We start from the raw sequence: 72,089 nt of genomic DNA, 5'->3' as shown, positions 1-72,089 counted from the left end.
GTATAATGTTTTATTTATAAAGTTTCTAACATAATTATTTATTTTTCCTACTTTTTTCTTATTTTGGCTGCATTTTCTTTAACTGTTCCTTTATTTGAAAATGATTTTGTAATTATAACTTCTAATATGAGAATACAAAATCAATTCAATCCTCCCTCTAGTGAAATAAATTAATTTCCTTTAATAATTGATAGTTTAGGAAAGATTAGTTCAGTTTCATGATGTATTATTGGATGTGTTTATTTACATTTTAAGACAAGTCAAATTTGGGGAAAGTAAATTTTCTTTATAGTTGAGATGTAAGATTCAGAAAATTATTTAATATATATAAAATAACAAATTAAAAATAAAATAGTGAAACATAATTAGTTTAATAAAATTTTAACAAAAACAATATATATATATTTTCTAAATGTATGTATGTGCATCTATAAAATGTATATGTATTTCAAGTATAGAATGTTGTTTTTCAATAGGATTTCTTATTATTTTACATGTCTGATGATTTGAAGAATTCAAACAGAGTAATTTCTGGTACTATTCCATCAATATTATCTTTCCTTCATTACCCTGCTATTTCTAGTTCCAAAACCCACAGAATATATTCACAATTTAATGCAACCTCTGGCCATGGACTTCAATTCACAGTGTCAAGAGTCATCTCAGTAGTTATTTCCTGGATGATCATTTCTATATCAGACTCACTAATAATAATTTGATTACATATGAAGTGAATCACACAATCATGTCCAAATCAACAAATTGTCCTTTTAATGAATAAGATGAAATCGAAAATACTTTGTATTAGCCATTTTATGGTTTGTTTAACATTTGCCAGTGTGAATTCAACGTATTTTAGTGTATTTTCTAAATCATTATTGTTGATCACTATATTTTGGGATATTTGTTGGCATAATGAGGCAACAAATATGGAATCTTGATAAAGAAATTGAAGCTATAAATAAGTCCAAACTGAAAATTTACAAGTGAAAAAACATAAATCTTTCAGTGAAAACAAAAAAGATTGAATAGATTTAACAGCAGGTTGAGCACTAAGGAAAAAAAAAAATTCAGTTTATTTGAAGAAGAAAATAGACCCCATAAAAGTTAAATCACAAGGAAAAAAAGCTAATAAAAATAAATAGTGCCTCAGTGACCTATGATACGATACAAAGATGTTTAGCATACATGCAAAAAAGTAAAAATATAAATGGAAAAATGTTTGAACAGAAGACAGTTGATGAAATAATAGTGGAACATGTTCCAAATTAGATGAGAAATAAACACAAAGAACTAGGTAACTCAAAGAGCTTCAAGAGGATAAACATGAAAAATAAAACAGCACGCACACATACATACACCAGTGAAAGTGAAAGTCATTCAGTCTTGTCCAGAACTCTTTGCAACCCCCTGGACTATACAGTCCATGGAATTATCCAGGCCAGAATAGTGAAGTGGGTCGACCTTCCCTTCTCCAGGATATCTTTCCAATCCAGGAATCGAACTCAGGTCTCCTGCATTGCAGGCAGATTCTTTACCATTGAGCCACCACGAAAGCACATACGTACACCAAGATACATCTAAATCAAATTGTTAAAAATCAGTGATAAGGAAATAGTCTTAAAAGTAACCAGAGAAATGACTCCTTTCTTATCAGAAACAATTCAAACTAGAAGAAAAAAAAGAATAGAGTTTATACTAACGTAAATATGTTGAGTAAAATGTCTTCAGAAGGCTTGGAGCAAAGAAGTAATGTAAACTACAGCTGACCCTTGAGTAACATGGGTTTGAAATGCATGAGTCCACTAATATGTTGATCTTTTTTCCTTCCAGTTTTTTTGAGATATAACTGACATTCTATGCTGTGTAAGTTTCAGGTGTACAGCATAGTTATTTGATTTATGTACATTATAAGATGATTGCAATAATAAGTTTAAGGACATCTATCATCTCATATAGATGCAAAATTTTAAAAATTAAGATCTTGTCTCCTCGTGATGAGAACTTTTAGGATTTGCTCTCTCACAAACTTTCATATATAACATATAGCACTATTAGTTATATCAATCATATTGTATATTACATCTATAGTACTTATTTTTTATATACCAAGATCTTTGTACATTTTGACCACCTTCATCTGCTTCCCCTACCCCCAGTCCCTCCTCTCATAACTGCAAATCTGATCTCTTTTTCTGTGAGTTTGTTTGGTTACTTGAGTTTTTTGAAGTATAACAGATTTACAATACTATGTTATTTCCTGTTGTACTATGCAGTGATTTGATATTTCTATACTTTAAAAAATGAACATCATGATATTCTAGTTCATTTTTTTGTAGCTGGAAATTTGTGCCTCTTAATTTTACTTAGTTATTTCCCTCATCCCGTCACTCCTCCCCTTTTGGAAACACCTGTTTGTTTTCTGTATTTGTGAGTCCGTTTCTGTTTGTTCATTTGCTTATTTTTGCATTCCTGACTTATTTTATTTAGCATAATACATCTAGGTCCATCCATGTTGTCACAATGGCAAGAATTTCATTCTTTTTTTGTGACTGAGTAAAACATTTTGTATATATGTACCACATCTTCTTTATCCATCTATTTATTTATTGATAGAAACTTCAGTTGCTCCCATGGTGAATAATGCTGCAATGAACAAAAGGGTACATATGCCTTTTTTGAATTAGTGTTTTGTTTTCTTTGGAAAAATACTCAGAAGTCAAATTGCTGGATTGTACAATAGTTTCATTTTTATTCTTTTGAGGAATCTCCATATTGTTTTCCATAGTGGCTATACCGATTAACATTCTCTCCAATAGGGCACAAGCTGTCCCTTTTCTCCATATCCTCACCGATATTTGTTATTTGTTGTCTTTAGGATAATAGCCATTCTGACAGATGTGATGTGACATCTCATTGTGAAATTGATTTTCATTTCTCTGATGATAAGTGGTATTGAACAACTTTTCATATGTCTATTGGCCATCTTTGGAAAAATGTCCTCTTTGGAAAAATATCTATTCAGATCCTCTGCTCATTTTTTAATCAGATTGTAATTTTTTAAGTTGAGTTGTATGAGTGCTTTGTATATTTAGGATATTAACCCCTCATAGATACATTGTTTATAAATATCTTCTCCCATTCAGTAGATAGCCTTTTCATTTCAATGCTAGTTTCCTTCACTGTGCAAAGATTTTTAGTGTGATGCAGTTCCATTTGTTTGTTTTTACTTTTGTTTCCTTTGCCTGAGGAGACGTATCCAAAAAATATTTCAAAGACCAATGACAAAGAGAGTACTACCTATATTTTCTTCAAGGGTTTTTTTTATTTCAGGTCTTATCTCTAACTCTTGAATCCATTTTGAGTTTATTTTTCTATTATGTATTAGAAAGTATTCCAAGTTGATTGTTTCCCATGTATATGTCCAGGTTTTCCAACACCATTTATTGAAAAGGCTGTTTTCTCCCCATTGTATATTCTTGCCTCCTTTATCACAAATTAATTGACCATATAAGTGTGGGTTCAGTTCTGTTCCATGGAGCTATATGTTTGTTTTTGTGCCAGTACCATACTATTTTAATCAATGTAGCTTTGTATTATAGGTTGAAATTAGGGAACATGGTTATTCCAGCTTTGTTCTTTTATCCTCAAGATTGTTTTGTTCTTTGCTTCTTTTGACTTCTTTTCTCTTCCCATGTGATTTGTTAGTTATCTTTATTGCTCTATCTAGATCTCTTTCTCTTTTTTGAGTGTGTATCTATTGTAGATTTTTTTAATTGGTGCATACCACGAAGTACTATATATATTTCTTTTTTCTGTATTCTAGAATTTATCAGATACATGACTTGCAAATACCTTCTTTCATTCTGTGGGTTTAGCTTCTATTTTCTTGATAGTATTCTTTGGAATACAAAGTATTTTAGTTTTCTTGAAGTCTAATCTATCAGTCTTCTTAGACTGCATTACTTTAGACATCATAACTAACAAATCCAAGATCACAAACTTTTTCACATATCTTCTTCTAAAAATTGTATGGTTTTAGTCCTTACATTTTTTTCTTCAAGCTATTTTGAATTAACTTTTGAATATTTTGTGAAAAGGGATTCCAATTCATCCTTTTGCAAATAAGTGTCTGGCTATCCCAGTACCAGCTGTTGAAATGACTAATTTTTTTCCTAACTGAATTTCCTTGTTGTTTTCATCAAAATTCAGTTAATCACAAACGTATTTTTTATGAGCTCTCAAGTCTCTTAACTTTATCTCTACATCTATTTTTAAGCCAGTACCACAGTGTCTTGATTACTATAGATTTGTAGTAAGTTTTAAAAATATGAAGTGTCTATCTTCCAATTTTATTCCCCTTTTACAAGATGAATTATTCTACGTCCCTTGAATTTCCGTAAAATTTCAGTCTGCCTGTCAATTTCTGAGTAAAACAAAGGCCACCTGGGATTTTGATAGGAATTTCATTGGCTCTGTGGATTAACACAGGGAGTTTTGCCATCCTAACAATCTTGTCATCTAATCCATGAACACAAGACATCTTTTTGTTTACTTGGGTCTTTTATTTATGTCAACCTGTTTTGTAATTTTCAGTATGTCAGTCTTAAAATTTTTTTATTCACGTCATTTACTTCTAGCTATGCAAGGTTTTCTTTCATATGCCACTCTACGTGGACTTGTTTTCTTAATTTTATTTTGAATTGCTTATTGCTACTGTATAAAAATGCAGTTGACTTTTACTTGAGTGTCTTTTATACCAATGGTTAATTACTAGAAACTAAGGAGAATATTCCTCTTTCCTATCAATTTTTAAATAAAAGTTGCATTTAATTAAAGATATATATCTCTTTATTTAATTTCCTTCTAATATGAAGGAGATAGCCTTACCTAACGTTATAGAATACCTGGCTCATTTCCTCTCTAAAATGATTTTATTTTCACCACTATCTCCTAATTCTGGCAAGATTAATCCTGTGTTATGGAAGAAACCTTATATTTCAAGTAATTATTTTCTATGTTTTGCTGGCCTGCTTGTCTCTCATCTCGGACAGATCCAAAACCTAATTCCTATCAAAGGCATTCGAAATGGAAGATGGTGGTGGTTGGAATGGTGTGTGCATGTTTGTGTTTGTGATGTATGGATGTGTGTGCATGCATGTGCACACCCATGTGTAGGAAAATCTTTAGTGATTTTCTATCTGGATATCAGTAACAATTGTCAAGTCGAAATCCTAACAGAATTTTTTCAGTGGCTTCTAGGGACATAGCTGATGGAGAAAAAAAGATAGCTTTTATATCAGTTTTTTTTTAGAATGTTTACTTAAGCCATGTCAAAGTGAATAAATGAAGAAAGCATTGTTTTAACTTCAACATGCAGCAATGAACTCATTAAATTTGATGGATTACAGAAGGAGATTAAAAAGGAAATAAACCTTGTTTTCTTATTCCAAGATATTACTGGAATTATTCTGTCTCAGCTTGCTTTTCTTATTTGTGTGTGTGGTGCATGATGGACTATTGAATCCTGACAACCTGTTGGATGAGATCCAATGATAACCAGTCAGATCAATGCAGCCCAAACTGCCCTCATGGGACATGACAGGAAATTCTGCTATCCTTTAGGATGCAATTACCCTGCTGGTTGCTGTACAGAGTGACCTCTTTTCCTCTATTATTTATTGAATCCAGACCTAATGTCTGGTCTCATTTCAAAGTCCCCGTCTGCAATGCCTATCCCACAGCCAAGTACAGTAGACAGTGAACCACCATAGCTGCCAAGAATCAGTGCTTTGAAAAGCATCTTTGCCAGGAGATTATCATGCCTGTTCCCGTTAGAATCAACATTGCTTTTTTTCTGGCTCATTTAATGGAAAATGCAATTCAGTTTTACAGATAAGTACTTTAATTCACAAATGGTTGACAGCAGTAGGATTACAGTGTAGGCTCTGAACTTAAAAATAGTTTGGGTCTGCTTACAAGCATTTCTGCCCTGAGAAATATTTAACAGGATAGGAACTGAATGGAGGATATTAGTAGTTAACTTTATCAGCTCAGGAATAAAGACATACTGAAGGTATGACAATTGAGTAATGGGATTTGGAACTGAAGTCATGATCTTCTATTTCATATTAAGAAACATTTTGAAGATGTAATGTATAAGTTTCATTAAAATTTATGCTGTGATTTATTTTATCTACAGTGATTTATTAGACATAATCGCAAAGAAGAGGTAGTACAGTTTTTCCCCATTTGGCTAGAAGTTAAGTACATTTGAATCTAAACTTGGGGGACATGTCCTTATTAAAATGGAACTCATAATTAACATTTCTGTGCATTTCCTATAATCCAAACATGCAAGTGGGAACATTTAAATGACTAGCAATTAAAATGAAAACATTTTACTTTTACTGGCAGCCTTTTAACTTTTCATTTCATCATATTTATAGTTATCATTATTAGACATCTGGAAAAATATAGTTATGCTTGCTATTTATATTACCAACTAAAGACTTTGAATCACTTTGTAGACATGATCTCATTAACACGCTCTACATCTCTGTGAGGTAAGTGCAATTATCTTCACTTTATTGAGTTTAAATTACTTTCCAAGGTGTCAAAGAAAATTGTGGCAGGATATGTTAAAAAAAAATCAAGGTCTCGCAGTGTCCACTTTAATGGTAAATCCTGTTCAATGAAATCAGAAAGAAATGAATCCAGTTTTAAGTGCATGGGGCTTAATTTTCTACAAATAGTCATTTGATGTAACTCTATAAGACATAACATTTTGTAGTTATGCTATTTCCAGTATAATTTATCAGCCTGACCCATATTCTAATGTATTTGTCAAACCAATATTTTATATAATGACATTTCCCTAAGTTTTCCTGGAGAAAGTTTTACAAAGAGTGGAACTAAAACTTACTTTCTACATTAATGTTTTTACTTATTAAAGAAGTTGTCACTGCCTTCCTAACTGTACTTTTTCAGTCTCTACCATCCACAGCCACATTTATAATCTAGGCTTGGTTTTCTTTCAGTTGGTTCTTTATATTTTGGGAAAAGGGTCGGGGGCTTCCCAGGTGCCTTAGCAGTGAAGAATTTGCCTGAAATGCAGGAGACGGGGTTCAATCCCTGGGTTTGGAAGATCCCCTGGAGGAGGGCACAGCAACCCACTCCATTATTCTTGCCTGGAGAATCCATGGACAGAGGAGCCTGGCAGGCTACAGTCCACAGGGTCACAAAGAGTCAGACACTAAAGAAGCTTACTAGGCAGGCAGGGGGCTTCCTGGTGCTCAGTTAGTGGGTTTACTGAATTATTATGCAATTGATTATCCTTACTCTAAATGCTCCCTCCTCCTAGATTTTTTTTTTTTTAAGTTGGGATATAGTTGCATTACAATGTTGTGTTAGTTTCTTTTATATAATGAAGTGAATCAGCTATATGCATCTCCCTCTCCCCACTCCACATTCCATCCGTCTAGGTCAGCCCAGAGTAACAAGCTGAACTACCTGCGCTATATAGCAGGTTCCTACCAGCTGTGTATTTTACACATAGTAGTGCATATACAAGAAATCTACTCTTCCAATTCATTCTACATCCCTTCCACCCCTCTGTGTCCACACATCCATTCTCTATGCCTGTTTCTCTATTCCTGCCCTGCAAATATGTTCATCTGTACCATTTTAAAAATTGTTCTATTTATTTATATTATTTTTGGCTGTGCGGGGTCTTCATTGCTATGTGGGCTTTCCTCTAGTTGTGGCAAGCAGAGACTACTCTCCAGTTGCAATGCTTGGGCTTCTCGTTGCGGAGCCCAGGCTCTAGGGCATGTGTAGGTTTCAGCAGTTGTCGCACGTGGGCTCAGTAGTTGCCTGTTCTCAGACTCCAGTATAGTTGTGATGCATGGGCTTAGTTACTCTGCAACAAGTGGGATCTTCCCCAACCAGGCATCAAACCCATGTCTCTTGCATTGGCAGGCAGATTCTTTACCACTGAGCCACCAGAGAAGCTGCAACTGTACCATTTTTTAGATTCAACGTATATGCATTAATATATGATATTTGTTTCTCTTTTTCTGACTTCATTCTATGTGACAGACTCTTCTTAATTCTGAATACTTAGGCTAGCATGATTCCTTCTAGGTTCTCAGACATGACAGATGTTATAACTGATTTTGTTATTTGTTACTATTAATATAAATATTCACCCCCATATATATGGTCACAGTTTTCACTGAGGGTGCTGAGACCAGTCAATAGGACAAGAATAGTCTCTTCAACAAATGATACTGGAAAAACTGGATATTCACATACAAAAATATTATATTGGATCCTTCCCTTACAACACATAAAAAAAGTAACTCAAAATGGATTCAAAACCTAATCTTAAGAACTTCATTATAAAGCTTATAGAAGAAAACATAGAGGAGGAATCTTCACAGTGTTAGATTTGGTTATGGTGTCTTAAATATGACATCTAAATCATAAGCAACAAAAGAAGCAAGATCTTCATCAAAAATTTTTAAATGTTTCCACATCAGAGAACATTTATCAATAAGAGATATAGACAACAGATAAAATGAAGACAACAAAATGAAAAAGGATGAGAGGAAATAAATACTACATTTGGGTTTCATATCCAGTTTATATAAAGAACTCCTAAAACTAAAAAGTAAAAAGATCAATTAAAAGCAATTAAAAACTGGACTGAAGACTTGAGCAGATATTTCTCTAAAGAACATAGGCAAATACCCAGTAAACACATGCAGATTTGATTAGCATTAGGGAAATGCAAAGCAAAACCATTTAGAAGTATGACTTTATACCCACTAGATGGCAATAATAATAATAATAGCAATAGTAATCATAATAAAATGAAAAGAACAAGTGTCAAAGAGGATGTGGAGGAATTAGAATTCTCATACATGATTGGTAAGAAAGCAAACTGGTATATCCACTGTGGAAAAAGATCAGTTCCTCAAAAAAGTAAACATAGGGTTACCATTTGACCCAGTAATCCCACTTCTAGAGATATTTACCAAATAATTGAATACAAGGACACAAATGAAAACTTATATGCCAATGACTATAAAAACATTATTCATAATAGCCAAAAGGTAGAACCAATCCAAGTGTCCTTCTAAAGATAAAATATAAATTTAACAAATATGATATGTAATAGAATATTATTCAACCATAAAAAAAGAAATTCTGATACATGCTGCAACACGGATACCTTAAAAAGTTGTGCTAAGTGAAATAAACAAGACATAAAAAGGCAAATACCTTATTATTCCACTTATATAAAATACTGTCAAAAATAAGAAAATTCATGGAGACAGACAGAAGATTACAGGGCATCACAGGCCATGGGGAAGGAAGAATGGAGTTTACTGATGAATGACTATAGAGTGTTGATTTTGAGTGGTTTTAGAAATAATGATATTTTGATTGGACAGCACCATGAATGTAATTAATGCTCTTAATTGTAATTTAAGTGATTAAAATGGGAAATTGTATGTTATATATATTCTACCATACAGACAACCACAAACTTACCCTTTGCATTTTCACTTAAACAACAAAACGTCTAAATGGAACACACCTATTTAGTTTTCTATTTTCAAAATTGAGCAGCTCTTTATTGCTTTTTATAGTTAGAATAATGCAGAAAGTCTTGAAAATGTCTCTCCTATTTCAACCCCCTCTAATAAGCATTTAGTAGTTGAAAGAAAAGCATTCTAATAGTACATTTGCAATCTGGTTAGCCAAATACATGTTGTATATAGTAGGAATAACTACAATTATGTGTGTGAACTTAAACTCTTTGAAAAACCATATACATAGATTTTAGTGCATGCATTTCTGACAACTATTTTGGCTGCTCTGAGAACCTATTAAATTCTTTGTTTAGTCTATTCAAAATAAGAAAAGTTGCATTGTGGCTATTTTATAGTATTTATTACATGATATTTATTCACAGCAGTAATGATTTCCAGTTTAGGAGGCAAAAGCAACTACACAAATACAAATTTAAGGAAATCTTCTAATATTAAAATATGAGGTCCATAGCAAAACATTTTCACAATGCAAATCAAAAGAATTATATAAATTCTCAGTTTGAGTGAGTGGAAAATCACACATTTACCCATTTGTAGGAAATAGTCTACATTCTTTTCAAATAACTAATTACCAAACACCTGAAATAGTTTATTTTGAATGTTTTATTGCTAACTGGATTAAAAATAAATATTATAATTGACTTCCATATGTAAATGTATATGTACACATATGTGATCAAAGCAAATTTTTCAGAAAACAGTTCTTAATATCTCTATATATGAAGGACTCACTAAAATTATCATTTCTAATATATTCCTCTCTGTTTCATCTTTAAAAAAAGATGTCACAGCATTAAACCATTAATGAGTCATGATTATCAGTTAGAAAACACTGAAAAAAATGACTATCTGTAAAGAATTCAAGGCACGAAATTTACAAGGAAGTATATTTAATAGGTAGATGTAGTTATTTTGTTTTTCATCAAGATCCTGAATGATACTTAACCCAAACTTTATAATGATCAACTGATCTTCTTCTTCTGTCTATACAACCTTGTGGAAAGGAGAGATTAACCTAGATTCCTAGATATATTTCCTTTCTCTGTAAAAAGTATTATTCTAACTGGCATTTCAATTAATCAAGTAAAGGGAAATGTCTTTGTTTGAAGAAAAATACCTTGCAAGATATTCTAGTTGGCCAGTTGGGCTTTTATAATTAGCTCACACTGAAGCTTCAGAGAAAAGGTAAAACCAGCCTCTTTCCCCACTGTACCCACCTCCAAATTTCTCTGTCTTTCTCTGACCATCACTCTTTATTTCTCCCCTGGAGATGAAGGAGGAGAGGAAAACAGAAGAGATAAAATATTAGAGCAGTTATTCTTTTCCTTGCCTGGCTTTAGTTGTATAGGACTTGTAGTCAATATCAGACAGCAAGGATGAAAGCAAGGAGATCTTTGCTTTGTTTCCAATCTTAAGAGAAAAAAATAAAAAAATTTCATCTGCAAGTTTCCACAAATAGATCCTTTATCAGCTTGAGGAAGTCTACTTCTACTCCTAGTTACTGAGATCTTTTGCTATAAATGGGTGTTGAGATCTAGCAAACATTTTACATATATATATATATATATATATATATATATATATATGCACACACACATATACACACACACATACACATATCTTTATATAATATTTTTATTTACCTTAATATAGTGGAATCAATATATACTGATTTTTTAAACCCACACACATACATATCCTTATATGATACTTTTATTAACCTTAATATAGTGGAATCAGTATATACTGATTTTTTAAACCAACGTTGCATGCATGATACAAATTAATCTTGTTGTGATGTCCACTTTACATATATTCTGCTGCATTGCTTGCTAAAATATTGAGACGAGTATCTGTGTTCATGAAAGATGTTGATCTGTACTTTTTTATTCTTTTAATGAAAAGTGAAAGTGCTAGTCATTCAGGCATGTCCTACTCTTTGCAACTCCATGGACTGTAACCAGTCAGGCTCCTCTGTCCATGAAATTCTCCAGGCACGAATAGTGGAATGGGTTGCCATTCCCTCTCCAGGGAAACTTCCTGCCTCAGGAATTGAACCTGGATCATCTCCTGCATTGCAGGCAGATTCTTTATCATCTTGGATGTTAGAGTAATGCTGATCTCATAAAATGAATTGAGAAGTGTTTTATCCTTTTTTACTTATTGGAATTTTCTTGGCTATTTTTCGAAATAGGTTATATTTTTCCTTACATGTTTGGTAGATATACATCAGTGGAGCCAAATGAACCTAAATTTTTGTTTTGCTTGAAGTTAAACTATGAATTCAGTTTCTTTGACAGATATAACTCTAGTTTATGTGTTATTTCTTAAATGAGCCTTTGTAGTTTGTGTCTTTCAAGGAATTAGTCCATTTTATCTAATTGATACCTTTATTAGAAAATTGTCATATTCTCTTTATTTTTTAAATTTAAATAATCTTTAAAGAAAACTGAGCACTGAAGAACTGATGCTTTTGAACTGTGGTGCTGGAGAAGACTCTTGAGAGACCCTTGGACTGCAAGGAAATCCAACCAGCCCATCCTAAAGGAGATCAGTCCTGGGTGTTCATTGGAAGGACTGACGTTGAAGCTGAAACTCCAATACTTTGGCCACCTGATGTGAAGAGCAGGCTCATTTGAAAAGACCCTGATGCTGGGAAAGATTGAAGGCAGGAGGAGAAGGGGACGACAGAGGATGAGATGGTTGGATGGCGTCACTGACTCAATGAGCATGAGTTTGAGTAAACTCCAGGAGCTGGTGATGGACAGGGAGGCCTGGTGTGCTGCAGTCCATGGGATCACAAAGATTGGACACGACTGAGAGACTGAACTGAACTGAACTGAAGCTTTTCAATAGCTTTCTCTTTATAGAAAAGTTACAAAGCTAGCACAAATTATTTCAATATGGTATATACCATTTCTTTCATACGTATTTTACATTTACTATTGTATGTTGTCACAACTGTGAACTAATGAACCAATCAATTATAATACATTATTATTAACGAAACCCATATTTTATTCAAATTTCACTAGTTTTCCCCTAATGCTCTCTTTTAATTTCAGGATCCAGTGTTGAATTCTTCATTATATTTCCTTATCATGTGTCCTTGGGTTTCCTTGGGCTGTAACAGTTATCAGACTTTCTTTGTTTTGGATAACTTTGATAGTTATAAGGAATAATAGGTATTTCATAGAATATTCCTCAGTTTGAACTTTTTTGATGTTTTTCTCATGGTAATATGTTCAGTTCAGTTCAGTCCCTCAGTCATTTCTGACTCTTTGCAACCCCATAGACTGTAGCACACCAGGCTTCCCTGTCCATCACCAACTCCCGGAACTTAGATGGTTTACAAATTTAGCACTGATTAAATCAGTCATGGCTTCCAGGTGGCTCCAGAGTAAAGAATCTGCCAGCCATGCAGAGATGCGTGTTGGATCTCTGGGTCAGGAAGATCCCCTGGAGAAGGAAATGGCAATCCACTGCAGTATTCTTGCCTGGGAAATCCCATGGACAGAGGAGCTTTGGAGGGCTGCAGTCCATTGGGTTGTGAAAGAGTTGGACATGACTTAGAGACCAAACAACAATAGAATATAGTCACAGGACTAATTATCAGTGCGATCATGCTGTGATTTTCATAAATTTTGGTATTTCAATGGGTGAAAAATGAACTCATTCTGAAGTTAGTTTTTTGTTTTATAATATTAAGATTCTTTGATTTTCTTTGTTTGCTTGTTTTCTAGTTATATAGGTAATTTGGCATTAGGTTAACATTGATTTATATAAGAAATCAAACTTTACATTTAAGGACTTAGCATAGTTTTGTTTTGTTTTGGTTTTTGCTCACTTACTAATACATTTCAGGCTTGCTTGTCACCAAACAGATTTCTCCTAGTGATGACTAAAGGAAACAAGTTCTTTATTTCTCATAACTCTTCTGTTTCCTAGGGCCCCCCATGAAGTCCTTTGCATAGTGTATATAAAATAGATTGCCTCAAGTACCTACTTTATAGCTCAGGGAACTCTATTCAATATTTTGTAATAACCTATAATATAAAACAATCTGAAAAAGAACAGATACACGTATAACTGAATCACTTTGCCGTATACCTGAAACTAACACAGCACTGTAAATCAACTATACTCCAGTAACAAAATAAAATTTAAAACAGAGAAAAAGACTGGACGGGGAATGTCCACTTTTAAAATTATTGTAATTTTTGTTATATTAATTATTGTTTTTCAGATTCTTTTCTATTTTACATTATTCCAAGATATTGACATATACATTCTTGTCTATCAATTCCAATTTATCTATCTTCTCTTTTCCTGTTTCTAATGATAGTCTTCCTCAATATTATGGTTCATATTTTCCTGCTTTATGTGCTTGCTAATTTTCCATTGTATGTCAGACATCATTAACTTTACAGTGTTGGCAGTAACTTTTTACATATTTCTTTAAGTAGTGTTGAACTTGACTCTGGCATGTAGTAGTTAAATTACTTAGAATAATATAGATTTTTTTGAGGTTTTCTTTCAGGCTTGATTGGGACAAATCCAGAGACATTTTTAGCTTAGGAATAATTTATTCTTGCTAATGATGCAATGACATTTTCAGAACTCTAAGCTGTGTGTATTATAGGGTCTTTCCATTTTAACTAGTTTGAAAACTATTCCTAAGCCTGTGTGACCTCTAGAAATTGTGCTGTTGACTGCTTTCTGGTGGTTCTTTCCTTCTCATGCAGTTTTCTCTTAAGAACCCACAGATTGCTATTCAGTCAAAGACTCAAGGGAATAACTGCAGCTCACCCAATCTTTCTTTCTTTTTAGTTCCTGCCTCTCCAGGATTTTTCACTGCAGTCTAATCAACCTGGCTTACCTGACTCTTATTTCTGTATTCTTAAATCAACAAGACTTCTATATTCTTTTGTGTTTTGTCCAATTACACTGTGGCCTGACAGCTTTTTCCAGGAACTAAGCTGGGGCAATCACAGAGGTCATTTTTTTGTTTGTTTGTTTCCCTTCTCCCAGGAAACATAATCTTGCATAGTTAGCTTTCCAGATTTTAAAAGTCTTTTTTTTTAATGATTTTTTCTACTCTCTTAGGTGATTTAGGTAAGAGATTAAATTTGATACCTGTTACTCCATTACAGATGGGATTGGAAGTTTTTGGATATATCTTCAGTTTATCCTTTTTATCTTTCAAATTATTATAATCTGTTCTATTGTATAGTTACACAACACTTTATTTGTCCAAGATTTGTTTGTTTTTGGATTTGGAATATTATTATGATTAGAGCTGTCAGGGACATACTTGTGTTTGTGTTTTTTGTGAACATATAAACATTTATCAAATATCAAGTAGAATTGCTGAGTCATAGGCTAGACTATTTAGCAGATATGACCAGTTTTCCAAAATAGTCAAAAACATTTACATGCAATAATAATGTGGCAAAGTTCCAGGAGGTCTACATTTTCAACAACATTTAGCAATGCCTGTATTTTTAAAATTTTCTATTGCAGTATAGTTGATTTACAATGTGTTATTTCCAAGTATATTCAAGATTTTTCAAGTGAATCAATTATACATATGTGTGTGTGTGTGTGTGTGTGTGTGTGTGTGTACATAGGACTTCCCCGTGGCTCAGATGGTAAAGTGTCTGCCTACAATGCAGGAGACCTGGGTTCAATCCCTGGGTTAGGAAGATCTCCTGGAGAAGGAAATGGCAACCCACTCCAGTACTCTTGCCTGGAAAATCCCATGGATGGGGGACCCTCGTAGGCTACAGTCCATGGGGTCGCAAAGAGTTGGACATGACTGAGCGACTTCCCTTTCACTTTCATATAATGTATATAAACTCTTTTTTAGATTTTTTTACCATGTTGGCCATTACAGAGAAATGAGTACAGTTCCCTGTGATATACGGTAGGTCCTTATTAGTTATCTGTTTCGTACGTGTTTATGCTAGTCACTCAGCTATGTCTGACTCTTTGCCACCCTATGGACTATCAACAGCCAGGCTCCCCAGTCCCTGGAATCCTCCAGGCAAGAATACTGAAGTGGGTACCCTCCAGGATTTTATGTGTTTATATATGTCAGTTCAAATCTCCCAATTTATCTCTCCCCCTTTTCCCATCTAATAACCATAAATTTGTTTTGTACATCTGTGATTCTATTTCTGTTCTATAAATAAGTTCATTTGAACCACTTTGTTAGATTCCATGTATAAACGATATTTGTCTTTTTCTGTTTGACTTACTTCACTCATTAAGATAATCTCTAGGCCTATCCATGTTGCTGAAAATGGCATTTATAGTATTTTTAATTATAAGTACTGTAATGGGGGTGCCTCATTGTGGACTTAATTTCCATTTGCCTCATTACTAATAAGTTTGGTTACTTTACACTGTTTGAGAATCGTCCTTTAGTTCAGTTCAGTCACTCAGTCGTGTCTGACTCTTTGCGACCCCATGAACCGCAGCACACCAGGCCTCCCTGTGCATCACCAACTCTCAGAGTCTACCCAAACCCATGTCCATTGTGTCGGTGATGCCATCCAGCCATCTCATCCTCTGTCATCCCCTTCCCCTCCTGCCTTCAATCTTTCCCAGCATCAGGGTCTTTTCAAATGAGTCAGCTCTTCACATCAGGTGGCCAAAGTATTGGAGTTTCAGCTTCAGCATCAGTCCTTCCAATGAACACCCAGGACTGATCTCCTTTAGGATGGCCTGGTTGAATCTTCTTACAGTCCAAGGGACTCTCAAGAGTTTTATCCAACACCACAGTTCAAAAGCATCGATTCTTCGGCGCTCAGCTTTCTTTATAATCCAACTCTCACATCCATACATGACTACTGGAAAAACCATAGCCTTGACTAGGTGGAGCTTTGCTGGCAAATAGTGTCTCTGCTTTTTAATATGCTATCTAGGTCAGTCCTTCCAAGGAGTAAGCGTCTTTTAATTTCATGGCTGGAATCACCATCTGCAGTGACTTTGGAGCCCCAAAAAATAAAGTCTGACACTGTTTCCACTGTTTCCCCATCTATTTGCCATGAAGTGATAGGACCAGATGCCATGATCTTAGTTTTCTGAATGTTGAGCTTTAAGCCAACTTTTTCACTCTCTTCTTTCACTTTCATCAAGAGGCTTTTTAGTTCCTCTTCACTTTCTGCAATAAGGGTGGTGTCATCTGCATATCTGAGGTTATTGATATTTCTCCCAGCAATCTTGATTCCAGCTTGTGCTTCATCCAGCCCAGTGTTTCTCATGATGTACTCTGCATAGAAGCTAAATAAGCAGGGTGGCAATATAAAGCTTTGATATACTCCTTTTCCTATTGGAACCAGTCTGTTTTTCCATGTCCAGTTCTAACTGTGACTTCCTGACCTGCATATAGGTTTCTCAAAAGACAAGTCAGGTGGTCTGGTATTTTCATCTCCTTCAGAATTTTCCACAGTTTATTGTGATTCACACAGTCAAAGGCTTTGGCCTAGTCAGTAAAGCAGAAATAGATGTTTTTCTGGAACTCTCTTGCTTTTTCGATGATCCAGTAGATGTTGGCAATTTGATCTCTGGTTCCTCTGCCTTTTCTAAAACCAGCTTGAACATCTGGAAGTTCACGGTTCACGTATTGCTGAAGTCTGGCTTGGAGAATTTTGAGCATTAATTTACTAGTGTGTGAGATGAGTGCAATTGTGCAGTAGTTTGAGCATTCTTTGGGATTGCCTTTCTTTGGGATTGGAATGAAAACTGAACTTTTTCAGTCCTGTGGCCACTGCTGAGTTTTCCAAATTTGCTGGCATATTGAGTGCAGCACTTTCACAGCATCATCTTTCAGGATTTGAAATAGCTCAACTGGAATTCCATCACATCCACTAGCTTTGTTCATAGTGATGCTTTCTAAGGCCCACTTGACTTCACATTCCAGGATGTCTGGCTCTATGTGTAGATTTCAGTTATAGATTAATATCAGGAAACTGACATATTTAAAGTGTTAAAACTTCCATTTTATAACATTTGCACTCATTCATTTTGTTTGGATCCACTTTTGTGGATCCAAGATCTAGCATGATTTTGATGCTTTGTGTGTTTTATTTTTAAATTTTATTTATTTTTGTTGGAATATGAAAATTGATTGTTTACATTGATCTAACAGTAATCTTCTGAGATTTAATTCTTAATTCCGAGATTTAATTCTTAATTTTGCTTATTCCCTGGTGGATCAGCAGTAAGGTATTTGCCTGCAATGCAGGAGACATAGGTTCGATCCTATGGAGAAGATCCCATGGAGAAGAAAATAGAAATCCAGTCCAGTATTCTTGCATGGGAAATATATGGACAGAGGTACCTAGTGGACTACAGTCCATGGGATTGCAAAAATACTCAGACATGAGTTGACTAACAGCAACAAAGACTGTTTTGAACTTTCATATACATATTGATGAGATCTGAGGTCATATCAGCCATATTTCTTTAATCATTGTTAATTTTACTTTTCTTTCCTTATCCTATTAGCTGGGATATTGATTTCAATGCTGAATACAAGTGATGAAAATAGAATTTCTTGCATTATTCTCAAACTCTGAATTTTCCCCCCATATTTCAACAGTACATGTGTTACTTTAAAATTTTTCACATATTCTTCATCAAATTTTTTAAAGTTCCATTTTATTCTTAGTTTGATAAGAGTTGTTATTATTTTATTATACATAAGTATTTAATCATCAAATATGTTCACTGTATCTGTTGAGTTAACTCTTGATATACTTTATCTACTTATTTTAACTTGTGTCTGCATATACACAACCCCTTGGCAGGGACTGGGAGTAGGAAGGAGGGGGATGTCTTGTATTTATCAGCTCACACTGCAAAATTTCTTTGCCTCTAAAATTTAGTTTATCATTTTCCTATTGCATTCCTAGTTTATTATGCTTAAAATATATTATTCTTGAGCAATTAAAGTCTCTTTTTTATAGTGACAGCAATGCCCAAACATAACCTACTGCGCACTACTCTAAATGCATGTCTGTCTGTCTTTTAATTGCTATTCTGATCAATTCATTAACTTCACTGTTTATTTACTGCCTCATGAATTTTAGATTTTGTTTTCATTATTGACTAATATGCTTTTTCTATGCCTGTATTCTTTAATTTTAAGTTTTAAAAATTTTATCAAGTTTATGTAAATCACTCTTCTGATTTTAGCCTATATGTAATATATTTAAAAATTCTACATATTGTTTCAATTTCCACTTTCACCATAAGATAGGTGATATTTTTTACATACCTAGACAATGGAGAGGTTTCATTATTTTGTTAATTGATTTTTTCTTCTGTTGCTTTGAGAACAGAAATGTTGGTTATATTCATCCCACTTTATGGAATTTATTGATGCTTTCTTAGTGGCATAATATAAGGTCTATTTTTATTCTCCATGATTGGTATATTATTAGCACTATATTTCAGTGTATAAGAACATAATATATTGATTACAATTTTAGGTTGTATTTATTTGTTTATTCATTGTTCAATGAAGTTGACTTAGGTTGGAAATACATGCTAAAATATCCTTTTCTTTATTATCTTTTTCACCTTTCATAATCATAATTTCCACTATATGTTATTTGGTGTTGACTTACTCCTTATAGTGATATCTGCATGACAAGTATGGGCTTTTAGCATCACAAGGCGTTCCCTTTGGTCTAATTTAGTACTTTCAGCCTGATTCTCTTTTCCATTTTTGCCTTTGCTCATCCCTTTATTTTTAGCATTTCAGAATCACGTTACTTTATGTATCTTTTATTCTGCTTAGCATTGGGATATTTATATGAATTAATTTGGAGTTTTCTTGTAGGAGAGAAGTAAAGCATGTTTACATTTATTGATGCATCTGATGTCTTTAGACTCAATTATATAGTTTCCCTCAATGTAATTTTCCTGTGTTCATTATATTCGCTAGGATTCTCTGGAGGGTCTCTTTGTCTCTGCCTCTGACTCTCTTGCTCTCTCCATCTTGCTCTCTGTTTCACTCATTCTCACTCTTGCATGCTTATTGTCTTGCTTTCTCATTCTGTCTTCAAAAAATTACTTTTCATATTTAGGCCATTTTCTGTGTGTGTATCTGTATGTGTGTGTAGGTTGTGTTGCGCCAAATCTCTCAGTCATGTCCAACTCTGTGCAGCCCCATGCACTGTAGCATGCCAGGCTCCTCTGTCCATGCAACTTTCCAGGCAAGAATATTGGAGAGGGCTGCCATTTCCTACTCCAGAGCATCTTCCCGACCCAGAATTCCAACCTGTGTCTCTTTGCATTTCTTGTGTTGGCAGGCAGATTCTTTACCACTTCATCACCTGGGAAGATGCTTAAAATAGTCTTACTCTCCCTCTTTGCTCACTTATGCTTTTCCTATTTGGTGCATCAGCTTTAATTTTTATCATTGATTTCCTTCTATTACCTATGCAGTAATCAATGAACTTGTTCTATTTTTTCCTTTCTTGCTCAGTTCTCCTCCCATTTAAAAAATGATCTTATTTCTACTTGCAAGAACTGATAACTTAATTTTTCTTCTACTCTTGTTTCCATTCTTATTTTAATCTTATATCTTCAATCATGTCTATTTCTTTGCTTACTGTCAGTTCTTTAGCCAATGGCTCAAAGTCTTCTCTTAATTGAGTGAAGTTCATCCTCTAGTGGTTTCCTGGAAAAAGCTTGTGAGTTCAGTGATCTCTGAGTTCTTGCATTTCTATTACTTAATATTTTTGACAGCTTGTCTAGTTTGAAAAGCCTAGGTTAGCACTCTTTGTTCTGAAAGTTTTGTTTGTTTGGTTTTGTTTTAATTTTACTTTATTCTCCTCTCACTTCATATGCTGTTCTCTAGAAATTTGATGTCAACATGATTTTTATCCTTTATAAGTCATTTGGTCTTTTGCTTGGGAGCTCAAATAACTCTCTTTCTCCTATCTTTAGAGTCCATAAAATTTTACTAGGATATATTTTGGGCTTGAATGTACTGTATCATTTTTTTGTTCAATAATGGACTCTTTTACTGTATAGATTCAACCTGCTTTTCTCAGAGTTTTCTTGGATTATTATTTTAATAGTTTCATTGTTTTGTTTTTCTTCCACAAGAAATCCAGTTACATTTATACACTTATCGTATTTATCTGACATGCTTTACCTGTTTAATGATTTTATTTTCATTTTCATGTTCATTTCATGCTACTGTTCAATGTCCCTCAGTATATTTTCCTTTAAATCAACATTCCCTTAGTCACCATTTAATTTATGCTTTATTACAGAACTGATTTTTTTAACCCCTTTTCTTCTGAAAGGGAAAATTCTTCTCTTTTTTTCAAAATTTTCACTTCACATCTGTCTATTTTTATTTTTTTCCATTTCTCTTCATGTTAATTTTATCATTTTAAAACATCTGCTTCAGAGTACTCATTCAGTTCTATGGATGATTGTTTTAAGTAGCTTAATTTTTCTTCTGCAGTGCTACAAGTTTTTGTTCATATTATTTTGTTTTATTCTTTGTTACTTGGAAAGATATTTTCTTAAGCTGAAATATTTTAATTCTCGTTTTCTGTTTTCTTATAATAGCTTTGTAAGAATGTTTCTACTGTCCATTTTTGTTCATTTTGAAATGTCTTGTATTTCTAACACTATCGATACAAAGTGTCTCTATGGTAACAGGGGTGAGGGACTTTGTCATGTTACCCTATCTCTTACACTGAGAGTGTCTGTCTTTGTCTGCCAGTGAAGTGGACTAGGCTTCCTTCACTGGATTGTGCCTTTTACTGGGGTGGGAGGTGTTGATGTGCCTCCTGAATTTTTCTTTCTTTCCTTCATTTCCACCACTTTCTTCCTTGCTTTTTCTTTCAATCCCTGACTCTAACTAGTGTCTCCTCTTTCCAGTGTCACTCTTTCCAGGGAGCGATGTTTTTCCAAGACGGCCAACTTTTGACCACTCGGTAGTAACAACATTTTGGTCAATGGACTAGTAAACATCAGTTATTATAGCATTTAACCAGTTTCTAAAGTTATATTCTTTGTGTGTTTAAGCCCATACACTACACATGATAAAAATAATCTACTTTTTGTTACGCTAGTCAAATTTCAAGAGATTGTTTACTCAAGTAATACGCTATGAGAATCTACCATAATAAGAGGTAAGTAAAGTAAGTAAAATAACTTCTAAGACATATTGTTAGAGCTTCAAAAAGTAACCCAATGATTGTAGTGTCATAGTATTTGTTTTACAGGTTTAGTTACTTATCATTACTTAGTTCACACAACAACTCTGGAGAAACCAAGATACGTATTTTGCTAAGCTAGGAGGTCAGAGTTAGAATGTCTCAGCCAAGAAAAAAACAATTGATTCTTGCACTCAGCAGAATTCAAAATGAATGTTAGTTTGCTGTGTTATTTGTGTTAGATTCCATAATTACACTGCAATTGAAATTTTTTGAAGAATGCATTATCTTTTCCTAGTTTGTATCACAAAAAAGGGACCATTTTCAAACGGATCTAAAATAATAGTTTGAAGAAATTTTTCTCCATAAAATCCAACTGATAAATCAATAATTCTATTTAAATGTTTATACTTCTAACATTCTTGCCTTTCATTAGTCAATTTGCTGATTTTTATCTTTCTTTGAGTGCCCTATAGATAGAAGCATGCTAGGTATATTTAACTTTTTTATTTCTATTTTGTAAGAAATGCTTTATACATCAAACACCACTAGTTCTTGGGCATAAGAGATGTTCTTTACAGCCATCATTGCCTATATATTTTGGAATTTTTGCCTAACTTATAGACTTTCTATGAAATATATTGCTTTAAATTTCTCTCTGATTATTTTTACAGTAACATCTGTTCATATTTGTTGTATACATACTTTATTAATTGCCTCTTTAATATTTTACACATTAATTTGTAGGAATTTATTCCTTAAAAAGTTTATTCAAGAAACACATTGAGTGCCTTCTCAGTATAAGGCCTCTGTTTTAAGTTATAAGGTTACAGCAGCAAATAAGATGAAGCTCCCATCCTCACAGAGCTCACGTTTTAGTGGAAAAACAGAAAATAATAGGATATAGAGGTGAAACTTGAAGTACTGGTACAGGGCATGTGAATTTCTTGGGAACCAACTTTGCAGAAAGAGAAAACATTAAGTATAAGAATCTGAAATGTGGATGTACTTAGCCTTTCCCAAGAAAAGCGAGGGCTTAGATGGCTGAAGGGCAATGAAAATGGAGCAGTCATTGAAGATGACTTTGGAAAGACACCTGGGAACTGGAGTTGGATAGTGTGTGTCCCAGAGAAGGCAATGGCACCCCATTCCAGTACTCTTGCCTGGAAAATCCCATGGATGGAGGAGCCTGGTAGGCTGCAATTCATGGGTCACTAAGCGTTGGACACAACTGAGCAACTTCACTCTCATTTTTCACTTTCATGCATTGGAGAAGGAAACAGCAACCCACTCCAGTATTCTTGCCTGGAGAATCCCAGGGATGGGGGAGCCTGGTGGGCTGCCGTCTGTGGGGTCGCACAGAGTTGGACACGACTGAAGCGACTTAGCAGCAGCAGCAGCAGCAGTGTGGGTCCAGGTTGGACACACAATGATAATAACATTGAATTTTATTTTAAGTGTGTTTTATTTTAATTGGTGAGTTAAGAAGGGATGTTTGTTCTGTTTGCATTTTAAGAGACTACCTAGATCCGTGGTTTTCAACAGACAATGATTTTGCCCTCCAGGAGATGTTTGGCAATGTCGGGACACATTTTCTAGTTGTTTACAGCTAGATGAATGCTAGTGTTATCTCATTAGTAGAGGTGAAGGGTGCTGAGGAGTTAAATTTCTTTTCTCCAAGAAATTTAATTACTGACATTGAAAAGTTAACTTTTAAAACCAACCCAAAATAAATTATAAGAAGATAGCAATGGAAGGTAGTAACAAGATTAAAACCTTTGAGAATCTTCAACATTGCCACAGAGGATGACTGAGTTCAGAGACTAGGATGCACTCACTGCCACAGGAGCTCATGGGGACAGAAAAGCACCAGATACTGCTCAGTGATGCAGATTTATTAAGAAAAGTCACCCCAAACTTTTCTTTCACTCAACTCTGAATATTCCTTTGCCTCCTTAAAGAAGAGATGAGAGACCTTTTAAATAGAGAGGTAAATATATTTTGACCACAGATATAGATGTTATTGTTGCTCAGTCTTTCGGTCATGTCCAACTCTGTGACCCCATAGACTGCAGCACGCCAGGCTTCCCTGTCCTTCACTATCTCCCGGAGTTTGCTAAAACTCATGTCCTTTGAGTTGATGACACCATCCAACCATCTCATCTGTCACCCCCTTCTCCTCCTGTCCTCAATCTTTCACAGCAACAGACAGAGTCTTTTCAAATGAGTCAGCTCTTGGCATCAAGGAGCCAAACTATTGGAGCTTCAGTTTCAGCATCAGTCCTTCCAATGAATAGTCAGGGTTGATATAGATATATATCACAAAATAGTGGAATAGAGACTATAACCTCAATAAACACTCTCATTATAAAGGGGAATGGAGTTCCCTGGTTGTCCAGTGGTTAGGACTCCATTTGCTCTGTGATGAGGGCCCAGATTCAATCCCTGGTCAGGGAAATAAGATCCCACAAGCTGCTCAGCATGCCCCCAACCCCCCCCCCCCAAAATGTTCTAGATATTTTTCCAATATAGAATAAAAAGTTTGGACAAAATAAAAGAGAATGATGGGAGACATAGCCATCACCAATCCACAGAAATTCTAAAAATCTCATTGGGCAAATTTGCCAGATAGGATTATATTGAATGTAGGAAATCTTTTTTATTTGTTTATTTCTATTCTTGCTTAGACTCCAGTTCTGCTCATTAGAGGATTTCTCCAGTTTATTTCTTTTTTATACGTCTTGACTCTGATGCTCTGGAACTTTCTTACTTTGCTTTCACCCTACTGTTCCACTGCTGGAGAGTTCATAGAGAATATTCCCTTATTAATGGTTTTGCAGATTCCATAGCCTGCTTTCTGCCTGTTGAAAACTGAGGGATCAGAGATACTTTCATGAATTTAGTGGTCTAGGATTCTTTATATCAGGTTGATAACTACATTTGTGAATGTGGCTTTTTCAAAAAGTTTGTACATTTTCTATGAATTGATACTAATAATGTACTAAAGCTGTACCTAGAGTTATTTCTGAGATATACTTCTTTTTTGTATTTAATTATAGCTTATTTGAGTTTATTTAATGGACTACCTACACTAAATTCTTGTCCTGGCAATCACAGAGGCTGAACAGGTACTTTTCTGCAAGGCCATTTCAAGCCTCAGTTTACATTATGTCAATTAGCATCATATTTGCCACATCTAATTACATGTCTATGCACAATATCAGAGGGCCATAGAGATATTTTCATTCTTCCCAAATAGGTCAAAGATAGATAGAGAATACTTGCTATAAAGTAATTTAATGTACCACATATAACATAAGATTGGTAAACAGGATATCCTCAGGGTTCCAGAGCTGAAAGGAAGAGCAGACATCTAGTCACTTGAGAGATTCATTGAATTGAAAGGTGAGCAAGTCCCACATTCAGTGATGTCACAGTGACAGAGATTAATCACTCCATAAATTTAGGAATTAGTCATTCCTATTGGCAGTACAGTAGGTATAATGGCATGAATGGAGTGATACCAAATTTGGATCAAATAGGCTATGTCACCTTGTGAACCAGTCAGGAACCAATTTCTACTTAGTGCCTGTCATTAAAAGCAATAATTATTGTCTAGTTTATATATTATATACAAAATCTATCTACCTCTATGGGTAGAGCATTACATATTTAATCATTATTTAAATTTTATATCCCTCTGATTCCTACTTTCAGCACAGATCACATCTGCATTTGCTTTCTCTTCCTTTTAGCTGACAAAGAGAACTAGATTTCAAAGCAATTTTGCTAACTCCAGTACATCTAGTGAAGTGTACAGTTGCAGTGATAAAAGAAAGGAAATAATGTTATAAATTAAAGTCTCATGTAATTAGAAATAATTATTTAATGTGATGGTAGATAAAATTGAGTACATTCTGGGCTGTGATTGGGAAATACCTCAAGCACCACTGTGCATGTTCAGTCTACATCTACACTGAATATTTATACCAACTTTAATTATCACACTGGAGATTTATAAAGCAGGTTTCAGATTATATTCTTTCTCTAAGGGAAAAAAATGATAAATTTGTTAAACTCTGTGATGAAGACAAAACTATAGACCAATTTTCATGCAGAAAGCATAAAATCCTAGTAGAACAACCTGCATAATGTATTTCAAAAATAATCCACTAAACTTCTGAGTGAAAAAGGGCAACTTAGGCATAGGTCTAAATCTCCACTTCTTGTTTTTTTTTTTTTTTTTTTTTTTTTAAATATTATTTTATTAGTTGGAGGCCAATCACTTTACAACATTTCAGTGGGTTTTGTCATACATTGACATGAATCAGCCATATAGTTACACGTATTCCCCATCCCGATCCCCCCTCCCACCTCCCTCCCCACCCGACTCCTCAGGGTCCTCCCAGTGCACCAGGCCCGAGCACCTGACTCATGTATCCCACCTGGGCTGGTGGTCCGTTTCACCATAGATAATATACATGCTGTTCTTTCAAAACATCCCACCCTCACGTTCTCCCCCAGAGTTCAAAAGTCTGTTCTGTACTTCTGTGTCTCTTTTTCTGTTTTGCATATAGGGTTATCGCCACCATCTATCTAAATTCCGTATATATGTGTTAGTATACTGTAATGTTCTTTATCTTTCTGGCTTACTAGCAAACAGAATCCAACAACATATTAAAAAAATCATACACCATGACCAAGTGGGCTTTATCCCAGGAATGCAAGGATTCTTTAATATCCGCAAATCAATCAACGTAATACACCACATTAACAAATTGAAAGATAAAAACCATATGATTATCTCAATAGATGCAGAGAAAGCCTTTGACAAAATTCAACACTCATTTATGATTAAAACTCTCCAGAAAGCAGGAATAGAAGGAACATACCTCAACATAATAAAAGCTATATATGACAAACCCACAGCAAGCATCACCCTCAATGGTGAAAAATTGAAAGCATTTCCTCTGAAATCAGGAACAAGACAAGGATGCCCACTCTCACCACTTCTTGTTTTAAACACACGGTAATGCTATACAAAATTTATAAGCACACATAGCACATTAAAAATACACGTTTGCATTTAATAAAAGAAAGAGAAAAGTAGAAAGGAAGCAGTTATTGATGAGTGGGATCTGATGAGGCTGCATTGCCCTAGGGGTTGGAGATTGAATGCCGAAGGAATATCCACATCAGATACATGGACAGTAGGAAACTTGAACTCTGGATCCATGTTTATTTCTTATAGTGAAGCAAGAGGTGAACCGCAGAGCCCCAAACCATTAGGAGTATCAGTTACATTCAGGAAAATATTCCTTGGTACTGGAGTTATGAATAATTTTCCTAAGACACTGCAGAATCCCTAGTAACTAAAGACTTTTTATAATCTGTTTAAGGGTAAGTGTTCCTCAGAACTTTAAAAGCAGCAATCAGAAGACTACTCCTAGTATGGTCTTTTATAAGTAAGATTTACTTGAAAGAGATTCCAATGGATTAAGATTGTGCAGAACATATCTGTGACCAGAATGAGAGGAAAAAAGAAAGCAATATCAGCAGTAAAATGAAAGTAAAATAAACATGTGTAAATACAGCAAAGCAGGATTCCAAATAGTCCCTGGAGCTAAAGACCAAAGTAAAAATTGTTAGATGTTTGTACTTGTTTTTTTAATGTTTAATTTATTTAGATTTAGTAAGTGGAAATTAGAAGCAAACTCATAGCCATAAATGAATCTTAGTATTATATGAATATTTGAAAATGAATTATCTAATCATTATACTTAAAACTAGAAGAATTCAACAGAGTAAATTTTAAGAAAGTAGAAAAAGAAAATGAAATAAGTTAAAAAAAATACTGAAATAAATAGGAATATATATAGATAAAAAGATTTGAAGGGTCCTGAAATAAATCCATACACATATTACCAAAAATTGATATTTTAACAAGTATATCATGATAATTAAATGGGGGAAAGAACATTCTCTTCAGTACATAGTGTTGAGAACTGGATATTCACATACAAGAGACTAGGTTTAGATCGCTAACCTACACCATATGTAAAGATTAGCTTAAAAAGAATCAAGGACCTAAATGTAAATAGAGGCAAAGCAGACTTCACATGTTCCAGGATCTTGTCCTTGTCCTTTAGATTCATGTGGGTGGTTGAATGATCCATGTTGTAAGAATGAGTGATGTCTACTATCTTTTCGCCTCACTCCACTCTCTCAATTATTTTCACTTTTGTTTCCATCGTTATCTCTTGGCACCTCTTAGCGATACCAGCTACATCACCGCTGTTTTTACGCTTGCTTCTGGACATACTGGACTTGAAATAAAAAGACTGGACTACTTTACTCTTTACAGTCCTGCCCAGTAATGTACACAAAAGCACAGCCACTTGTAGAGGGTGACAATGTATGCCAGACACATGAATTAATTCACGTGGTTGAACATGTGAATGCAGGTTTTCATCTTTGAAAGTTCACAACTTGAAGGTTCATATACATAGGGGACTTAATGTATTTCAAATTATGAGAGTGTTTCAAAAAAGATGTATGGGTAGTTTTGATTAGGTTACAGCTATATAGCTTTCTTATTTTGTATGGATGTCACTGCAGCTGCAATTAATCACACTAATAGAATATCATCTCCCTTTGATTACTAAATCCACTCAAATAGGGAGAGTTCTAACTACTGTAAGTCTTCTCTATGTCACAACATGAAACTTTTACTTTAGAACTATTATAGGAGAACAGCTCCTCTTCTGTTTGACAAAAAACCTGCAAACTTAATAGGTAGAGAAATATTTGCAAATGGAAATACTGGATAAAATGTACTGCAGAATTATTTTTAGAAGTCCCAGAAAATTCTTCAGCATATGATCAAATTATAGCTTATCCTGAATTCAGTAGACTTATACTATGTATAATTCAAGAAATAACCAAAGAATTAGCCATGGTCCCAGAATCCCTACAAGCAAAAAACTCCAAGGCTTAGGCAGAATATTTGGAGCAGAGCCCATAAGAGTCCAATTTAATACTTGTAAATTGTTACCTAAACTTTCCCAATATTTTAAAACTAAAGCCAAGGAAAGTGTCTAGTCAACAGTAACTAGAAAAAATTTGAGAAAGATACTAGAAAAAATATCACTATACCTTTGTACCAGTATTTGTAATATGCTAAGCTAATAAAAAGTTATCTCATTTTCAAGGCTATAGATTTATCATAGATATGCAAAGCAGTTAACAAATACCTTGCTTTTTTGCCTAACCTAAATGATACACTTTGGATCAATCTGTAGCCAAATTCTTTACTATAGTAGATTTATATCTGACTTTCTTTAAGACCTCTATAGATAAGTATATCCAAACAACTTCCCTGTTTTCACTTGGGAAAAAGTCAAGAGTTTACCTGGAAAGTAATGCTGTAAGTTTACAATTTAAGAAATTCTATCCTTTTTCTCCAGAACCTTATACCAAACTCATAGATTCTCTGCTCCAAAATACAGATGAACACTTATGTTCCATTGGTCTGGACAATTTAGCACTAACTCTATCCACCTACTCACTGATACTGACCATCAGATTTCTCAAAAATTAAAAAAAATTAAAAAAACTCTGATATTTTCTAGCAACATTTATTATCTCAGTCTTCATCTATCATTAAAGGGAGGACATTATCTAAAGATACATCCCATATTATTCAAAATTATTCAAGATGAGCCAACTATATATTGTTAAAGTTGGTACCAAACATATCCGAACCAGCAAGACTTTTTTTTTTTTTTTTAATAAAGTAAATATCTGAGAACTAATCCAACGGAGCCCATAAGTTAAAATACCACCACTGACCTCAGAATAACTCTTAAACATCCACCTAAACTGGTTCCCTGATTATAAACCTTATTTTTTGTAACTAAATGAAAAGTTAGGTGTTACTTTGGGCATATTTACTTAACAACATGGCACACACTAAAGACCCATTGTCCATTAGTGGCCTATTCCTAGTTCTAATATTTAAGGTTCATCCTTCTTTAAGTTTCTTGAAAATGCTGTTTTATTTTTGTTATGCTATATATCTTTGTAAAATCATTAACCTTCAATGATAAAGAAAAGATCTTCAGTGCCTCAAACCAAAATAGTTATATGTCTTCTATAATTAAAAAAAAAATCAGGTGGTGTCCTAATTTCAAATGCTGAACAAGTCCTGAATACCCGGAATAAATTCTACATGGTCATAGTGTGTAATTATCTATGAATTTTTGGATATGACTTGCTGATATTTTGTTGAGAATATTTACATGCATGTTCATGAGAGATATTGGCCTACAGTTTTTCTTTCTTGTAACATCTTTATCTATGTTTAGTTTAATGGTGATGCTGCCCTCATAGAATGTATATTAATGTTCTCTCTGCTACTGTATTCTTGGAAAGATTGTGGAGAACTGGAATCATTTATTCTTAAAGTGCTTGTAGAATTCACCACTGAAACTAACTGGGCCTGGCATTTTAATGGAGAAGATTATTTATATTAGATCCAATTTATTTAATATGTATATGCCTGTTTAGATTTATCCATCTTTCCTTCTGTGAGTTTTGATAGTTTGCATCTTTCAAGAAATTGGTTCATTTTATCTAGGTTATTAAATTTGTAGGCAAAGACTTTTTCAAGTATTCCATTATTATCATTTTAAAGTCCATGGCACTAGTCTTGCTGTCTCCTCTTTCCTTTCTGATATTGGTGATTTGTCTTCTCTCTTTTTTTTTTCTTGCTTAGCTTGGCTAGAGTTTTATCATTATATTAATTATTTTTTTAAAAAACAACTTCTGATTTTGTTGAAAGTCAATGTAATCTGTAACATCAAAAGACTAAGGAAAAAAGTCACATGTTCATATTACTATATAAGGGGTGGGAGGGGATGAGAAAATCTAATATTCATTTATGATAACACTACTGTCAACTACTAAAAAAGAAGAAAAAGAAATGCTTAGGTATAAATCTAACCAAATATATACAAGATTATATGCTGCAATGCTCTAAAGAAAGACATTAAATAAGATTTAAATAAATGGAGATGCAGTCTATGATCATGGATTCAAAGACTTAATATTGTTAGAATGTCCATTCTTCCCAGCCTGATCTATAGATTTAATTCAATCACAATAAAAATTCTGGCAAGTATCAATTAACTGAACTTGAAGTATATATGGAAAGGTAAAAGACTCAGAATAGCCAATCTGGTACTAGAATGGGGCAACAATGTTGCAGGACACCCTACCAGATTCCAGGAATGGAATCTTTATAATAACATGGAATTATTATTTCTTACTACAAAGAAATAATAATCAAAAGAGTGTGGTAGTGGGGAAAGACTAGATACACAGATCAAGAAACAGTATAGCTAACTTAGAAATATACTGAAACAAATATATAGCGACTGATCTTTAGAATAGGATCAAAAGAAATTCCATGAAGAAAGGACAATCTTTTCAACAAATGGTGCTGGAATGATTAGATGTCCATATGAAAATAACAATGAAACAAAACAAAAAACCTTCTCTTAGTCATGATGCCTTTTTCAAAAATAAACTTAAAATGGATCATAGACCTAATGATGAAGTGCAAAACTATAAAATCTATAAAATAAATGAGAAATGTACATAAATTTGAATTTAACAGTGATTTTCAGGTAGGACATGGAAAGCATAATTTGTTTTTAAAATTGGGGTTTGACTTTATTATAAATTAAAAAAAAAAAAGTTTTGCAAAAGACACGGCTGAGAAAATGAAAGACAAGTCACAAACTGGGATAAAATATTTCCAAAACACATTCTGATAAAGGACTTGTATCCAAAACAAACAATGAGCTCTTAAAACAACAAGAAAACAAACAGCTTAGGTAAACAATGAGTCAAATATCCAGATACTTTACCAAAAAAGATACATAAATACTACATAAGTATATGAAAAGATACTCAGTATGGTTTCTCATTATGGAGTTCAAAATGAAATAACAGTGAGATCCCACTACATATTTATCAAAATGACTAAAACACACATACAAACCTTCACATAAACAGCAAAAAAACCTGACAATAGCAATTATTGGCAAGGATAGGTGGCTCAGATGGTAAAGAATCTGCCTGCAATGTGGAAGACCTGAGTTCAATCCCCAGGTTGGGAAGATTCCCTGAAGGAGGGCATGGCAACCCACTCTAGTATTCTTGCCTGGAGAATCCCCATGGACAGAGGAGCCTAGCAGGTTACATACAGTCCACGGGGTTGCAAAGAGGCAGACAGGACTGAGTGACTAAGCGCCGCCCAGAACAATAGTGTGACACTCATTGATTCCCGGTGGGAATGTAAAACAGAATAAGGAAGCCTCTTTGGAAGACAGTTTGGCAGTTTCTAACAAAGGGAAATGTAAGTTCAACATGTAATCCAATAATACTGATATTTGGCTTTACCTGTATGAGTTGAAGGCTTGTGTTCACACAAAAACCTGTGTAAAATTGCTTATTGCAGTTTATTCGTAACCCCCATCCACCACAAACTGGAAGCAACCCAGGTGCCCTGCAATGAGTGGATGGATAAATCAACTGACATATGTCTAGTTAATGAAATATTATTCTGTTTTTAAAAAGAAATGAGCTACTGAGTCATGGAAAACAAGGATGAATCTTAATTCCTAAATTCATGTTGCTAAGTGAAGTAACCAGTTTTTAAAGGCTACATATGGCATTCTGGAAATGGGAAGACTATAATGCTGGTAGGTGTCAGTGATTCTAGGACTTTAGGGTTCAAGGAGAAGGTTGAATTGCTGAAGTGCAGGAGATTATTTTAGGGCAATGACATAATATTCTGTGTGATACTGTAATGCTAAATATGTGTCACTGTGTATTTCACAACCTATAGAACTCTACAGTAGAAAGAGTGAAGCTTAGTGCATGTAAACTGAAAGGAAATATATTTCTGTAGTCAGGGGATCCTAAAATGAAATGCTGAATGTGACAAAACTATCTACATTATACATTGATAAAAGAACCTCACTGGAGAGGGTAGAGGGAATAAGCATTGACCTAAGTAGCTTCAGATATAAGTAGATAAGTCTAAAGTCAAAAGGAACTACAAATAATCACTGCATCCTAGTTAAAAGTTGTTTCCCAAAGGGGTACAGGCTAACACTTTCAAAACTGCTACACGTGTATACTGAATTTGAAAAATTAAGTATACAGATGGGGAAGCAGTTCCTAGGTTTCTCACTGTCAGAACTGGAGATTACAAATAAATAAGGGATAGAGGCTATAATAATCCATGTGGTAATGGGTTAGCATTGGAAACATCAGTATGAACTTATGTTTAGCAGATGATTACATATTGGAGTATCTATAGATATGTGTCTATACAAACATTAGTATATACACATATGTTTCTCTTCTACAAGTTAAAAGTGCCTAGAGTCAACTACACCACAGTAGCCATGAGCACAAGTGCCCAGATCTCTTGGGTCCTAGTAACATCTCCAATACAAGGAACTAGGATTTTTTGGAGAAATTGCTGATTCTAGAACTGAGACTAGATAGGTAAGTAGAGAGTTAGATGATAGATAGACATAGAGATATCTATATGGATATATAGATAGATGATAGATATGACTATATGTATCTCTCTGTATAGATCTATATCTCCATATCTATCTAAAGAGCTCTCAGTGGTTAATCCTGGAAAATTTGGGGATATTTAAATAGAATAATATTGGTTGATAATCCAAAGTGTAAAATGATTACGCTCAAGTTCATTCTGATATAAGTAGGTAATTGAGTAATTGAAAAAACAGGGACAGAAGACAAATCACTTACAGCAAACAATTCCACAGTATTCATGTAGATGTTCTGCCCTTAAGGAGGTAGACTATAACTCTTCACTCTTCAAGAGTGAGCTCAGCGCATTGATTTCCTTCCAAAGAGTACAGTATAGAAACAAGGGGCAAAGAAGAAAACTTTAGAGCAGAGAAATGTGATAGACACTAACTCAGGGAGGGGGTCAGGTTAGCATCATTGAAGTTTGTTAAGGCATACTGAAACTATGCACTCCTGATAGAATGTGAAGAGGGTAGCATTTTGTGATCTTTTCCCTGAGATTGTATAAACTGAGTCTAATCATAAGTAAAACATTACAAAAATCTCAGCTGAAAGACATTCTACTAAATGCTGACTTGTACTCCTCAAAACTATCAAGGTCATCAAAAGCAAGGAAAATCTGAGAAGCAGTCATAGTCAAGAGGAACTTGTGTGTACTGAGTCACTCAGATGTGTCTGCAGGGCTTTGTGGCCCCATGGAGTAGAGCCCTCCAGGCTCCTCCGTCTATGGAATTTTCCAGGAAAGAATACTGGAGTGGGGTGCCATTTGCTCCTCCAGGAGATCTTCCCAATGGAGGAACTGAACCCGTGTCTCTTGTGTCTCCTACACTGGAAGATAGATTCTTTACCACTACACCACCTGGGAAGCCCCAAGAGGAGCTTAAGGAGATGATCATTACAGGTAATATGGCATCTAGATAGGATTTGGGAACACAAAAAAGACACAGAATGAAAGTTAAGGACTAAATTATGGACTTTAGATCATTATAACATGAACATTCATTCATTTTTGCAACCTATGTATAATACTAATTTAAGGTATTCCAACAGGAAAAACTGGTTGCAGTATATATGGAAACTCTCTGCACTATTTTCACAATTTTATGTTTATCAAAAAGTATTCAAAATAAGTTTCTATGTAAAAAATTAGTTTTCTGTGTAACTCCTATAATCAATTAGAAGGTGAAATGTATTCCTCAAGCATGGACAAAACATTATAACAATTGGAAATAAGCTTTTCTAGAAAGACTTGTGTCCAACTGAAGAAAACTACAAAAAACAGAAAAGGGGGTGGTGAATAAATAGGCAAATATTATACTTTTTCTGGAACAGGAACAGTGAACATTATAAATGTGTTTTTTCCTGGTTTTGTTGTTGTTGTCAGTTGACAGTTAAATTCTGAAGTTCCTCTGGGAGGATAAGCAGTTGAGGAATTCTGGGTCAATGTGATGTATTTTACATAAATTCAGCGTGTCTGCCATAGGACTAAAGAGAATGAGAGAGAAAGGACAGCATAGCAAGATGTGAACAAAATTCTGGAGCCACACGCAGATTTAATGATGAGAGTAGTGTTGCAGGTACTTCACGAAACTGGTGCTCAGTTTGTCTGAAGAGGATGAGAAAAAGGAGTAGAAATCATCTCCAGAAACCTTGAGAAAGTATTGACTATGCATTGGCTGGTTTAGAGACAGAACGCCTGCATAAGCTTTAGTTAAGAGCATTTTTTTTTTTTTTCCTAAATGGCATAAAATCAGTTCCCAGCCTCTCTTCATGTGTAAAGGATGTCTTTTTTTTTTTTTTTAAATAAGAAATCTGTTCGGATAAGATCCAAACAGAGTTATATAAACAATACAATCAGGTAATTCCAATGAAATTGATTTTTTTTCTCTTAGTATACATCGCAGGTACAACAATCCCATCATTCTAAGACCTGTTTTTCAACAGTTAGACTCTGGTTTTTTTAGGTTAGAGTTTCCTCCTTTGATATTGCATAGTCTTATGTTTTAAAAGTTAAAATAGGTTTTTCAACATTGATTGGATGGGAACAAAAAAGTAAAATATAGCCTGAAACCAAACATTTAGACTTTTAAGTTATTCTTGTTTTCTTGATTTTTCTCTTTAAAGGTGAATGGAATTGTCACTACAGAACCATTTTTTTTTTCTTTTTTTTTTTGGTCTCTGGAATGAACCTTAGTAATTCCACAAAAGCTACCGAGAGCTTTTAAAGAACAAGAGAACCATATGCCTCTAGGGACTTGTCAGCGCTTAGTATTGCTTGTTTTCTGTTCTCTTTGTTTTCAATAAGAAACAAACTTTAGAATTTAAACAAGAAATGCACTCCTCATTAAGAATGAGCCTGTGTGGGAAACAAAACAAGCTGGAGACTTCCATGTGGATTTTTAACCAGTGGAGAACAATACTGGGGTGATAAACCCCAGGACTGAATGATCTGGCTCTTGAGAGGGCTGTATCCTTTAGGAGACATTTATAGGGCTGTTAGAAATGGAGGTAAACCTGGAAAATGGGAGCCCTGCTTAATTTCCTATACCTTGTCCATGGCCCTAAATGACACACATGAAATTAAGTAGAAGACATGATCTTTTAGTCTTTGGTCAGTTCCCATCAGTAGAGGGTGAATTGGCTTCAGTAAGTCTGCCTGCCCTATATAGTATGTTCATAATTTACAGCACACCTTCTCGTATTTGAGTTTTTCTCTTTGTTCTTATTAAAATACCCCTCTTTTTCATTGAACTATGTAAATCTTGAATTTAAACCCCTTGTCCCTCTTTTTTAAGCTCCAGTTTACCCCACCACCCATTCATCGAGTGAAACTGACATATGAAATGTTAAGTCCATTGGCTTCTTTTTCAACTTTCTTACCAGAATCCATTTCCATCTTATTTTCTATTTGAGTCCCATTTTTGCACCTTGAATTTTACATTTCATGAGCTCTCATTCTTTCCCCTCGCTTTTCCACTTTCATTTGGCTTCACATATAGGAACACTTAGACACCCATGTTCTGAGTCTCCACCATGAAGTCAGAATTCTTCCTGTGCCCTAGAATCTTATTTCAACAACCCATGAACATCTCAGATGTCCTGTAGACCCTTCACACACACTGTGGTCAAAACCAATGTCTTTACCTTTTTCACAAACCTGCTGTTTTGATCTCTAAAGACCTAAACCAATCATTCCCCTAGAAATCATAAAGTCATCCTCGTCTCTTCCTTACACCACATTTCTTCTCTCTAATTGGCCACTGAGTCCTCTTACTTTTACAGTGTACACATCTCTCTAATCAGTGCTCCCTTTTCTCATTCACCCTAACACTGCCTCTGGTTTAAGTTCTCTTCTCTTAGGGTTTCCAGATCAATCTCCTCACTTCCTCTCGGGTAGTTTTTCTAAAATGAAATATGATTCTACTTCTTATTTATTTACTCTTAGTTGCAGTATGTGGGCTCTTCATTGTATCACGTGGCATCTTTTGAGGTGGTGCACAGGCTCCCGAGTGGTGTCGCAGGCTCAATAGTTCCATATGCAGGCTTAGTTGCTCCACTGCATGTGGAATCTTAGTTCCCAACCAGGGAAATAACCCATATCCCTTGCATTGCAAGGCAGATTCTTAAGCTCTAGACCACCAGAGAGGTTCCTGATTCTGATTCTTAATCATATGTATCTCCTCCATGATTATAGGACAAAGTACCTTCCCTTCATCTCATGAATTCATTCCATTTATAACCAGATCCTTGAGTACCTTGAGGCTTCAGGCTGGTCTCCACTGGACTCCAGATTTCACCCTCTGAGTGTCCTCATGTGGCCTAATGGTGTTTGAAGCTGCTGAATGATGCATTTCAGAATATCACTCTCTTAAGCCTGGGAAAATGAATCTTATTTCAAAGGCCAATTTAAAACATCACTCAGTTGATAGAGTCTTGAACAAATATGCTAGTCTCAATACTCCTCTGGGGCTTCCCTCATAGCTCAATTGGTAAAGAATCTACCTGCAATGTAGGAGACCCAAGTTCAATTCCTGGGTCAGTAGGATTCCCTGGAGAAGGAAATAGCAACCCACTCCAGTATTCTTGCCTGGAGACTCCCATGGACAGAGGAGCCTGGCAAACTACAGTCTGTGGTCGGAAGATTCAGACACACCTTAGTGACTAAACCACCACAATACTCCCCCTCTCACAATGAATTTAATCATTCACTTCATGTGCTTTAAAGTAAGCATTTTGTACAATCCATTTTCACCCAGCAATCTTCTCCCATGGTAGAGACGTTGGAATTATATTTTCACACATCCCAGCTCTGTAACTAGCTCTGTGGCCTTTCCCCCAGTAATTGGGGGAAAAAATTGAGGTCAGAGGCATTCACATATTGTTCATCTTTGTATTCCAAGCACCTAGCAGCTTTCTGGTAACTTACAGGCACTCAAATACATCTGAAAAACAAGCACCAACTTAGAGTCTCCACTCTACCATCTAGAAGCTAATGATAAGGCTGGATATAAACCACAAGGAGAAAAGGTGAATCACATCCAGCCTCATCATTAGCTTCTAGATGGTGGGATTCTAGAAAAACATGATTTTCACAAAGGCCCAAAGGGTATGACTCAGACTCGGTGAAGATCTCCATATCTAATTGCAACTGGACATTTTTTTCCTCAGAGGTTGGAAAATTGGCTTTTCCTATTTTCATCAAAATTTAAAAAATAAAAGTTGTATTCCTGCCAAGCCATCAGGTAAAAAGGATAATCTGTCCCATTCAGCAATTCAGAATTTGAAATAGAAAATATACTAGTTCAAGGCTATGTTTTACCTGAGCATGAAGAAAATGACATTAAGTGCTAGTACTATAACAATATGTTATATAAAATACATTGTATGTTATGGTTTCAACCTTAGTCCTTTTATTCATATATTTTCTTTTTCTACCTTTCCCCCATTACCTAATTACTTTCTTATTAATAAGGAAACAGCCATAGAAAAGACAAGAAAACAAGCAAGACATGTTGCTCAGTGTAAAGTGGGGACCAGAATTACTGAGATTGTAACAGCTAAATTATTAAGTGCTTATCCTGAGTCAGACTCTGCTCTAAGAACTTACAAAATATTTTTCCCGTATACAACTGTGTATATATATAGACTTATTTAATATTTGGGCTTCCCTGGTGGCTCGGGTAAAGATTCTACTGCAAAGCAGGAGACCAGGGTTCAATCCCTGGGTCAGGAAGATCCCCTGGAGAAGCGAACTGCTACCCACTCCAGTATTCTTGCCTGGAGAATTCCATGGCCAGGGAAGCCTGGCAAGCTACAGTCCATGTATGGTAAGTCTAATGCATAAGGACTATTATTATTTCTAAGTTACAAACGAGCAACTGAGTCACAACAAAATTTAACAACAGATCTAAGATCAAAAAGCAAGATCTGGAGCTGGGATTCTAACCCAGGTCTGTGCATTTAACCACTATGCTATCCTGCTCCTTTGTTAAAAAAAGGGACAGAGTGGTGAGTTAAAGTTAGAACCACTGGGTATGCATACACAGGTATTTGATCACACAGGACATATTAAAGGTGAGGATATAAATAACTTGGAACTATTTAAAGACATTTCCCATTTATACAAATCACTTAGAAGAAACTATAATTATCATAGAAATAACCACTTATTAATAAAGACAACTTAATCATAGTTGTTGACCCATGTGTTGTTTTTGAAAAGGACAGCAGGTTTAATTTATTAAGATTCAGTGTGTAATGACCCAGAACCACATTCTAACAACAGGTGATTTAACCTGTATAAAAATAAACCCATTGGTATTAATGAATCAAGGGATCTCCAAGCTGTGGTGTGAGGTGGAGCTCAGAACAAAAGGTTCCTTACCACTCAGGCTTTATACTCTGTGATTTTTCAATCCAATTTTATCTGATACAAAGGATTTGTAAAAGAGCCAAATTCATCCTTTGTATGTTTTGTGAATCGTATTAGTTGTAAGTTACTTTATTTGTCCTGACGGGCAATTTTGGTTTGTTTTGTTTCTCTTACTCACTTCCTTTCCCTGACAAATTCATCCAAATAAGATGCTTCTGTATTTGTACAGTTTAAATACCGCACTAAACTTCCATGTCCTTGATTTTGCTTCTTATACTTTGTCATCCTTACCAACTTCAGGCAGATAATTCTCTTTATGGATTAACTGTAGGTCCACAAATATGAGCTCACTTCAGCACATTAAAATCCTTTTTTGCCTTATCCCTCTTCTCCATTTTTCTCTGTGGCTTTCTTTTTATCCTGAAATCTCATGTGTACCTGAAAATTGCTCTTTCTGCTGTTTCATGACCTTGGTGGCTTATAAAGGGAACTTAGTAGTATTCTCCAGGGTCCTGCCCAGAGCCCTCTTTCCATTCTGTGATGTGCATGGGTATCCAGACCCATGGTCCAGCACACATAAATACACCTGTTGGTTATAATGATAGATGTTTAGATCCACCCTTCCTAGAAAGAATTTTATGACTTCATATTCAGTTACCCATTGGACACTCCTACCCTTGGAAATCTCACACTTCAGTGGGAAAGAAACAAAAAGAGAAAAAAAAAAAACTGTAGTTGACAGTAATATGAAAACACAGAAGAGGGGCACCCAACACTGTCTGGCGAGGTAGGAAGATTCCAGGAGGCTCATATCTTGAGGGTGAGTGATAGGAGCCAGCCAAAGAGATAGTAAGATGAATGGTGCAAAATCACTAAAGTTAGCCAAGTGAAACTGCATGATGCTTTGTCTGACAGCAACAGGGTGCATGAGAGGATAATGTAGAGAAATGTAGCTTAAGTGGTAAGCAGGGCCAGATCATCAAAGGCTTACCCTTGGAATACTGTTGGATAACTGCTTTAGAATTATGACTCTCAGTGTGGCAGGGAGATTTTAAAGTAGAAAGATGGGAGTCCAGAAGACCAGCCAAAAGTTTATTGTAGTAGTTCTCGTGGTAGAGATAGGTTTAATTAGGGCAGCTATCTATTAGGTTGGAGACAAGTAAATGGATTCAAGAAACTGTTTAAAAATTAAACCTAACATAACTTTGCAATTGGATGCCAGTTGTATGGAAAAGGAAATCTCAAGAATGACATAGAGATATATGGCTTGAATACCAAGATATATTCACTTATGTGAACATAAGAGTTTGGGTTGGAGATGGAAATTAGTGTTCTACTTAAAATATGCTAAATATGTGTTTTCTATACAACATCTGGATGGAGATTTCCTAATAATATTTAGCTACTTGGATTGAAAGCTCAGAATAAATATATCAGCTCAAGGTGGTTTTGGATTTGGGAAAGAGATGGTACACAGGGTATCTATAAGATCATTGGTTGATCCCGAATAGGGGTCCTGCGAAACTAGAAGGAAAAAGATATAAATGTATTTGTTGTTCATGGGTACATAAGAAATGGTTTCTCTGATGTCTCAGTGGTAAAGAATTTGCCTGCAGAGCAGGAGATGTGGGTTCAACCTCTGGGTCAGGAAGATCCCCTGGAGAAGGAAATGGCAACCCACTCCAGTATTCCTGCCTGGGAAAGCCTACAGATGGAGGAGCCTGTGGGCTCCAGCCCATGGGGTTGCAAAAAAGTCAGACACAACTGAGCAACTAAACAAGAGCAACAACACCTAGGAAATTGGTATACGTAAGATCTGATGCCCTAAGTTTCCTCATGATATAGGAACTAATAGTATCTACTGGATGTGTAATAGGTGAAACAGGATTGCAGCGTGAAGACTTAAATTTTAGAATGGTACTGAATGTGATGGAAAATAAAATTGCTTAAAGGGAAGCTAGAGTTGCTAAGTCGTGCAGAGGGCTATGCTGAGTATGGTGAGTAGGGATTCATTGTGGTGCTTTGGGGTGATAGTGTTGTGGCTTGGTTCATGCCCATGAACCTGAGACAGAGATGAATTTTGCCAGCATAACTATAAACCTAAACCTGAAGAATTGCCTGATTACTTTGCAGTATGTGCTATCGTTTAAGTTTCTAATATGATCCCATAAGCTAATATTACTAATATTTCCATTTTAGATAGAAAAAATAATGATGTATAGAAAGAATAATTTGCATAGGGAAACCCAGAAAATCGGGGTGAAACCACATTGTATGTGGACAAATAATCCGTTTCTTAATTTGGTGAGCTTGGTCCCACATAAAGTGGCTTCTATGACCAGCACTGGCTATCAACCTCTAGTCAGAACCAGTATCTGCTCAGAGATGGTGACACTAGTCTTAAGATTCCAGCAGGGTGGTGTTGGACGTGATGCCCTCAGAAACACTCTGTACATTTTAAATTATCTCATTTAGTTCCTTGTTTTAAATGCCAGTGAGGATTTATTTTTTTATTTCATTTTGTGATGTAAATTTCCAGAGGTGTCTGAAATTTTAAGTAACTTAATTGCCTTCTTCACTTACCGCTAAAATGAAATATGAGTTTGTTTAGTGTGCTTGTGTGTGTGCGTGTGTGTGCACATGGAGCCAGAGACTTGACTTTTGCTCTTTATTGCATTTCTTAAACTATCTACACTTGGCAATTCATTTGCATCAATAATTGAAAAGCCATCAGTCTTCTCTTGTCTTCAACTCCTTGCTATGCACACTAATGATATGCATGATTGGCTATTGCCATAAAAATGCACCATAAATTTTTTAAAGATAATTCAACTACAGAGAATGAATCAATATGAACTACAGTGATAACATATGAGACAGTCTCTCTGATGCCACTTAAAAACAGTGAGTACTCCTCTTGATAAGACACCATTATTGCCTCCACTTGGAGTTTTTAGGCAGTGATTTAGCACTTTCTTCTTTCAAAACTTGACTAATGTACTGTGTTCTCAACCACCCAGTTTTGTGGAAGGAATTCACCAGCTAATGCTGTTTTGTTCTGTGCTTTCTGGTTTCTGCCGTTTTCAGACATCCTGTATGTGGAAAAGATTTCTGTGACTGATGTGTGTTGTAAAACTGGACATGAAATATTGTGTTCTTTCACTCATTCATTCATTCTTTGGTTCATTCCTTTCTTCTTTCATGCATTGGAAAAATTGCTGTTTGTCTTTAAATGGATAGCAGTCTCAAATGTGAGGTGCCAGTCATTAGAAAGCACAGATCATCATGGGAATCTGGAATAAAACCAACCCTGAGACCTGTCAGAGCTCAGACAGAGGTGCGAGGTCTGAACTGAATGATGTTATGCTGCGGTCTAGGCATGAGATGAGCTACCAGGGAAGCTATGGATGACTTTGCTTATTTTTTTGTCGAAAGCTGGGGTGATGCTATTTGCAGTTAATTCATCAGCATAAGGAGCCAGCAAGGAAAAAGTGACAGAGGGCAGACAGAATTCCTTCTCCTAGTGTTCTATCCTTGACCAGTGAGAACAGGATTGCTGTAGAGGCTGAGCTTTATACTTCAACATTTTAAGTGAGGAAGGAAATTTGACCCACACCTAACCCCCTTCTCTACATAGGTCACCGGATGCGCTTCAACAACCTGTAATCTAAGTCTTTGTGAAGATGTGGGTACCCTGATACTAATCATCACTGGGGACTGGATGGACTGCAGTTCTGTTTGGGCAGCAAAGATTTCCAGGTTGCTCTCCACTTCACCTCATAATGGGCCTTTCTTTAGAAATGCACATCTGTAGCATGCACACATGAGAGTGCATACACACTCTCTCTCACACACACACTTGCACTTTGGAACTCACGGTTTTGAAGCATATGATTCACTCTCTAGAGCAGTCCTATGTGTATTTTTATAGAAATAAATCAAGAAACTATTTGTTGTAGTGAGATCAATAACTTTTATTCAACCTGAAAGTTGTCTATTTTTTAATTTAAGGAGCTTGCACTTAGTTTATCATATTTTTGTTATCTAGCATTGTTATCATTGATTTAAGAGACTCTGATATTTTAAATTTTTTCTTCTGTTCCTAATCACTGTGTTCCTCTTCCTCTTCAATAGATTTCCAATCAAAGCGGTGTTGTTATTCAGTCACTAAGCCGTGTTCGACTCCTTGCGACCCTATGGAGTGCTGCACGCCAGGCTTCCCTGTCCTTCTCTATCTCCTGGAGTTTGCTCAAACTTATGTCCATTGAGTCTATGATGCTGTCTAACCATCTCACCCTCTGCCGCCCTCTCTCATTTTGCCTTCAATCTTTCTAGCATCAGGATCTTTGCCAATGTTTTGACTCTTCACGTCAAGTGGCCCAAGTACTGGAGGTTCAGCTTCAGCATCAGTCCTTCTAATGTGTATTTAGGACTGATTTCCTTTAGGATTGACTGGTTTGATCTCTTTGCAGTTCAGGGAACTCTCAAGAGTCTTCTCCAGCACCACAATTCAAAACAATCAGTTCTTTGGTGCTTTATATACATATATATATGAATATGTCAATAAATATGCATAGTGGGTAGTGTTATTTGCCTTGTATAGCTTTGATTTCATGCGTGTTATTGTACTTTAATCTCATTTTATTTCTTTAATTTTTAAAAATATATTTAAAATTTATTTATACTGTTTATTATATATGTCCATTGCTTCTATATTTCAATGGGTCCATAATATTGCTAATTTATTATCCTACTGAGTATCCCTCAACTTTTCCTTGCAATAAGACACACTCACACAGAGCAATCAACTTGTTTGTACACATTCCCTTACAAACTTCTTTGAGCTAGGTGCTCAGAAATGGAAATGGTCAATCGTAAGCCATGTGCCTAGTAACTTACATGAAGTACCTTCTGAATAATTTCCGAAATGGCTTGAGGACATTGAAATAGTCAATGACCCAGAGTTCTTGTCTTGCCACATCTTCACCAATAGCTGGCATCATGCACCTTTCCAAGTGTTGTTCTTATGAGTGTTGCCTGGTAGTTTATTGTTGTTGAAAATTCCATTTTTCTCATTTGAGCTTAATGTGAATAATTCTTTAGAGAAACTTCAGGTATTTTAGCTTACATCCCTGTGGTTTGCTTTTACCATTTTTTCTGTTGGACTTCAAGTCTATTTTTCCAGTGTTAGGAATAAGAAGTTTACAGGAGGTAAACCAGAGCAGTGGTTAAAGGCAGGGATTCTGGAATCAGACTGAGGTTCAGTTCCTGGATTCACTGTTTAAAAGCTATGATATTACCAGTTGTTCAAGTTTCTACCCCTTTCTTCTGTGTCAAGAAGATGAAGACTTAGTGAGTATTCAGTATAGTAATCTGTTTATTATTACCACTCTCTGAGCCACAGCAATCATTTGAAATGCTGACTGATACTATTTTTGTTAAAGAAAGTTCTGTATTCTCTACCCTCCCCATCTCTACCTAATGGGAAAATTTTGCCAGAAGGGTCAAGATAAGTGGTGACAGACTACCATCTTATTGTTACAGTGACTTTCTTTTTGTTTCTTGATAAAGTAATATCATATTAAGGCGTGATTTATACAGAATTTAAATGTTCCTTTCTATTATTTTTCAGAGTTTGCTACATGCATGTAACTGCCACTCATGACATTTCAAATATTCCCATCAAGTCTGATAATTCCTTTGTACTTCCGTTCCAGCCAACCCTCTTCATGTCCACATTCCTGAGAAATGTTTTTGATTACTACATAGTAGTCCTGCCTGTACTTGAAGTGAAGTGAAAGTGTTAATCTCTCAGTTGTGTCCGACTCTTTGCGATCCCATCACTGTAGCCCACCAAGGTTCTCTGTACATGGGATGCTCCAGCCAAGAATACCGAAGTGGTAGTCATTCCCTTCTCCAAGGGATCTTCCCGACCCTGGGATCAAGCCCAGGTCTCTTGCACCTCCTGCATGGGCAGGAAAGTTCTTTACCCCAAGTGTCACCTGGGAAGCCCTATATAGGTATGATTGATTATTTTATCAATCCCCAGTTCTTCTCTCCTTTCTGAAGGTTGGAGGAATAGAACTGAAAGTTCCAGGCTTCAGATCAAGGTTTGATTTCTCTGGTGACCACCCCCATCGGAAAACTAGGGGCTGGCCAAGAGTATCCATATTTAGACAAAAGACACTTTTATCGGGACTTACCTGGCAGTCCAGGGGATAACATTTCACCTTCCAACGCAGGAGGTGCAGGTTTAATTCCCGGCTGGGGAGTTAAGATGCCGCATGACTCTTGGCCAAAAAACCAGAACATAAACAACAGAAACAATGTTGTAACAGATTCAATAAAGACTTTGGAAATGGTCCACGTAAAAAAGGAAACTAGATATATAAAAAAAATTTTTTTAAAAAACACATCACTTAGGAAATTCCAGTGGAATTAGGAGCTTTCTGTCAGGAAAAAGGGACAAAAACCAAATATATTTATATGATCCCACAACCTTTTATTCTTTACTAGGTTTGTTATTCTTTTCCTATTATCTTTTCTGTAGATTTCATGTTTTCTACATGCAAAATGTCAACTTTGAAGAATAATAGCTTGCTTTTTTTTTATCACATTTGTACATTTCATTTCCTTATCTTGCTTTAATGCATGGAACTTAAAGTACAACATTTAATAGAAGTTATGATAATGAATAACTTTCTTCATTCTTCTGTTTAAAAGTGTCCAATAATTTGGTATCATCAAATGTGATGCTAAGTCTATGTTTTATACATATGCAACATCAATATTAAGGAAGCTTTCCATTTTTCTCAAGATTCCCATAAATTATAAATGAATATTCAATTTTATTAAATATTTTTTACATCTATTAGAATGAGCATATGTTTTTTACCTTTATCCTGTAAATATAATGAATCATATTGCTTAATTTTTTTATGTTAAATCAGCTTTGCTCTCTTGACAAAATCTCCACTTGGCTATAATATATCACCTTCATTAAATAATTGAAGATTTAGTTGGCTAATATTTAGTTAAGGAATATTATATCTATTATATAAAGTGTGGGCCAGTAATTATTTTTTAGAATTTACTTCCAGTGTTAGAATTATATTGGCCCATAAAGCTAATTTCAAATTGTTCCTTCTTTATCTGTTTCCTGAAAAATACTTCTGTAGAATTGATGTTATCCTTCTTTAAATGTTAAATAAAATTCAAAGTGAAATCATCCAGGCTTGGAGGTTCTATATGGAAAAATTTCTGATTATGATTTAATTACTTTAATAGTATAAGGCTATTTAGGTTTTTAATTTTGTCTTACATCACTTATTTTGAAGAAATTTATTACTCTCGAAATTGTTGCTATGAAGTCATTTATATCTCCTTATTATTATTAGTGTTCATAGGATCTATAGTCATGGTTCCTCTGTGTATTTCTAATGTTGATAATTTGAATTTTGTCTTATGTTCCTTGATAAGTCATCTGGGTTTTTATCAATATTATTATTTTTTTCATAGAAACAACTTGAATTTTACTTCAATCAAATTCAATTGCTGACTTCTATATCACTTGTCCATTTTCTACTTAGTTCATCTTTGCTTTTATTTCTATTTGTTTTTCTTCTTATTTGGGACCTATTTCATTCTTCTTTTGTTACCTTCACACACTGGAATACTAGATTACTAATTTTGCACTTTTGTATTTTCTAATATATGCATTTAAAGCTAAAAATACATTGGGCTTCCCAGGTGGTGCTAATCTGCCTGCCAATGCATGAGGCATAAAAAACTCGGATTTGATCCCTGGGTCAGGAAGATCCCCTAGAGAAGGAAAAGGCAGCCCACTCCAGTATCCTTGCTGGGAGAATCCCAGAGACAGAGGAAACTGTTGGGCTACAGTCTACGGGGTCTCAAACAGTCAGACACAGCTGTGTCTGAGCAAACAAAGCTATGAAACTCATTATTACTACTTAGCTTTATTTCATACATTTTGATAGTTTATGTTTTCATTATTATTGTGTTTGAAATAATCTCTAATTTCCTTTCTGATGTATGTTTTATTTATAACTTATTTAAGGTTGTATTGTTTCATTTCTCATAATTTAGAGATTTTTTCTTCATGATCTTATTGTTGATTTTAAATTGAATACTATTGCAGCCATAAAATATGTTCTGCTTATTTCAATGATAAAATAGTCTTTGAATGTGTTCTCTGGCTCAGCATATGGTTTATTTTAATCAATGTGACGTTTCAATAAAGTTTATGTGTAGTTTTCAGTATGGAGCGCAGTGTTCTCTAAATGCCAATCCAGTCAAGTTGGTTGATAATCTTTTGTTGTTGTTATTGCAGTTTATTCCTACATCTCTATCCTTAATGACTTTTTAATCTAAATTTTATATGCATTATTGAAATTGCATATTTATTTATATTTCTAATACAAAAATTCTTTATGTTTCCCTTTAATTCTATCCATTTTTCTTTTTTTCACCTAAACATTGTAGTGAAATTCACATAACATGAAATTGGCCATTTTAAAATGAAAAATTCAGAAGCATTCAGTACCCTCACAATGATGTTCAACTGCCATTTCTATCTAGTTTCAAAGCATTTCAATCACTCCAGAGTAAGACCTTTTACTCATTAATCAATTTCTCTCCATCCACAGTAAAGTCTCTTACTCATTAAGCAGTTTCTTTCTCCATCCTTCCCTCTCCCAGCCTCTATGTTCTGTCCACCACCAATCTGTGTTCTGTCTCTATGAATTTATCTATTCTGAATTGTTTGTTGTTCAGTCACCCAGTCATGTCGGACTCTTTGCAACATGGACTACAGCATTCCAGGCTTCCCTGTCCTTCACCATCTCCCGGAGTTTGCCCAAACTCATGCCCATTGAGTCGGTGAAGCCATCCAACCATCTGGTCCTCTGTAGTCCCCTTCTCCTCCTGCCTTCAATTTTTCCCAGCATCGAGATCTTTTCTGATGAGCCAGCTCTTCACATCAGGTGGCCAAAGTATTGGAGCTTCAGCTTCAGCACCAGTCATTCCAATGAAGGAAGGACTTCCAGTGAATATTCACTGGGTTTATTTCTTTTAGGATTGACTGGTTTGATCTCTTTGCAATCCAAGGGACTCTCAAAAGTCTTCTCCAACACCACAGTTCAAAAGCATCATTTTTTTTTTTTTTTTTTTTTGGTGTTCAGCCTTCTTCTATGGTCCAACTCTCACATCTGTACATGACTACTGGAAAAGCCATAGCTTTGACTATATGAACCTTTGTCGGCAAAGTCCTGTCTCTGCTTTTTAATATGCCATCTAGGTTTGTCATAGCTTTTCTTCCAAGGAGCAAGTGTCTTTTAATTTCATGGTTGCAGTCACTGTCCACAGTGGTTTTGGAACCCAAGAAAATAAAGTCCGTCACTGTTTCCATTGTTTTCCCATCTATTTGCCATGAAATGATGGGACTGGATATCATGATCTTTGTTTTTTGAATGTTGAGTTTTAAGTCAGCTTTTTCACTCTGCTCTTTCACGTTCATCAAGAGGCTCTTTAGTTCCACTTCATTTTCTGTCATAAGGGTGGTGTCATCTGTGTATCTGAGGTTATTGATATTTCTCCCAGCAACCTTGATTCCAGCTTGTGCTTCATCCAGCCTGGCATTTTGCATGATGCATTCTGCATATAAGTTAAATAAGCAGGGTGACCCAAATTGGAACCAGTCCATTGTTCCATGTCTGGTTCTAAATGTTGCTTCTTAACCTGCATATAGATTTCTCAGGAGGCAGGTCAGGTGGTCTGGTATTCCCGTCTCTTTAAGAATTTTCCACAGCTTGTTGTGATCCACACAGTCAAAGGCTTTGGCATAGTCAATAAAGCAGAAATAGATGTTTTTCTGGAATTCTCTTGCTTTCTCTATGATCTAACGGATGTTGGCAATTTGATCTCTGGTTCCTCTGCCTTTTCTAAATCCAGCTTGTTAATCTGGAAGTTCTCAGTTCACATACTGTTGAAGTCTAGCTTGGAGGATTTTGAACTATTCAGAAGAACTATTCTGAATAATTCATATCAATGAGGTCATGCCATGTTCGAGTTTCTTTGTTTGGCTTCTTTCAGTTAGCATAGTGATTTAGAGGTACATCCATACCTAACCCTGACCCTTTGTGGCTTCCCAGGTGTCTCAGTGGTAAAGAATCTGCCTGTCAAAGTAGGAAGAGACAAAAGACACAGGTTTGATCCCTGGGTCCAGGATGATTCTCTGGGGAAGGGCATGGCAACCCACTCCAGTATTATTGCCTGAAATTTTTCATGGCCAAGAGGAGCTTGGCAGGTTTCAGTCATGAGGTTGCAAAGAGTCAGACAAATCTAAGCACATAGCCAACACACCATGCTGCTAGCATGTACTGCTACTTAATTCCTTCCAAGGTTGATAACAGTCCATTGTATGCATATAGCACCATTTGTGTATCTAATAACCCACCAATTGACATTTCGGCTATTTCTACCTTTTGGGCACAGTGCTGTGAATAGTAATCAGAAGGGATCTGAGTTTAATTTTTTGATGGTCTGGGTGTGATTGTAGTTTTAACTGACTTAATTGACTCTAAGTTTCAGAACTCCGAGGGCCATATTAGAATTCTTTCCTTTAGAACATGTTGCAATAAGAACCCTGGAGATATTCCAGAGATCTCTCTATGTTTTACAGATAAGCTTCCAGCTTTCTGAATGCTGAAAACCTCCCACTACTTTACAGGCTAGCACTGAGCTTTGGGCTTGCTGGGAATGCTCTTTGTCATCCATCCCCATCACTGCCCCCTGCTTTCTGTGCCTGTAGAGATCTCTATCCTCTTGGCTGCCCCATTCTAACTTTCAGAGGAAAGCTGCAGTCTACTTGCGTAAAAAGGATTTTTCTCAGCTTTCTACCCTGCATGTGGCCTCCGCACATTTGTTATAGGAATGAGTTTTTGTGGAGGTTCAGGAAAGTCTGTGACTAGGGCTCTCTAGACTCCTAATCCATTTTTCCAGCCTCCACATACATTTCACACATCTGTAGAAAGTCGACTTTTCCCTCAATATTCCAGCCAATTCTGAGCTTGTTCACCATGTGCTTCTCTGCTGGGGGATTATAGCAACCATGAGTCCTTTCCCCTCCCAACAAGTGCCTGTGACAGTTAGAAATCAAGTCTGTTTAGTTTGTTTAGGCTGTCTGGTGGGTTTCTAAAGAGCTAACTGTTTCTCATTGTCAGATAGAAGCAATGTTCTCTTGAAAATGACTCCTATATGTTTTTGGTTTTGTATACATGTGCATTGGTTTCTTTCTTTCTTTAGCATTTATTTCTAGCCCTCCCATGCCATTTGCTCCCCCCAGAAAGCTCAGAGATCCAACATATTTTTGAGTCTTTAAATACTCACTGTTAAATTTTACAAGTGCCTTGTTCAGAAGATAAAGTACTGAGCGTCACATCTAGTTAGTATGTAGGGGTTTGGGTGCTTTAAACTCTTATGTCACTATCTCTTAGAAGCCTGAAAACCATTTGTAACTGTTCTCTTTCTAGGCTATGAGCTCTCAGGGTTCCCCCTTCTGACTACGGAATCCCACTGACTGCTTCATCTGCTGTATATCACTGCTCCTATAGGCAACTTTCTACGATAGACCCTGGCCTCTTTTGTATGAAGCAGGAAAGATGAGGGAAGTGCTCAAAGGAAGGAAGCCTTAAACAGGGGAATCTAAAAGGATTAGAAAGAGAGGCAGAAGCAGGAAGAGACAGGGAAGGTGGCCGAACTATCCATCGGGACTAGGTGAACAGTCATGGAGTCTCAGGAGAATTTGGGCAGGCTTCCTGGCAGAGCAGGAGACTGGTGGCAGAACTCAGGAACTCAGCTCCCAAGCGTCGTCAGTATCATCTGTGGAGAAAGCCAGCTAGCGCAGAACGGGAGGAGGCTGGCCCTGTTCCTGTAAGTTATTTCTGGATGCATTATTCATATTTGATAAATCATTTAGAGGCAGCTACTTTATTAGCTTATAAAGCACATTATATGGTTTTAAATTGTTAATACAGGCTGTTGTGATGCATATTGTACCTCAGAAAAGCCATGCTTCACTTTAATTCATAGCCTCATTAGAAAGCTTGTTACAAAGTGCTGCATTATTGCATGAAGGATAGTGGAGTAACGTTTCTGCAAGAAACCTGAATGCTTTATTTACATCACTGGTGGCTTGGTATAGCCCATAAGAAATGCACTGAATGATGGAATCGAATCAGATTTTGAGCTTTTTGAGGATAGACCCCTGAATCCACCTCCTTGAGACTTATCTTAATCTGGCTCTAGTTTGGATGCTTACGTATCCAGAAAAGTCTTGCTTGAGTGATCAGTTGCTCAGTGTCCCTGGATGAGTTGGCTTGTCTACTTCTCTAAGGCCCCCTGGTTCTCACTTTTTTAATTCATTAATGTTTTTAATTGGACTATAATTGCTTTACAATGTTGTGTTAGTTTATGCTCCAAAATTAAGTGAATCAGCTATGTGTGTGTGTGTGTGTGTGTGTGTGTGTGTGTATATTCCTTCCTTCTTTAGCATTCCTCCCACCTGCCCCAACCCACCCCTCTAAATCATCACAGACCACCAAGTTGAGCTCCCGGTACTAGAGAGCAGCTTCGCACTGGCCATGGATTTTACACATAGCAGTGTATTTATGTCAGTGTTACTCTCAATTCGCCCCACCCTCTCCTTTTCTGCCACTGCCATGTCCACAAGTTCATTCTCTATATCCATGTCTGTACCTGCTTCTCATTTATTCACTTAAGAGATATTGATCACCATCCATGTGCCAAGCACTGTGCTAGACATTGAGGATTAATAATAATGATAATTAAATACTTGGCAGCATAGTTTTATTTCCTGACTTCATGAAGTTTACCAGTGCAGTAAAAAGGAGAAATAGGGTGAATTTGTGCTGGAGTATTGAAATCAACTGAGTTTTATATAATATGCAGATGACAAGAGTAGCATACGAGTAAACTAAGCCAATGTTCAGAAGTGTAAATCATAAACAGATGTTCATTCCAACTGAAAATCAAACCATCTCCTCCAGGAAGTTTGCCTTGACAAAAAAAGCCAACCAGATCTAACTTTGAATCCTTATTCACTTACTGGTTGTTTGTCCTTGGGTAGGTCACTTAAGCTTGTTGGTACACAGCTTTTTTATCTCTAAAGTGACAGTAATTATTGCCTTGACTCACGAACTCACTGTGAGTATTAAATGCATAAACACTTAGCTGAGTGAGACATTGCAGGTACTTAGTGAATTGTTGTTGCTTCAATCATTTAACAGTTGAAAGCAAAATGTAGCAGTACTCCTCAACAGATCCACGCTATGGCATTCAAATCTGTAAAGTATCAAGAATGAAATTCTATTTTAGGTTAGTGTTAAAGTCTCTAAAAGTTAAAGGTTCTCTTCAGATCATGTACAATCTAATTCAGTGGAGAAGCAAATGACAACCCACTCCAATATTCTTGCATGTGAAATCCCATGGACCAAGGAGCCTGGTGGCATCCAGTCCATGGGGTCGCAGAGAGTCAGATGTGACTGAGCACAAGCAGGATGAATATAATTCAGTACGTGCACCTTCGCATCTGTCCCCTCTGGTGAACTGCTATGTCACGCTCAGCTTTCTGGAACCTAAAGTAGGGGACTCTCTCATTTGAAATCAGTGGAGGCTCTATATAACTTACGGGGAGAGTTCATGTTAGAGAGTAATTGGAAATCATGTAGGCTGGAAGAAGGAAAGTCATGAAGGGAGTTGAACTTTAGTCCAAAGAATGCAGGCTTGATGAGCAGACAATAGGAGTCAGAGCTAGCCCCAAAGGTTGAGATAAAGCCCTACATCATCAGAGAACTTTGCAAGTCATAAGGATCAGTACATGCGTGGAGAGAGGGTAATGGGAGATGAGGGTTAAATTAGAGAACACCAAGTGTTGACAGTTTGGATAAGACAGCAGTCTTAGCATCTTCTGGATTCTGCAGTTACTGCCTCCCCCAATTTTCCTTACATCAGTACCATTAGTGCCCTAGAGCCATGCTGATACCATCTTCCATCCATGCTACAGAAAAATATTGCCACCTGTGCTGACCATTAAGATACAGGTGCTCCTGTATGTTTCTTGGGGGGTAGCTAGGATAATCAGAATTAAGAAAACTTTGAAAAGGAAAGAAAAATCATACCTGAATGATATTATTATACTAAATTTTGGAATTGGAAAAATGCTTCCTTCACCTATATGGAAAATGTGTAGTAACATTTGTGTGCTCAGTCATGTCTGACTCTTTGAGACCCAGTGGGCTATAGCCCGCCAGGCTCCTCTGTTTATGGGAATTTTCTAGCAAAGATATTTGAGTGTGTTGCCATTTCCTCCTCCAGAGGATCTGCCCGGCCCAGGGATAGAACCCAAGTCTCCTATGTCTCCTGCGTTGGCAGGTGGATACTTAACCACCAAACCACCTAACCTTTATGGCATTATGGAATGATGGAATGTGGATACCTGTGCCTCAGACCACCTGCGTGCTGTGACTTTAGTCTCACTAGAAATAATTTTTCATAATTTTTGAAACACTTTTTTGAACACTGAAAACAGAAAAAAAGAAAAAGACAAGGCTCACATATTTTAGAGTTAATGAAGCTCAATGTTAGCAAGTCATTTACATCAAAAATAAGCACAGGAAGAAGAGAAAGAATCTGCACAAATACTTTTTTTTAGATGAGGTCTGTGCTAACAGGTGAATATTCACACCAAAGAAACTTTTTCATCTGGTACTCTTTGATTTCTGAATCCATGTATGGGAGAGAGTGCAAACACCCCAAAGGTCCCCCAGAAAATAAGTTGTTAACATTGATTGACTTTCTTCTTTTTATTTACAAAGTTAGAACCTGTACATGCTTTCCCTCTAATTTTAAAACTCTGGCATTTTTATTAAAGTAAGAGGCAGATGAGTGATGAATTATTCTATTCACATTCACTTTGGTGTTAGATATGGCGAGATGGCAGGAAACCTACAGTCTTAACTGACAGGTGGGAACTCATGGGTTCATACGGAAACCGTGCACAACCCTGTGCTCAAGAATGGATTTCTCCTCTCCCTCTCTTGGATAAAGCTCAAACACTTAGCTAGGAAGCATCCTCGATCAGGTCCAAGCTGCATTTACCAAGTTCAAGGAAAGCTTCCCAGGAGCTACCAGTAAGTGGCTCCCATGGGCCAGCTGGACACTGTTAAAAGAATGAGATCTCCAGATTTCGAAACCTGGACCATTTTTTAGCCAGGTTTCTGATCACTGTAGCCAAATGTTATTTTCTGGCAGGTGGCAGTAAAGAGTCTGGAGGAGTTTGTCTGCTTCCTGTAAATCTGCCCTCTGAGCTGTGGGGCTGGTGGTGCTCCGGGATTGGCAGTGCAGTCTAGGTGGGAGTCCTGAATCAGTCATTTGGTCTTGGCCCCTGCACATCTTTTACCCAGTCGTCTGAATGGTGCATTGTCCTTGTCCCAGATAGAAACCCACAACCTAATTATCACAGGTTAGAGATATATATTGCTGTCTATAGATAACTAGATTCAACACTTTAGTCAAGTCCAAACAAGCAACTTGTTCTTAGCAGAACAGATTGCTTTACATTTGTCAAGTCTGTACATTTGCTATATTTCCTTTGCATTAAAAAAATGTTTGCAACATAATAGCTAAAATCTCCAAAGTACCCCCATTAACTCCTTAAAAGAAAAAAAGAATATTAGCTCCTTAAAAGAAGAAAAAAAAATGTCTTCATTCCTCGATCACAAATCACTAGCAGGATATTTTTAATCCTTTTCCTGCTTTTTTTTGATAATTGACTATTTAAATGATCATTTTGTTTCTTATCTACAGTCATTCTTTGGGAACATAAGCTGTTACCTTCCTATGAATGAGCATTCGGAAATAGAATGACCACACCTGCTAAATTGGATGCATTGAGTGTTTCCATTTTCTTTTTTGCTGTTATATCGTGAGCATCTTTTTGTACGTTTAAAGGGTTTTTTTCTTTTAAAATACATACTGAGAAACAGAATCATTTGGTAAAACAGTAGAAAATGTTTAACGATCTTGAAACACAGAATCAAATTGATTTACAAAGAACACTGTGTTATTTTATTCTCCTAACAGAAACATTTGAAAAAATCCTGCCTCACTGCACTATCACCAACCTTGAAACAATGTGATAGCAAATATAGTATGCATTCATTTTAATATGCATTCTCTGCTATTTTCTAGCAAAGTTAAACATTCTCTCACATGTTTATTAGCTATATTATATTTATATTTCCTCTTTTTAAAACATTTGTTCATGTTCAGAGTCCATTTGTCTGTTGTCATGTTAGTGCTTTATTTTCAAGGGCATATTACTTATTAATGTCATTATTTCTTTGTTTATCATATATTTAAAATATATTCCTGAGTTGAGTTCCTGACTTCTGAATTCTCTTTTTTCCAGCTTAAAGAGTCTACCACCCTCAAGTAACCACAGTAGTGAGTGAAATGTGTATGTATAATTTTAGAATGTTGCATTTTTATTGTTTAAAGTAACATCTTAAGTCATCTGGATTTTATGTGTCTACATCACACACATCTATTTCATGTGATATTACTTGATTATCAAAACAGTATATTTTGCCAGACACTTTTCCTAAATATGTAACTTTTCTCTCTTCATCTGTTTCTCTCCCTCATTTCCTGGGGAGTCAGCTCAATAAATGTACATCTGTTGACTACTGCTCAGCATCACCCTAGCCAGACCTTAAGAGGCTCTGCTTTCCCTCCCTTAGATTTGACTTAATCATCCTGATAACCATCTGAATTTTTAAAAAGAGGCTTTTAAACATATTGTGTACCTGACATAAAGTTGTAAAAGTCCTCTTGTTTGTTTAATTTAAAAAAATTCATTGGGTTGCTCTGAACATCTTGATTCTATTATCTTAAAAGAGCAATACAAAACTGTCAGGTAAGACTGATAAATAAGTTGTAATATCCAGGCAGATTAGTAAAATACAATGGGACAGTGGCTAGCCACGTATCTATAGCAAGGGGATGCAAAGGGAAAACTATTCTAGGTAATTGCAGAAATACGGGGATAAACTTTTTTGTGATACCTGGAAGCACTGAGTTCTCTAAGTTGTCTGATATTCCCTAAGGAGATAAATTCCATAACCATAAATACAAAAAAATAGGGTTCATTTGGAGGTTTCATAAAGGCCGGATGACCATAAAGGGAATAAGAGTGTTTAGGAGAATTGACCAAAGAGAATGAAGGCTGGAGTCAGGGTGGCTATAAATCAGGCAAGAACAAATGGAAATATATATATCAAGTAGTATGTTTTATTTCACCTGTTGGCTCAAAAGTGAATCTTAGCTGGTGCTTTGGCATTTAGCCATGTACGTTTGAGCTGTTTTAATGTCTGTATTTTCACCTGAGTAAGTCTTTTATGTCTTAAAGAGCCTCGAATCCTACTCTTCTTTCAGGTACCAGAACTGTTTCACGTGACTTAGTCATAGCCACTGCTACCAATTTTGTGACTCAGATCAAGAGACTTCTTTAGTAGATACACAAGTGTGTAACTTACTATGGGAGGTGGTGTTGTGTGGACACAAGGGGTTCTGATAGATCAGAAAATAGCAATATATTCTTCTACTGCCCACCTGACCAGGCAGTTAAGCTCATTGTGCCTCAGGGGTAATCCTTGTACCTATTTCAAGTTTTGTTGTGTGTTTTTTTTTTTTTTTTGGCAGGGGTGATGTTTGATGGTAGGAGGAGGATTTAGTGATATCCCTTGTATATTTCTGGAGGAGACAATGGCAACCCACTCCAGTACTCTTGCCTGGGAAATCCCATGGATGGAGGAGCCTGGTGGGCTGCAGTCCATGGGGTCGTGACGAGTCAGACATGACTGAGCAACTTCACTTTCACTTTTCACTTTCATGCATTGGAGAAGGAAATGGCAACCCACTTCAGTGTTCTTGCCTGGAGAAGCCCAGGGATGGGGGAGCTTTGTGGGCTGCCCTCTATGGGGCTGTACAGAGTCAAACACGCCTGAAGCGACTTAGCAGCAGCAGCAGCTTATATATTTCTTATTCCAGCACTGGGCATGGAGAAGACCCTCACTGTATATTTGCTATTATAATATTAGCATCCCACTTCTGGGAATGTTGAGTGTTATCTTACTGAGATGTGGAAGAAAGATGATATGCCTCGCAAGGAATAGCTTTTTATCACAAGAGGAAAAGTTGATGTATACATTCTTTGAAAGGTGAGATTATTCAGGGCTTCCAGTGTTCAGAACACAGTCCCTTGTCCCGAACAGATGACTAATGAATATCTGTTCAACTGTGAATCAAATCCCTTATGTTTGGAATATTATCAATTTGGGTGGCTCAGTGGTAAAGACTCCACCTGAGAAAGCAGGAGATGCTGTCTCGATCCCTGGGTCAGCAGGATCCCCTGGAAGAGGACATGGCAACCCACTTCAGTATTCTTGCCTGGAAAGGTCCATGGACAGAAGAACCTGGTGGACTGCAGTCCATGGGGTCACAAAGAGTCAGACAGGACTGAGCGACAGCACATGCAGGAGCACGAGGGTCTTTGCTGGTTCTATCATGTTGCAAGGGAGGCAGTCGGGACTGTTTTTGAGGTTGACTCTCGTGGATTTCATTTTCCATGTGTGTCATTTGGTAGGGAAGGAAAGGACTGCTTTTCTCTAAGTGGCAGACCAGTTCTACCATGCCAAAGTTCTCAGACTCCCTGTCCTCGTCAATTATGACAAAATTGTCCTCTCTAGGAACACAGAAGGCATCACCGCAGTTGGGCTGGGTGCACAGTGAGCCGCATCTGGAGGTGCAGGGCAGGGCCATCTTGCCCTAGCGCTTGCAGCTCAATGTGCAGTGTGCTGTGCCTTTTTTCCTTCCATTTAGGTGGATTTCTGCTGTATTCCAGCTGCAAGATAAACAAAACATTTATCCCAGTCAATTTTAACAGCCTTCGCTTTGCACATTTGCATATAGCTTAACTTTCATACAACCATGGGAAGCTCATAAAATCTCAGCCTGTGCTGACCATAAAAAAAAGGTATTTTTGTAGAATGCTGGGTTTGTGTACTTCCTTGAAGCACTAGAGGAACTGCAGGAGCCTTTAAAACTAATTAACAACCCCCCGTTGGGGACATGGCGCTTTGTAGTGATTTATCCTGGGTGGGAGTGCAGACCTGGGCGGCAAGAACTTCTAAAGCTGTAGGCAGATCTGAGGGGATTTGTGAAGTGGTGTTATTTATGACACGCACCTCCCACTACCCACTTTTTGGTGCAGAGCATAATAGAAATATTTAAGTCATCTCCACTTTAACAGGAGAGGTAAGAACAGGTAAGCCTTTACTACCACGTCACTGCTGCATTTATAACCTTCTAGAACTTCAAGTGAGTTTCCCCCTCCCCTGATAAACGTTACTGTGTATTTTTGAAAGTCACATAGAAATGCTAGTCTTGTTGCAGGCTGAAGCACTTCTGACATGTTTTAAAACATGTGTGGCTCTAGGACCTAACATAGTTATTGTTGCCATAATGATTTGGGGCACCAATGGTTTTTCTTTCTCTCAGTAATAGAATGATCTGATGCCAGAACTTACTAGATTTTTAAAGCACCATTTCCCACAGCTAATTTTGTAGCTGTAGAAGTAGAATGGGTTTGGGTGACTAATTTCTCCCCCAGAAGCCTTGGCCATGGTTTACTAAAGGGCTTGGAAGGAGTAGCAGGGAGGATGGGAATGGAAATAACCATTCAATGGAAATAACCGACTGCCCACCACCCCCCCACACACAAACACCCATGTTCCCGTCTCAGAGAAGGGAGTTTATTCCTGGCCAGAAGTGGGCATATAGATTTGAGAGCAAGTAAGAAAAATGAAAACTAAAAATAAATGTGGTAGAACAGAAACGTATATAAGCATTCTTGGGGATGAACTGAGTAGTCACTAGGAGTTACTATAGCTTCCAGTCATCAGTTGCTTCATCAGTAACGTGAGAATGAAAATGAGACCATCTTTGAATGAGTCTTAGGCATAGCGTGTATCCCACACACAAAAAAAAGCAAAAATGAATTTATTAATGAAATATCTGTAGAATGTCTAGTACCAGAGAACAACCCCATGCTAAAGCCATCTTGCACTACTCCTGCTTGCCCATTGAGGGCGCTACTTGGCGGAAACCGACTCAGGATAGAGGAGTGACAAAGGCAGAAATTCTTAGCCAGGCTTCAGGCAGCATACATTTGTTAGCTCTCCCATTTAACACATTACTGTAAAAGCCAAGTCTTGGTGGCCTTGGGCACTATTCTGACGCAACAGGTCCTCATGGTGCATCTGAATAAGAGAACCTGTCGGTCTTGTCTGTGTCCCTCCCCATCAATGCCCTGTCACCTGTTCTCTTGCTTCTTTCTTCCTGGGCCCTCAGGGAGCTTCCACCCTTGGCTCCCACTCTGCCTATGCCTTCCGAGAGGTCACAGAAGCCAACCCAAACTTTTAGACCCATTCCTAAATGTTCCCATGATTATCTTCGTCTTGAGTCTTGAATTGTAAACCTTCACTACGTCACTAACACATGGTGACATTGTCCCATGAGAACTGCGAGTGGCCTTTCAAACATAGTTACCCCGAATGGCGGAACTATCCTGAATTGAAAGACAATAGAGTCAGATTTATTCCTCTCTGTAGAAGAACATTTTTTTTTAAATGTATACCAAGGCCCCTTTTTCAGTATTTCTGCCATTTCTTTTTTTAAGTCCAAAGGGTGTGAAATAGAAGGAAGAGAGTAACACAGGGCACAAGCCCAGATAGATCTAAGTGAGATAAATTCTACTAAACTAACAACAACAACAAAAAAATCAAGTTTTGTATAGATACATTGAGATGTGGTACTTTTTCATTGAAAAAATTGAGAAAATATAGATGACAATATTTAGTAGAACTCCTGAATGCATAAAAAGGAATTAAAAAAAAAACCAAAAACACACATTAACAAGGATTTCCCTGGTTGTCCAGTGGTTAAGACTTCACCTTTTAATGCAGGTAGTATGCTTCAATCCCTGGTGGGGGGCCGAGATCCCACAGGCCTCATGCTTCCTGGCCAAAAAAGAAAAAAAAAAAAAAATAGAAACAATATTGTAACAAGTTCAATAAAGACTTTAAAAATGGTTTACATTTTAAAAAATCTTTGAAAAACACAGATTAACAATGGATAATAACACTTTACATTTTTACATAATACTCTGCATTTTTTCAAGATTTTTTTTATGACTAACAAAAGACTGACTCTTAGGTTACTTGTGAAAAGAGAGCAGGAGGGATATGTTTATCCCATGTTATGGATAAAGAAACAGTTTCAGGGTCCAAAGTTGTACCATAAATTAAATAAGAAGTTCTTCATGTGGTTATTAGGGTTATGAAAAAAATGGTCCACCGAGTCTAGAGGGTTGTTGTTTTCTTAGATGAGTCCTTTTTTAATTTAATCTGAAAAAATAAACAAGGGCAAAGCAAGTCAGTGGAAGAAGAGAAAAAGCACATTTGTGTTCCCTTGAAGTGAATTAAATGTAATTGTAGTTATCAGAATCTGAATATGTAAAACCTGAAATTAGCCAATACTAGAAACTCACACTTCCATCTGAATTTATGACTTAAACAATGAAAGTTTTTCTGTACTTTTAGAATAACATATTAACTTTTCCTTTTCAAACAGAATGATAGACTGATGTTCATTATAGATTTTTAAGGAAAAAGATTATGAAATATAATATTCTATTTCTGTTAAAAGTGCATATATCTACTTAAATGTAATGTTTAACAATAGAAGAAAATCTGAATTAGCAGCATGAACATTTTTCTTCAGCTTTCTTGAAGTAAAATTGACAAATAACATTATAAGATATTTAAAGTGGACATTTAGATTATTTGATATACAAGTGCCTTGTGAAAACAGCACAGACAAATTTAATAGCAGTTATCTTGGAGTGGTTGGATGGTGGGTTTTTATTTTTCTCAGATATTTACCTTTGTGTTTGTGTGTGTGGACATTTATGGTCTTTTGTTCTGGCAAATTTCGATTATACAGTACTGTGTCATCAGCTATAGTCACCATATTATACATTAGATCTTCAGACTTTATCTTACAACTGAAAGTTTGCATCCCTTATACCAACCTCTTTCTATTTCACCCAACTCCCCACCCTTTGAGTCCCTGGAAACTCTTTCCTCAGCCAGTTCAGTTCAGTCGCTCAGGTGTGTCCGACTCTTTGTGACCCCATGAATCGCAGCATGCCAGGCCTCCCTGTCCATCACCAGCTCCCAGAGTTTACTCAAACTCATGTCCATCGAGTCGGTGATGCCATCCACTCATCTCATCCTCTGTCGTCCCCTTCTCCTCCTGCCCTCAATCCCTCCCAGCATCAGGGTCTTTTCCAATGAGTCAACTCTTCGCATGAGGTAGCCAAAGTACTGGAGTTTCAGCTTCAGCATCAGTCCTTCCAATGAACACCCAGGACTGATCTCCTTTAGGATGGACTGGTTGGATCTCCATGCAGTCCAAGGGACTCTCAAGAGTCTTCTCCAACACCACAGTTCAAAAGCATCAATTTTTTGGCACTCAGCTTTCTTCACTGTCCAACTCTCACATCCATACATGACCACTGGAAAAACCATAGCCTTGACTAGACAGACCTTTATTGGCAAAGTAATGTCTCTGCTTTTTAAGATGCTGTCTAGGTTGGCCATAACTTTCCTTCCAAGGAGTAAGCATCCTTTAATTTCATGGTTGCAATCACCATCTGTAGTGATTTTGGAGCCCCCAAAAATAGTCTGACACTGTCTCCACTGTTTCCCCATCTATTTCCCATGAAGTGATTGGACCAGATGCCATGATCTTAGTTTTCTGAATGTTGAGCTTTAAGCCAACTTTTTCACTCTCCTCTTTCACTTTCATCAAGAGGCTTTCCAGTTCCTCTTCACTTTCTGCCATAAGGGTGGTGTTATCTCCATATCTGAGGTTATTGATATTTTCCCCGGCAATCTGGATTCCAGCTTGTGCTTCTTCCAGCCCAGCATTTCTCATGATGTACTCTGCGTATAAGTTAAATAAGCAGGGTAACAATACATAGCCTTGACGTACTCCTTTTCCTATTTGGAACCAGTCTGTTGTTTCATGTCCAGTTCTAACTGTTGCTTCCTGACCTGCATATAGGTTTCTCAAGAAGCAGGTCAGGTGGTCTGGTATTCCCATCTCTTTCAAAACTCTTTCCTACTCTATGCTTATATGAGTTCAATTTTTTAAAGATCTCGTATATAAATGATACATACAGTATTTGTCTTTGGGTTATTTCATTTAGCATAACATCTTGTAGTTCCATTCATGTGGTCTACAAATGACAGTGTCCTTTTTCAAGGCATAATCATATATATATATATATGTATATATATAATTATATATATACATCACATTTTCTTGATCCAGTCATTAAAATAGTTTTCTAACCTCATGTATTTCACCAACCCAAATAGAATTCTTCCTTCGCCTGATCATTTCATTCCTGGGGCGAATTTATGTAGAGCTAGCAGTATGATTTTAAGGCTAAAGTCCCAACAACTTCAAAGTCATGCAGAGTTACACCAGAAGGAAAGCATTTTCCACTTCCTTGATCACTGGAAAGCCCTTTCTAGGTATTCTGCTATGCAAACCTCCTTTTCCTATGCAATATATTTCTGAGATCTAGTCCTGCCAAATAGAAGTATCAATGGAACATTGGAAGAAAAAGGGGAGTAATATTGGACCCAGAACTCTGAACCCTTCCTCAAATTCAAAACTCAGCCTTCACAGTTTCTAGTTTTTTGGCTTCAGGCAAGTATTTCAACATTTCTGTGCTTTAACTTACAGAATTGCAATGCCTACTTCCTAGGGTTTAATGAAGAGTCCATGAAATAATACAGACTAAGCATAAATAAATATTCAAATTCCTTATCAGGCTCAGGTCTGCTGATCTGATTGTCAGCATAGGACAATGACAGGTCTGAGGAGAACAGACAAAAATGTTGCATTAATGATTTAAAAGATTAACTTAGTGGTAAATAAAGATGCTCAGTTATCTTCAAGTATCATTTTTGTACCATGAATGATCTATTTTGCAGCTCTGAGCTGAAAGCAGATGGTGGTAGCAAAATTGTTTGTAAGAAAAACATTTTCTAGGAACAGATCCCACCCCTCACCTCAAAGATTTTAGTTTATGTCTCATTGCACAGAAATAGACTATGCAGCCACCCATAACTGTGAGAGAATCCAGAAAACAAAAATTTGGTAAAAGAAAATTAACTGTATGATTCTTTCTCTGAAACTGGGTATAGTTGTCTGAACAAAGCAAAGATGTCTTGAGCATGGGCAGAAGGGGTAGGTGGGGAACCTTGGGTATATAGTGTCTGACACAGAAATATTTAGTTAAACTTGGAATCTCTGCCCACCATGGCTGGCACATTGACCCTGGGAGCTTGATAGTCAGTGGTGGGCATGGCTGGAGAATGTCTCCTGATTAACACTGTGGCATATTTTGCCCTGCCTTCTTGGACAAGATATTGCAAGTGACACTCTTTACATTATAGCTCGGCATGTGTAGCTGGTCATAAATTCTGGCGAAGATTTACTTCTAAGTGGCATGGAGAAGTCCCTATAGTGGAATAAATCCTTTTAATAATAATGCTGCAAAGGCCATGATCAGCTCATCCCTGAGGGTTTTACAAAAAACTTTGTTTTTTATTTGCTTAGTTAGATTTTACAGTGAAGACTAAACTTTCTTAATTGATTTTATTACTTGTTTCAACAAAATCTCATTTTGCAATGGTTTGCACATTACTGCACAGATTCAGAGCCAGAAATCATCCCTGATTTAGATTTATGGGAAGAGTCTGCATATTTTCCAAACATGGATTTTCTTATAGTTCTAACAAAGTACATGTATTTTGTGTACAACCAAATTGTATATCTATTTTGCAATGCTTTTATTTAAATTCTAGTGATTTATGGGCACTGTGGTTTGGCTGCCCATGCAGCATTTTATCAGGCCTCCTCTGAAACCCTAAGGTTTCAATTGAACAGGGTCACACTGCGTAAGCTTGTTGATCAGTACCTTTTGTCTTTGACATTATCTCTCCAGAGCAAAGGGGGGCATGGTTCTATTTAGGTTTTGTTTGCTTTTATTATTTCCTTCAACTCTCTGGCTGGTTATTGCATTCCTGTATCATTTTGAAATTTATAGTCTATTTAATAGCATTTTTATTTTTTATGATTATGTCAGTCTTACCCATAAGAGGGTCTTAGGGAATATGTTTTGAGCTTCTTTCAATAGCAACCACATCTCAGAAACTACCTAACTGAATTATGAGTTTTATTTTTTTTACCAGAGGGAGCTATGAAACAGAAATTATTTTAGATGTAGATTATAATAATAATTTGGAGGCATCTTTATGATCTGTGAGTTTCATATCACTATCATGCCTTGCATTCCCTTTGATTATTCCTGTTCTAACGGAGCGCTGCAAAACTTCTGTCTGTATCCAATAGCAAACTCTACATCAGGGGAAGATGCAAGGGAGCAAGGGTATGTTTAACAGTGAATTGTTCACCAAAATGTCAAGAACAGTTTGTTCCAATTATCTCAAAGGGCAGCCCAAATTGGTGCTTCTCCCTCAAAGATTATGTGTATACAAGGGCTAAAACATTAAACTATCATTACTGGGGAAAAAAGAGATAATTTATGGGGAGGATGGACGGATGTTTCAGGGAAACCAGTAGCACAAATTCCTCTGAGACAGGACTAGGGTAACCAACGAGAAAGTTAATCTGAGAATAGGTGTCCTCCTGCTTGTCCCTCTCAGTTGCAGACACGTGGTAAGGATCACCCTCACAGAGGGAAACACACACGATAGTGAAGTAAGAGGATGTTTATTGTTAGAGGGAACATTACAGAGTGTGTACCATGGCTCAGGCCCCCTTCCAAAGGTCTTGCATATGTTGACTCACTGAATCATCACAATGAGCCTAGAAAGAGGAAACAACAGTAGCAGTTGTTTAACACCGGTAGTAGCCCAGTAAGTTCACATAACTGATAAATAGCACAAAACAGGGTCCTGATTGGACCCCAGCAACCTGGCCTCAGACAGTTCTGTCTGTTTTTCCTCCTTTTCTGTTGACTGTCTTCTGCTTTTCTGCTTCACCCTCTACCCGACTATCCCAGCACCAATACTGCCCGTCTTCCTACCTCAAATATCTGACAGAGATTGGCTAGGTTCTCTGGGTTTTAATTCCGAGTTCCTGGGAGACAGGTCTGTTTGGTCGGCCTGGGTGAATAGTTCACATGGCTGTGGAGAGGGGTATGGGTCATATGGTTTAGACCTAGGCTGCCTGTTTTCACAGCAAGTGGGTGGTAACAGTTCTTACAGAGGGAATGTGGCTGGAGCAGTCACTCACAAGAGCTGACAATTATCAGTTATAACTTGTAATAAAAAACAGCCACATCTGGGGAGCTCAATTCACTTGATCTCCAGTGCTTCTCCATACATCTTCAATTATGAACTTTAAATCAGCTTAATTTCTATTTCTTCAAAAACAATTTCTGAAAGATAAATTAATGGTGATATATATGCTTATTAGGGTTCCATTCTGTCTTTTTTGTATCTATTGCCCTCCAGATTAGAGTTCGTATAGAACCAGATAAACACAATGAAGATCTAGCACTCTGAAGTTTCCCTAAAGATAATAGCTAAAATTAATTACCTTCTTTAATCCTCACAACAAAGCTATGAAACAGAATCAATACTATTCTCCTTTTCACAATGAAGAAACTGAAGCAAAAAGATTTAAATGAATGCCCCAGGTCACAAAGAAAGTGATGGAATCTGAATCTAAACCCAATTCTGAAAGCAGAACCTGAAGTTTTTTAATATTTATTTTTATTTATTTATTTGGCTGCTCCAGGACTTAGTTACAGAATGTGAGATCTTTAGTTGTGGCATGTGGAATCTTTTTTTTTTAGTTGCAACCTGTGAGTTCTTTAGTTGCTGCTGCTGCTGCTGCTGCCAAGTCACTTCAGTTGTGTCTGACTCTGTGCAACCCCATAGATAGCAGTCCACCAGGCTCCTCTGTCCCTGAGGATTCTCCAGGCAAGAATACTGGAGTGGGTTGCCATTTCCTTCTCCAGGGCATGAAAGCGAAAAGTGAATGTGACATTGCTCGGTCATGTCCGACTCTTAGGGACCCCATGGACTGTAGCCTACCAGGCTCCTCCATCCATGGGATTTCCAGGCAAGAGTACTGGAGTGGGTTGCCACTTCCTTCTCCATCTTTAGTTGCAGCATGTGATATCTAGTTCCCTCACCAGGAATGAAACCCCAGGCCCCCTGCCTTGAGAATGTTGAGTCTTAGCCACTGAACTATCAGAGGAGTCTCTGAACTTTAAATAGTTACACTACATTCATGCAAGAACTTGTTTTCACTCATTTCAGCCAGCATTTGTCCTCATCTCAAAATACTGTGGCAAACCTCAGCCATAAAAGTGGTTAATAGAGCCAGTTTTCCCCACTAGTGTCTGTGTCTGTCAGCTCTTAGCAGCACTCTCTGAAAATCTTCCCAATTTTTTGTACATCTGGCAGCAGCTGACCCATTGTGTACCTTAGGGCTGAGATGATGGGCTGAATTCAGGTCACCAAGACTGGAATTCTAAGGGCCTTTCTTAAAGATTGTATAAATTTGGGCAAAGCACCAAACCACTCTAAACTTTCATCTGTAAAACTTGAGTAATGATGCCTACCTTTTCATTTTTGTGACGAATAAGTGAACGATTGATTATTTGGCTGCTAATATGAGAGGCTGCTGAGAGCCTAGTCTCTACTGCCTCCCTTAGGTCCCTTTTCTCCATCTGCCAGTATTTAACACCACTGTCCTCACTGGCCCTAGCACCAGAAACCAGCTTAGAAGTGAAAGTGAAAATGTTAGTCACACAGTCATTTCTAATTCTTTGCGACCCCATGGACTATATCCCGCCAGACTCCTCTGTCCATGAAATTCTGCAGGTAAGAATGCTGGAGTGGGTAACCATTCCCTTCTCCAGGGAATCTTCCCAATCCAGGAATTGAAGCCGAGTCTCCTGCATTTCAGGTGGACTCTTTACCATCTGAGCCACTAGGGAAGTTGAAGAAACCAGCTTAGGACTTCTACTTTAATTGTGTGGCTCTATAGTCTTCTATTCAGTGTATCTTCTGCTGCTAAATTGTAGCTTCTGTCATAAGTGAGTAAAACTCAGGAACCCACACATCTTCCTAAATCCTCTACATAGGAAGGTTGGAGAGGCAATGCTGCAATATTTAAACTGGTGCTTACATTTGCAAAAAGCCAAATAAAGCAGCTTCTATTGGAAAAACTTCCAAAGAGAACCTGACAGGATGGAGAGATGTTGAGTCATCTTTGGCTTCTTTGAGAGCACTGTGAAATATAACCAGCCATCAGTGAATTACCCTGGGTGGAATATTTATGAAATGTTCCATTCAATGTCCTAAAGTCATATTTTATGATCAACAGAACCTGTGAAGTTTTAAATCTGCATTAATAATAATACCGACCTAATTTCTGATACTCTTCAGTTTTTATAGACTACTTTTATATAACCTTTTCTGTTGGCCCTTACAAAAATGAATGAAGTATTTGTTATAATCCCTGTTTTATAGATGGAAGAATTGGTTTCCAGAAAGATTAATGGCTTCTCACTTCATTTTCAAACCAAATGCTCTTATACCTTGCAGCATACGGCTTAGCTGCATCAAATTTGGAATTAAAAGAACTGGTTTTCATCTCAGTTTTATGGGTAGAAAAAATAAAGATAATAATACCTCTTTCATAAATTGCTAATGTGTTTGGATTCCCAGGTGATGCAGTGGTAAAGATTTTTCCTGCCAGTGCAGGAGACCCAGGTTCAATCCCTGGGTCAGGAAGATCCCCTGGAGTAGGAAATGGCAACCCACTCCAGTATTCTTGTCGGGAAAATTCCATGGACAGAGGAACTTGACGGGCTACAGTTTATGGGCCTGCAGAGAGTCGAACTTGACTGAGTACACACAGAGAAAATAATTGGCTGAAAGTACCAGAAAGTGAATTTATAGAGATGTAACTGAGTTGGGCATTATCGATCACACACACACATACACACACACACACACACACACACACACACACACACACACAATATAGACCTTGTTAACTGCCAGCATTGGCTTCCCTCTTTGATAATGCATTAATAGCCTATCATTCCCTTGACTTCCCCTGGATTTGCCACCTCTTCCGGAGCTTCAGGCATGGTGCTTGTATCTAGGGCAGAAATAAGGAAGAAAGTTTCAGTCTCTCTGTTTCCTTTCATAGACAAGGCCAAGCCTTGGCTTCCTCTACCATCTATGCACTTTGTTACTCTGCCACAACGTAAGCTGTTACGTGGCCACATGTTGCAAGGGACTGTGGGAAAGAGAATATTGAGCCTGAGGCTACTAATGCTGCTGCTCAAATAAAACTGGGTCATTCTTAGTTTAAAAAAAAATGGTGGGGTTAGATTTTAGCAAGGCCAGCAAGTATGTCTATCTAACATAGCTTTTAGAGATATTTTATTCAGTGTAAATTTTGTGTAATAGAATGTGCTTAATCACTCAGTCGTGTCCAACTCTTGTAGCCTGCCAGGTTCCTCCCTCCATGGGATTCTCCAGGCAAGAATACTGGAGTGGGTTGCCATTTCCTTCTCCAGGGGATCTTTCCCGACCTAGGAATCAAACCCAGGTCTCCTGCATTGCAGGCAGACTCTTTATCAACTGAGCTTTGAGGGAAGCCCCTGTAATAGAATAGATATGTAAAAATTGTTGGGATTTCCTTTGCAGTCCAGTGGTTAGGACACCTATGCTTCCAGGGCAAGGGGTGTGAGTTTGATCCCTGATCAGGGAACTAAGATCCCACATGCATGGTCAAAATATTTTTTTTAATTTTTAATTGTATCATGTATAATATCTTTAATATTAATATTGATAATATAATGACAGCATTATTTTCCTTTTCAACATAAGGCATCTTTGAAAAAAATAGTAGTAATATCTATCAAATTTGAAAATGCTACCTTATACTTTTGTTGTGTCCAATTCTTAATATCTTTAACTTGTTTTAATCTTATAATATACTTCTAAATAGGGCTGAGGAGTATCATTATTATATTTTACAAGCAGGAAAACTGATCTCCATAGAATTGAAGGCAATTACTTACATTAATGTCAGAACATGTAGTCTGACTTCAAATCTTGCAGTATGATTTGATTGTCATGTATTAGTACTCAATGGTTTATATAGTTAAAATTTAACACTGGATTATATTCCCTTGTAATAGGAACCTTTGCAACTTAAAAATATGTTCATATTTGATATTCAAAAAGCAGGAAGTAGACATGGCCAGTGAGACCCTAAAGTAAACAGGAGGAAACTGAGTATTTTTATGATTTACTCAGTCACTTAATTTGTAAACAAAAGAGCCGGAGCAGAGGTCTAGTCTTCCCAGTTTTAGCCCAGTGATCATTTCACTGATCCTTATCGCCATCCAGAAATAGGCTTCTTCATTTTTACCTCTCATGAGAACAGTGTTTTATAAAAACATTGTTTTTATAAAGAGTAACTTTGAACCCTTTTAAGTCAAAGCTTGCAAAATTGGAGATCCATAACATACAAGTTTTGTTTGACCCCTGTACAACAAGCCCATGCAATGTTGGAAAAATATAAATAATTGACAATATTTAAACATTAGGTGTTAAATAAAACCCTACATCTCCAGTTTTTGTTCTAAACAAACAAATTAATTAATAATCTTCTATCCATCCATACCTGGACTGCATTCTTGTATGGAATTAAGGATCTGGACTAAAGATCAAGCAGGAATTCTTCAGTTTCCTACAATCCTCTTAATTCCCTGTAGGGTCCTTAACAAAGAGGGAAGATTGTTCCGTTAGCTCAGGGGATTTGCGTGCCTTCGGGTCAGTTTGTGCCTGTCCCTTCCCTGATTAGCTTACAAAAAATAATTTCCTGATACAATTAGCCCTTCATATTACGAGTTCCATTTTCAGGGTGCGACGGTAAGTCCAATTTGTTCCTAAGTCCAACAAGGTCAGCCTAGGTACCTAACTGACAGAATCAGCTACATAGTACTGAACTTTAATAGGCTTATAATACTTTTCACACAAATAATACATAATAAAGATAAACATGAAAAAATAAAGAAAACATTTTTACTCTTACAGTGCAGTACCTTGAGAAGAACAGTAGTAACATTTACATCACCTTGGCTTTTGAGCTTGCTTCTGGACATCCTGAGCTTGAAACAAAGATACTGTACTCTACACAGTACTGTGCAGTAAAGTACACAAAAGCAGAATTACTTGTGGAGAGTAGGCATGTGACAATGTACTCTAGACACGTGAACTAATTTATGTGACTAGACATGTTCTCATCTTTGAAAGTTTGAGGCTTGAAGGCTCATATGTAAGGGACTTACGGTACTAGACATTGCAGCAGATGATATATCACATTTTTCTTTGAGAACTTTGTAGATCCAAAATAGCAAAAGGAAAATCTGGTTGGCTGTTTTCAAGTTAGGTTGGAATAAAGTCCTTACCTTCAGCCTGCTTGGCAGTGATCAGTGTTTGCTAACCGTGTTCAGTCATTCTTGCATATGGATGTGATGCCTGTGGCCTAGTCTGGGAAGGAAGAGTGAGTGAAAGGAGGGAGTGAAAAACAAGAGGAAGCATGCAGCTTGTTGTATGAAGCACAGCCTAATTCATCAGAGGCTCATCTCCCATCAGGGTCTAGATTAAGGCCATTCGAGGACCACCATATCAGGGAAACTCCATACCCACCCCATCATTAAGTTAATAGTAAAGTAATCCTCCTTCAAGGAGCGGCCTTATCACTTGTTTTCCCCCACATAAATATAATTAAATAGGAAGGGTGGTGACGGCAGTTGAACATCTGTCTTCAGCTTTCAGATTTTTCACAGTCTGTTGATTAGGTTATGTTTTGTATTATTCCAATGTCCACAGCTGTCAAGTGAAATGGGAGCGGTCCTGCCCGAGTCTGGGAGCCGAGGTCTGCAGCGGCTCTTCACGTTCCACGTGGTAATAGCCGGTGACAGCGTCTACTCTCAACAAATTGTTTTCTGCGAGTTGATGGGTCTCAGCTGTTCTAACCTGGGAAGTGATGAGTTTTGCTTTCATTTGGAAAGTAAGGTCTGTTCAAATAGAGTGGCTGGCTTCACCGGGTGTGAGTGTTTGTTTGATTTTTGTGTTTGTTTTTGTAGCTTTGTGTGTATGCACATACAGTGGTACCTGGGTCTGTGTTTGACAGCAGGATCTAAACTCTGTCTGGAGTCTTCTAAGGCCTGTGCTGATGTCTCGGGCACAGAGATCAACTCATGGGCAGAGATGCATTTCAGTCTCACATGTACTCGGCTGTCTGAGATTGATTTCGCATCTTGACTCAAGAGCATTTGTTCTCAGGCTGATATCTGCCTCATGAGTGGGGTTAGCTCACACCAGTATCCTTGGGTAATGCCTAACAGTGGAGTACTATTTAAAATGGCAGGATCTGGAAACACCTGAGGGTCTT

Source organism: Muntiacus reevesi, chromosome 3, assembly GCF_963930625.1.
Source record: "Muntiacus reevesi chromosome 3, mMunRee1.1, whole genome shotgun sequence".
NCBI classification, from domain to species: domain Eukaryota; kingdom Metazoa; phylum Chordata; class Mammalia; order Artiodactyla; family Cervidae; genus Muntiacus; species Muntiacus reevesi.
This window is presented reverse-complemented; position numbering follows the sequence as displayed.